We start from the raw sequence: 72,089 nt of genomic DNA, 5'->3' as shown, positions 1-72,089 counted from the left end.
TATTAGCCTGGGGCTCAGCATTCTCCTCCACAACATTATCTTTTTCCTGAGTGAATACTGACGAAAAATATTCATTTCGTATCTCGCCTATCTCTTCAGACTCCACACACAATTTCCCATCCCTGTCCTTGATTGGTCCTACTCTTTCCCTAGTCATTCGCTTATTCCTGACATACCTATAGAAAGCTTTTGGGTTTTCCTTGATCCTTCCTGCCAAATACTTCTCATGTCCCCTCCTTGCTCGTCTTAGCTCTCTCTTTAGATCCTTCCTCGCTACCTTGTAACTATCCATCGCCCCAACTGAAACTTCACATCTCATCTTCACATAGGCCTCCTTCTTCCTCTTAACAAGAGATTCCACTTCCTTGGTAAACCACGGTTCCCTCGCTCGACGCCTTCCTCCCTGCCTGACCGGTACATACTTATCAAGAACACGCAGTAGCTGATCCTTGAACAAGCCCCACTTATCCAGTGTGCCCAACACTTGGCAGCCTACTTCTCCACCTTATCCCTCCCCAAGTCACGTCTAATGGCATCATAATTGCCCTTCCCCCAGCTATAACTCTTGCACTGCGGTGTATACTTATCCCTTTCCATCATTAACGTAAACGTCACCGAATTGTGGTCACTGTCCCCAAAGTGCTCTCCTACCTCCAAATCCAACACCTGGCCTGGTTCATTACCCAAAACCAAATCCAACGTGGCCTCGCCTCTTGTTGGCCTGTCAACATATTGTTTCAGGAAACCCTCCTGCACACACTGTACAAAAAACGACCCATCTATTGTACTCGAACTATATCTTTTCCAGTCAATATTTGGAAAGTTAAAGTCTCCCATAATAACTACCCTGTTACTTTCGCTCTTATCCAGAATCATCTTCGCCATCCTTTCCTCTACATCCCTAGAACTATTAGGAGGCCTATAAAAAACTCCCAACAGGGTGACCTCTCCTTTCCTGTTTCTAACTTCAGCCCATACTACCTCGGAAGAAGTGTCCCCATCTAGCATCCTCTCCGCCACCGTAATACTGCTCTTGACTAGCAGCGCCACACCTCCCCCTCTTTTGCCTCCTTCTCTGAGCTTACTAAAACATCTAAACCCCGGAACCTGCAACATCCATTCCTGTCCCTGCTCTATCCATGTCTCCGAAATAGCCACAACATCGAAGTCCCAGGTACCAACCCATGCTGCCAGTTCCCCTACCTTGTTTCGTATACTCCTGGCATTGAAGTAGACACACTTCAAACCACCTACCTGAACACTGGCCCCCTCCTGCGACGTCAAATCTGTGCTCCTGACCTCTATACTCTCATTCTCCCTTACCCTAAAACTACAATCCAGGTTCCCATGCCCCTGCTGTATTAGTTTAAACCCCCCCAAAGAGCACTAACAAATCTCCCCCCCAGGATATTTGTGCCCCTTAGGTTCAGATGTGGACCATCCTGTCTGTAGAGGTCCCACCTTCCCCAGAAAGAGCCCCAGTTATCCAGAAATCTGAATCCCTCCCGCCTGCACCATCCCTGTAGCCACGTGTTTAAATGCTCTCTCTCCCTATTCCTCATCTCACTATCACGTGGCACGGGCAACAACCCAGAGATAACAACTCTGTCTGTTCTCGTTCTGAGCTTCCATCCTAGGTCCCTGAAAGTCTGCCTGACATCCTTGTCCCCTTTCCTACCTATGTCGTTAGTGCCAATGTGGACCATGACTTGGGGCTGCTCCCCCTCCCCCCTAAGGACCCGGAAAACACGATCCGAGACATCACGTACCCTTGCACCTGGGAGGCAACATACCAAACGTGAGTCTCTCACGCTCCCACAAAATCTCCTATCTGTGCCCCTGACTATAGAGTTCCCAATTACTAATGCTCTGCTCCTCTCCCCCCTTCCCTTCTGAGCAACAGGGACAGACTCCGTGCCAGAGGCCCGTACCCCATGGCTTACCCCTGGTAAGTCGTCCCCCCCACAAGTATCCAAAGCGGTATACTTGTTTCTCAGGGGAACGACCGCAGGGGATCCCTGCACTGACTGCTTTTTCCCAGTCCCCCTTACAGTTACCCACCTATCTCCAATCTTTGGTGTAACTAATTCCCTGAAGCTGCTATCTATGACCCCTTCTGCCTCCCGAATGATCCGAAGTTCTTCCAACTCCAGCTCCAGTTCCCTAACTCGGTCTTGGAGGAGCTGGAGATGGCAGCACTTCCTGCAGGTAAAATCAGCAGGGACACTAACTGCATCCCTCACCTCAAACATCCTGCAGGAGGAACATTGCACTCCCTTCCCTGCCATTCCTCTAACTTTCTAGCAAGATCTGGCTAACAACTAAATTAAATTTTTTATAAAAAATAATAATAATATAATAAAATATGGTACTCATCTCAGACCAATGGGTTTTATTATTAGGTTAGAGGAGGAGGGCGGGTGGGAGACACTACACGTGTAGTGTCTCGGGTTTCCTCTCCACCATAATTTATTGGTGAGGGTCTTCCCAGACGTCCGCGGGTCGACTTCCTGTTCCCGCCTAAAACACTAATTTAAAAAAAAAAAAATTCTCAGCTCCTGCTGAAATTGACTAACCAGCCAGCTCCACTCCTGCCGAAATCGACTGGCCTGCCCCTGCAAAGACAAGTGGACAGGACAAGGACAGACTTACCTCCCAGCAGCCACTTCCGCACTACTCCCGCTGAAACTGACTCACCAGCTGTTCTCCCGCCGAAATCGACTGGCCTGCCCCTGCAAAGACAAGTGCTTTTAAAGGACAGACTTACCTCCCAGCAGCCACTTCCGCACTGCTCCCGCTGAAACTGACTCACCAGCTGTTCTCCCGCCGAAATCGACTGGCCTGCCCCTGCAAAGACACGTGCTTTTAAAGGACAGACTTACCTCCCAGCAGCCACTTCCGCAATGCTCCCGCTGAAACTTACTCACCAGCTGTTCTCCCGCCGAAATCGACTCCAAATCGTTGATCCAGGATTCCACGCTTGGGGGCCTCGCATCCTTCCACTGAAGAAGAATCCTTCACCGGGCTACCAGGAACACAAAGGCCAGAATACCGGCCTCTTTCGCCTCCTGCACTCCTGGCTCCTCTGCCACCCCAAATATTGCGAGCCCCCAGCTCGGTTTGACCCTAGATCCTACCACCCTCGACACCATCCTCGATATGCCCTTCCAAAATTCCTCCAGCGCTGGGCATGCCCAGAACATATGGGTGTGATTTGCTGGGCTCCCTGAGCACCTAACACACCTGTCCTCACCCCCATAAAAGCGGCTCATTCTTGTCCCGGTCATGTGTGCCCTGTGCAGCACCTTAAACTGTATGAGGCTGAGCCTCGCGCACGATGAGGAAGAGTTCACCCTCCCTAGGGCATCTGCCCATGTCCCTTCCTCAATCTCCTCTCCCAACTCATCCTCCCACTTACCTTTCACCTCCACCACCGAGGCCTCCTCCTCCTCCTGCATCACCTGGTAAGTTTCCGAGATCTTCCCCACTCCCACCCACCCCCCCGAGAGCACCCTGTCCTGTACTGTGTGTGGCAGTAGCCGCGGAAATTCCACCACCTGCCGTCTGGCAAACGCCCTTACCTGTAAGTACCTGAAGGTGTTCCCCAGGGGGAGCCCGTACTTCTCCTCCAGCTCACCCAGGCACGTGAACTTCCCGTCCACAAACAGGTCCCCCAACTTTCGTATCCCTGCCCTGTGCCACCCCGAAAACTCTCCACCTGTTCTCCCTGGGGCGAACCGGTGGTTCCCTCATTTTGGGGTCCACGCCGAGGCCCCAAATTCCCCCCTGTGCCGCCTCCACTGCCCCCAAATTTTGAGGGTCACCACCACCACCGGGCTCGTGGTATACCTCCTTGGAGGGAGCGGTAGCGGCGCCGTTGCCAGCGCCCCCAGACTTGTACCCACATAAGACGCCGTCTCCAGCCTCTTCCATGCAGCCCCCTCCCTCTCCATCACCCCCTTGCGCACCATTGTCGCATTGGCGGCCCAGTAGTACCCACAGGTGTTGGGCAGCGCCAGTCCCCCCTATCTCTACTCCGCTCCAGGAACACCCTTCTCACCCTCGGAGTCCCTCGCGCCCACACAAACCCCATTATACTCCTGTTAACCCGCCTAAAAAAAGCCTTCGGGATAAACAAGGGGGGGGCACTGGAACAGGAACAAAAACCTTGGGAGCACCGTCATTTTGATTGACTGCACCCTACTCGCCAAGGACAGCAGCAACGCGTCCCACCTCTTGAACTCCTCCTCCATTTGCTCCACCAGCCTTGTAAAACTAAGCCTATGCAGGGCCCCCCAGCTCCTGGCCACCTGGACCCCCAAATACCTGAAGCTCCTCTCCGCCGTTTTTAGTGGGAGCTCGCCAATCCCCCTCTCCTGGTCCCCTGGGTGAACCACGAACAGCTCACTCTTCCTCATGTTGAGCTTGTACCCCGAAAAGTCCCCGAATTCCCTAAGAATCCTCATTACCTCCGGCATTCCCCCCACCGGGTCCGCCACATATAGCAGCAGGTCGTCCGCATAGAGCGACACCCTATGCTCTTCCACACCCCGCACCAACCCCCTCCAGTTCCTTGACTCCCTCAGTGCCATAGCCAGGGGTTCAATCGCCAGTGCGAAGAGCAGGGGGGACAGGGGACATACCTGCCTCGTCCCTCTGTGCAACCGAAAGTACTCGGACCTCCTCCTGTTTGTGGCCACACTCGCCATCGGGACCTCATACAACAGCCTAACCCACCTGACAAACCCCGCCCCAAACCCGAACCTCTTTAGCACCTCCCACAGGTACCCCCACTCTACCCTATCGAAGGCTTTCTCAGCGTCCATCGCCATCACTAACTCCGCCTCCCCCTCCCTCGCCAGCATCATGATAACGCACAAAAGCCTCCGCACATTCGCGTTCAACTGCCTCCCCTTCACGAACCCCGTCTGGTCTTCATGGATGATCTGCGGCACACAATCCTCAATCCTCGTGGCTAAGACCTTCGCCAGCACCTTGGCATCTACATTTAGCAACGAAATCGGCCTGTAAGACCCACACTGCAGGGGATCCTTGTCCCACTTCAAGATCAAGGAGATCAGTGCCTGGGACATCATCGGGGGCAAAGTCCCCCCTCTCTTGCCTCATTGAACGTCCTGACTAGCAACGGGCCCAACAGGTCCATATATTTTTTATAGAATTCGGCCGGGAAACCGTCCGGCCCCGGTGCCTTCCCCGCCTGCATGCTTCCTATCCCTTTGGTCAGCTCCTCCAGCCCAATCGGGGCCCCCTATCCCGCCACCAATCCCTCTTCCACCTTTGGAAACCTCAATTGGTCCAGGAAGAGGCCCATCCCTCCCTTCTCCCGTGGGGGCTCGGATCGGTAAAATTCCTTGTAAAAGTCCCTGAAGACCCCATTGATGCCACCCCCACTCCGCACCACACTCACCTCCCCTGTCCTTAACTCCCCCGATCTCCCTAGCTGCGTCCCGCTTCCGAAGCTGATGCGCCAGCATCCGGCTTGCCTTTTCCCCCTACTCGTAAATCGCCCCCTGGGCCTTCCTCCACTGCACCTCCGCCTTCCTGGTGGTCACCAGGTCGAATTCGGCCTGGAGGCTGCACCTCTTCCTCAACAATCCTTCCTCGGGCACCTCCGCATACCTCCTGTCTACCCTCACCATCTCCCCCACCAGCCTCCCCCTCTCCCCCCGCTCCTTGTGGGCCCTAATGGCGATCAGCTCTCCCCTCACCACCGCCTTCAGCGCCTCCCATACCATCCCCACTCGGACCTCCCCGTTGTCGTTGGTCTCTAAGTACCTCTCTATACTTCCTCGGACCCGCTCGCTCACCTCCTCGTCTGCCAACAGCCCCACCTCCAAGCGCCACAACGGGCGCTGGTCCCTCTCCTCCCCCATCTCCAAGTCCACCCAATGCGGGGTGTGGTCCGAAATGGCTATTGCCGAATACTCAGTATCCTCTACTCTCGCTATCAGCGCCCTACTCAAAATGAAAAAGTCGATTCGGGAATAAGCCTTATGGACATGTAAGAAGAATGAAAATTCCCTAGCCCCCGGCCTTGCACATCTCCAAGGGTCCACCCCTCCCATCTGGTCCATAAACCCCCTCAGCACTGTAGCCGCCGCCGGCTTCCTACCCGGAGCGATCCAGTGCCGGATCCAGCACCGTGATAACGTCTCCCCCCATTATCAGGCCCCCCACTTCCAAGTCTGGGATCCGACCCAACATACGCCGCATGAAACCCGCATCGTCCCAGTTCGGGGCATACACATTGACCAGTACCACCCTCTCTCCCTGCAACTTACCACTTACCATTACGTACCTACCGCCATTATCTGCCACAATGTTCGACGCCTTGAATGACACCTTCTTTCCCACCAAGATCGCCACCCTTCGATTTTTGTCATCCAGCCCCGAGTGTAACACCTGACCTATCCACCCTTTAATCAACCTTACCTGGTCTGCCACCTTCAGGCGTGTCTCCTGGAGCATAGCAACATCCGCCTTCAGCCCCTTCAGGTGCGTGAACACGTGGGCCCGCTTAGCCGGCCCATTCAGCCCCCTTACATTCCTGGTTATCAGCCGTTCAGGGGGCTACCCGCCCCCCCTCCCTCACTGACTAGCCATAACCCCTCCTCGGCCAGCCACGCGCCCGCACCCCACACCCGGCCCATTCCCCACGGCGGCATTCTCCCGTCTCAACCCCCCCCCCCCCCCCCCCCCACTCGCTCCAGCTCCCCCTTGACCATAGCTGCAGCAACTCGATTCCACCCCCCACCCCCCCCCCCCCCCCCACCCCAGCTAGGACCCATCCTAGCTGATTTACTCCCCCCATTGCACTTCCGCAAGTCAGCTGACTCCTGCTGACCCCGGCCACTCCCGCCTCCTCCCATTGTGTGACACACCCTCCTCTCCCGTTCCCCATCCATAGGCTCTCCCCCTCCCCCTTCCATTCTAAGCAGGGGAAACAACCCTCGCTTCCCTGCCCCGGCCCCGCCCCCTCCAGTCTTCAGCATGGGAAAAAGCCCACGCTTTCCACCTACCCGGTCCCGCCACCTCTGACGCAGCTCCTTTTACAGGCCCGGTCCCCCTCACTCCCGACTCGGGCCTCCCCCTCCCCCGCGGGGCCCCATCTCACCACCGGCCACCACCCCTGTTCCGTTTACCTACCCCCCCTCCAAGAGCCCCCCCGACCAACCCAACCAAAACAGTGCCCAACCCGCCCCAACCACCCTCACTGACCCGAAAGAGAGAAACACAGAGAAAAAGAAACCTGGAGCAAAGCAAAGGCTCCCCCCCTCAAAAAAATTATAAATAACATATCAATTGCAGTCCCCAAACGCCCAACCCGACCCTCAATCTGTGTCCAACTTCTCGGCCTGAACAAAGGCCCACGCCTCCTCCGGAGACTCAAAATAATGGTGCCGGTCCTTGTAGGTGACCCACAGTCGCGCCGGCTGCAGCATGCCAAACTTCACCCCCCTTCTTGTGCAGCACCGCCTTCGCTCGATTGTACCCGGCCCTCCTCTTCGCCACCTCCGCACTCCAGTCCTGATATATCCGAACCTCCGCATTCTCCCACCTGCTGCTCATCTCCTTCTTGGCCCATCTGAGCACAAACTCCCGATCAACGAACCGATGGCACCTCACCAGCACTGCCCGTGGAGGCTCGTTAGCCTTGGGCCTCCTTGCCAGCACTCTATGGGCCCCTTCCAGCTCCAGGGGCCCCTGGAAGGACCCCGCTCCCATCAGCGAGTTCAACATGGTGACCACATAGGCCCCCCACGTCCGGCCCTTCCAGCCCCTCCGGGAGGCCCAGAATCCGCAGATTCTTCCGCCTCGACCGATTCTCCATCTCCTCGAACCGCTTCTGCCATTTCTTGTGGACCGCCTTGTGCGCCTCCTCCTTTACCGCGAGGCCTAAGATCACGTCCTCGTTGTCGGAGATCTTTTGTCGAGCCTCGCGGATCGCCACTCCCTGGGCCGTCTGTGTCTCCAGCAGCTTACCAATAGAAGCCTTCATCGTCTCTAGCAGGTCCGCTTTAATCTCTCTGAAGCAGCGCTGGATACCCTCCTGCTGCTCCTCCCCCCACTGCATCCACGCTGCCTGGTCTCCGCCCGCCGCCATTTTGTTCTTCTTCCCTCGCACCTTCTTCGGGTCCACCACCACCATTTTAGTCGCCCCGCTCCTAGTAGAACCCATATACTATTGGAGAGCTGTTCTAATCTCCTTCCCACACCGGGAAACGTCGAAAATGTGTCGTTGGGGGCCCTGAAAAGAGCCCTAAAGTCAGTTTTTGCGGGAGCCGCCAAATGTACGACTTAGCTCCGCATAGCCGCAACCGGAAGACCAGATGCTGAATTTTATAATGTTGGGACAAGTGCTTCCCTTGTCCATGTTTTGCATCATTTATACAGCACATGGGGTGAGATTATGAAACTACCAGTTCATAGCTACCCAATACATTTCAACGGATATTAGTAACTGGAGCACTCTGTATCCGAGACACAACAGCCAGAGAAACTTATTGCATTGGTAAAGTGTGTTAGAAGGGTGCCGAGATTCAGCCATCATTTATTAATGGGACACTTCTACTTGCACTTTGCACAAGGTGGCTCCTGTAAATTCAAGACTCTTATTAACACAAGCTAAAGCAATTGTTTATTCAAAGTAGTTAGCACTGTTGCTTCACAACGCCAGGGTCCCAGGTTCGAGTCCCTTGGGTCACTGTCTGTGCGGAGTCTGCACGTTCTCCCCGTGTCTGCGTGGGTTTCCTCCGGGTGCTCCGGTTTCCTCCCACAAGTGCCAAAAGACGTGCTATTAGGTTAATTGGACATTTTGAATTTTCTCACTGTGTACCCGAAGAGGCGCCAGAGTATAGGGATTAGGGGATATTCATAGTAACTTCATTGCAGTGTTAATGTAAGCTTACTTGTGACAATAAAGATTATTAAGTTGAGGTGGAGGTATGACAGGCAGAAAATGACAGTGGTCATGACAACTAACCAACTCCAACCAGACCATCCTATATTATGACATTACCAGTTCAATCGCCAGTGGATGCTTGCGAGCACACTGCAAACCTTAACAGTACACACAGTAATCTTCATCCTGAGAAGTAACCATATTATATGTACAAGACAGTGGCTTGTTTGAGTTAAAATCCTAAAAGGTTAACCCTTGAAAAGGAGTCAGCCTCTGAAATCTATGGAATACTCTTAGAATGCAGTCAGTGCAATTTTTTTAGTCATGTGGAATTTGGTTCAAAAGGAGAAATGTTGAATGGAATACTGCACAGATTGGGACTCTTATTACTCTTAACTTGGATACTGAAATTAATGGCACTAGAGTAACAGATATGGGATTTTATAAGATTGTTATGTTTTGGGGCCGTGTCTTTAACTTAGGGTAAAAGGTGGTCATGTGACATGTGCTGATGTCTGTCTGATAACAGAGCTGGTTGACATGTCTATTCAAGACTGAAGGGAGGCCTGGGTTATTTTACTCGAAAGAAGGTGTTCACACCAAGAGACAATAATAGTAGCATCTGTGGTTAAACTCCTAGTCTCCTAAGTCCCAAGGGGGTGTTGAGATTCAAAACGAGGCAGGAAGATTCGCCAAGATTGCGATGAATTGAGATAGCTTCTGAAAATGGCTCTGAATTTCATCTGGGTTTCTCAAAATGTGTTTCAAGGACTTCCGGTTGCGGCTATGCGGAGCTAAGTCGCACATTCAGCAGCTCCCGCTAAAAACGGACTTTTGGACTATTTTCAGGGCCCGTAACGGCGCTTGTTCGATGTTTCCCGGTGTGGGAAGGGGATAGCAACATTCCCCTGATAGTGTATGGAGTGGACAAGGAGTGGGGCGATTTCATTTCATTTTTCATTTCATTTCAAAAAGTGGCATTGAAGCAATGAAAGGTGCGAGGGAGGAGGACCAAGATGGCGGCGGGCGGAGACCAGGCAGCGTGGCGGCAGTGGGCGCAAGAGCAGCAGGAGCTTCTCCAGCGCTGTTTTAAGGAACTGAAAGCAGAGCTGCTGGAGCCAATGAAGGCTTCAATCGATAAGCTGCTGGGGACCCGACGGCCCAAGGGGCAGCGATCCGGGAGGTCCGGCAGAAGGTCTCGGAGAACGAGGACGAGATCCTGGGCCTGGCGGTGAAGGTGGAGGCGCACGAGGCGCTCCACAAGAAATGGCAGGTGAGGTTCGAGGAGATGGAGAACCGGTCGAGGTGGAAAAACCTGCGGATCCTGGGTCTCCTGGAGGGGCTGGAGGGTTCGGATGTGGGGGCCTACGTGGTCACCATGTTGAATTCGCTGATGGGAGTGGGGGCCTGTCAGGAGCCCTTGGAGCTAGAGGGGGCCCACCGAGTGCTGGCGAGGAGGCCCAAGCCCAGCGAGACGCCGCGGGCGGTGCTGATGCGGTTCCACCGGTTTGCTGATCGAGAGTGTGTGTTAAGGTGGGCCAAGAAGTACTTCCGGTTGCGGCGATGCCTTGCTAGCCGCACGTTTCGGCGGCTCCAGCTCCGACGGACCTTTGGGCTCTTTTAAGAGCCCCAACGGGAAATTTTTGGTCGACACAACCCGGTGTGGGCTGAGTGAGTAGGGAGTCCCCCCCCAACGAAGGAGGAAAATATCGGCGGCGGCGGCTGCAGCGCGAGGAATCGTCGACGAAAGGGACAGAAAGGGAGAAGACACAAGATGGCGGTGGAGAAAGCTCAGGCGACATGGGGGCCCGAGCAAGACGAATTTTTGAGACGGTGTGTGGAGCTACTAAAGAGGGAGGTGCTGACCCCGATGCTACAGGCAATTGAGGGGCTCAAGGAGGCACAAAGGACCCAGGAGACAGAGCTCCGCGTGGTGGAGCAGAAGGTGACGGATAATGAGGACGAGATCCTGGGCCTGGCGGTCAAAACACAGACGCACGAGGCACTCCATAAAAAGTGTATTGAAAGGATCGAGGCCCTAGAAAACAGAGCGCGAAGGAAGAACCTTCGGATATTGGGTCTCCCTGAGGGAGTGGAAGGAGCGGACTGTGGAGTTTATGTAAGTACGATGCTAAGCTCATTGATGGGTGCTGAGGCCCCTGCGGGCCCCTTGGAGGTGGAGTGGGCACATCGGATCCCGGCGAGAAGACCAAAAGCGGGAGAACCACCCAGGGCGACAATCGTGCGATTTCACTGCCTTAAAGATAGAGAAGAGGTCCTGAGATGGGCTAAAAAGGTGCGGAGTAGCAGATGGGAGAATGCAGTGGTACGGGTGTACCAGGATTGGAGTGCGGAGGTGGCGAGAAGGAGGGCGAGTTTTAACCGAGCCAAGGAGGTGTTACACAAAAAGAAGGTGAAGTTCGGGATGCTGCAGCCGGCACGACTATGGGTCACGTACCAGGAGAGACACCATTATTTCGATACGGCGGAAGAAGCATGGACCTTTATTAAAGAGGAGAAATTGGATCGGAACTGAGGGACTGATACTGTAGGGAATGTTATTGTTATTGTTATGGTTGATGTAAATAGAGAAGTAAATTGGGATGGGGAGACACTAGGAAATGTGGGCGCCGGTGAGGGGGGACAGAAGGGACATAGGCGGAGAATGAGGAATGGGAGGGGGGGAGGAAAGGGAGCTGCGCCACAAGAGGCGGGTCAGATAAAGGGATGTTCCCGCGCCAGAAAGATTATGGCGGGAAGACAGGTGGATGGGAGTTCCCCACACGGGGGGGGTCAAGGAGTGAGCAGGAGTAGCCGGGGTCAGTTGAAGTCAGCTGACTTGCGGAAGTAATAGAGGGGGAGCAATCACGCTAGAAAGGGATCTAGCGGGGGGGGGGGACGACAACTGGGTTGCTGCTGCGGAAATTAAAAAGGAAATGGCTAAAGAGTGGGTGGACGGGGATGGAATGCAACGCCTGGGGAGCGAGTGGGAGCGCGGAGGCGGGATATGGGACTGGCCTAGAGAAGGTGATGGCTAGTCGACACGGGAGGGGGGCAGGTAGCCCCCTAGTGAGGTTGATCACGTGGAAAGTGAGAGGCCTGAACGGACCGATTAAAAGGGCCCGAGTGCTCACGCATTTGAAAGGACTAAGGGCAGACGTGGCTATGCTCCAAGAGACGCACCTGAAGGTGGCGGACCAAGTTAGGTTAAGGAAAGGATGGGTGGGACAGGTGTTCCACTCAGGACTAGATGCAAAGAATAGAGGGGTGGCCATATTGGTGGGGAAACGGGTAGTATTTGAAGCAAAGAACATCGTAGCAGATAGCGGAGGTAGATATGTAATGGTGAGTGGCAGGCTGGAGGGAATGGAGGTCGTGTTGGTTAATGTATATGCCCCGAATTGGGACGATGCGGGATTTATGAGACGGATGCTGGGTCGTATACCGGACCTGGAGGTAGGAAACTTGATATTGGGAGGGGACTTCAATACCGTGCTGGACCCAGGGCTAGATAGATCCAGCTCAAAGACCGGAAGAAGGCCGGCAGCGGCCAAGGTGCTCAAGGGGTTTATGGACCAAATGGGGGGAGTGGATCCATGGCGATTTCATAGACCGAGGGCCAGGGAGTTCTCCTTCTTCTCCCATGTCCATAAAGTGTACTTCCGGATAGATTTTTTTGTTTTGGGAAGGTCGTTGATCTCTAGGGTGGAAGAAGCTGAGTATTCAGCCATAGCGGTTTCGGACCATGCCCCACACTGGGTGGACCTGGAACTAGGAGAGGAAAGGGAGCAGAGAGCACTCTGGCGATTAGATGTGGGATTGATGGCAGACGAGGGAGTGTGTGGAAGAGTGCGGGGGTGTATTGAGAGATACCTGGAGGTCAATGACGACGGGGAGGTCCGTGTGGGAATGGTATGGGAAGCACAAAAAGCGGTGGTCAGAGGAGAGCTGATCTCCATTGGGGCCCACAAAGGGAAAACAGAGGCCAAGGAAAGGGAAAGATTACTAGGGGAGATTTTAAGGGTGGATAGGGAATTTGCAGAGACCCCGGAGGAGGGACTGTACAGGGAGAGGAGATGACTCCAGACGGAGTTTGACCTCCTGACCACCAGAAAGGAGGAGGTGCTGTGGAGGAAGGCACAGGGGAGGAGGTATGAATATGGGGAAAAGGCTAGTCGCCTGCTGGCTCATCAGTTGCGAAAGAGGACAGCGGCGAGGGAGATAGGGGGAATTAGAGACGAAAAGGGAGCCACGGTGCGAAGAGCAGGGAAGATAAATGAGGTGTTCAAGACCTTTTATGAGGGACTGTATAGGTCCCAACCCCCAGAGGGAGAGGAGGGGATGTGGCAGTTCCTGGATCAATTGAGGTTCCCGAGGGTGGAGGAGCAGGTGGTGGAAGGCCTGGGGGCACCGATTGGGGTGGACGAGGTTATTAAGGGGCTGGGGAACATGCAAGCAGGGAAGGCTCCGGGACCAGACGGGTTCCCGGTGGAATATTATAGAAAATATGTGGACTTGTTGGCCCCGTTGTTGGTGAGGACGTTCAATGAGGCCAGGGGAGGAGGGACTTTACCCCCGACAATGTCGGAGGCGACGATATCGCTAATTTTGAAGAGGGATAAAGATCCGTTGCAGTGCGGGTCCTATAGACCTATTTCATTATTGAATGTGGACGCCAAATTGCTGGCAAAGGTACTGGCATCGAGGATAGAGGACTGTGTCCCGGGGGTGGTGCACGAAGACCAGACAGGGTTCGTAAAAGGGAGACAACTGAATGTTAACGTGCGACGACTATTAGGGGTGATAATGATGCCCCCAGTGGAGGGGGAGGCAGAGATAGTGGCGGCAATGGATGCAGAGAAGGCATTTGATAGGGTGGAGTGGGAGTATTTATGGGAGGTGTTAAGGAGGTTTGGGTTCGGGAACGGGTTTATTAGCTGGGTCAAACTTCTTTATGGGGCCCCAACGGCAAGTGTAGTCACGGGTCGGCAAAGATCGGAGTATTTCCGATTATATAGGGGAACAAGACAGGGATGCCCGCTGTCTCCACTGTTGTTCGCGTTGGCAATTGAACCTCTGGCCATGGCGTTGAGAGACTCCGGGAAATGGAGAGGGGTGATTAGAGGGGGAGAAGAACACCGAGTCTTGCTATACGCGGATGACCTACTGTTGTATGTGTCGGACCCAGCGGGGGGGGATGATAGAGGTTATGCGGATGTTGAGGGAGTTCGGAGATTTCTCGGGATATAGGCTCAACATGGGGAAGAGTGAACTATTTGTGGTACACCCAGGGGACCAGAGTAGAGAGATAGAAGGCCTGCCTCGAAGGAAAGTGGAAAGAAACTTCCGATACCTGGGGATTCAGATCGCTAGGAGCTGGGGAACCTTGCACAGACTTAATCTGACACGATTGGTAGAACAAATGGAGGAGGACTTCAAGAGGTGGGACATGCAGCCTCTGTTGTTGGCGGGCAGAGTGCAGGCAATTAAGATGATGGTCCTCCCGAGGTTCTTATTTGTATTTCAATGTCTCCCTATACTAATCACTAAGACCTTTTTCAAAAAAATAGACAGGAGCATCACGAGCTTCGTGTGGGCAGGGAAAGTCCCGAGGGTAAGGAGGGGGTTCCTACAACGTAGCAGGGACAGAGGAGGATTGGCGCTACCGAATTTGGGCGACTACTATTGGGCCGCCAATGTGGCGATGATTCGTAAATGGATAATGGAGGGAGAGGGAGCGGCGTGGAAAAGACTGGAGAGAAAGTCCTGTAAAGGGACGAGCTTAGAGGCGCTGGTGACGGCGCCGCTACCGTTCTCACCAAAAAAGTTTACCACGAGCCCGGTGGTGGCGGCAACATTGAATATCTGGGGACAATGGAGGCGACAGAGAGGTGTGCGGGGAGCCCTGGTGGGGTCCCCAATCAGGAACAACCATAGGTTTGCCCCAGGAAGAATGGATGGAGGATTTCAGAGCTGGCACCAGTTGGGAATTAGGAGGGTGGGAGATTTATTTATAGATGGGACGTTTGCGAGCTTGGGAGCATTGGAGGAAAAGTATAAGTTGCCCCGGGGAAACTTCCTTAGATATATGCAGGTGAGGGCGTTCACTAGACAACAGGTGAGGGAATTTCTGCTGCTCCCGGTACAGGGGACTCAGGACAGAGTGCTTTCGGGGGTGTGGGTCGGAGAGGGCAAGGTGTCAGAGATATACCGAGAGATGAGGGAAGAGAAGAGGGGGAGGAGTTGGTGGGCGAACTAAAAGGAAAGTGGGAAGAAGAGCTAGGGGAGGAGATAGAGGAGGGTATGTGGGCTGATGCCCTAAGCAGGGTAAATTCCTCTTCCTCATGCGGCAGGCTTAGCCTGATTCAATTTAAGGTGCTACATAGAGCACACATAACGGGAGCAAGACTGAGCAGGTTCTTTGGAGTGGAGGACAAGTGTGGGAGGTGCGGCGGAAGCCCGGCTAACCACGCACATATGTTTTGGTCGTGCCCGGCACTGGAGGGGTATTGGAAGGGAGTGACGGGAGTGATTTCTAAGGTGGTGAAGGCCCGGGTCAAACCAGGCTGGGAGCTAGCTCTATTTGGAGTTGCGGAAGAGCCGGGAGTGCAGGAGGCGAAAGAGGCAGACGTTGTGGCCTTTGCGTCCCTAGTAGCCCGGCGTAGGATTCTACTCATGTGGAAGGAGGCGAAACCCCCCGGACTGGAGGCCTGGGTAAACGATATGGCGGGGTTCATAAAACTGGAGCGGATAAAGTTTGCCCTGAGAGGATCGGCTCAAGGGTTCACCAGGCGGTGGCAACCATTTCTCGACTACCTAGGGGAACGTTAGAGGGAAGACAGATGACCAGCAGCAGCAACCCAGGGGGGAGGGGGGGGGGGAAGTTTTAGTTTATGTTAAATGATTAGATTACCATGTTGATTAGCCATTTGTTTATTGTTAAACTTTCTTTACTGTTATGTTTGTTCTGTAAGGGGAAAAAATTTTTGATCGAAAAAATTTCAATAAAACATATTTTTTTTAAAAAAGGTGGGCCAAGAAGGAGCGGAGCAGCAGGTGGGAGAACGCGGAGGTCCGGATCTATCAGGACTGGAGAGCGGAGGTGGCGAAGAAGAGGGTGGGTTACAACCGGGCGAAGGCAGTGCTGCACAGGAAGGTGGTGAAGTTCGGTATGCTGCAGCCGGCGCATCTGTGGGTCACCTATAAGGACCGACACCACTATTTTGAGTCCCCGGAGGAGGCGTGGGCCTTTGTTCAGGCCGAAAATCTGGACCCAGACTAAGGGTCGGGGATGGGGGGTCGGGGTGGAGGGATGGTTGGATTGTGTTTCGAGGGGGGTTCTTTGTTTTTTTTGGGTTGATTGGGCATTGTTTTTAATTAGATACGCCGGGCGGTCTCGGCGGGGGGGGGGGGGGGGGGGGGGGGGGGTCGGTAAACTGCTTGGGGGTTGATGGTTGGTAGGGGAGATGGGGGCCCGCGGGGGAAGAGGCCTGAGTTGGGGGTAGTGGGACCGGGCCTGGAAAGGGTGCTGCGCCAGGGGGGCGGGGATGGGCGAGTGGAAAACCCAGGCTTTTTTTTCTCCCCAAGTTTAGGGCTGAAGGGGCGGGGCCGGGAGCTGGGAAGTGCGGGCTTTTTCTCCCGTGCTGGGAGTGGAATGGACGAGATCCCGCTGGTGGACAGTGGGGGGGGGGGGGGGGAAGTTCCACACTGGGGGGGGGGGTTCGATGGAGCGGCGGGAGTGGCCGGAGTCAGCAGGAGTCAGCTGACTTATGGGAGTGCAATGGGGGGAGCAATGCAGCTAGGGGGGGGACCGGGGTGCTGCTGGAATGGCCAAGGGGGAGCTGGAGCTGGAAGAGCAGGTCGGGGCGGTGATCTGCCGCTGTGGGGAATGGGCCGTGCAGGGGGCGCAGGCACGTGGCTGGCCTAGGAAGGGATATGGCGGGGGGGGGGGGGGGGGGTGAGTAGCCCCCTGATCCGACTGATAACCTGGAATGTAAGGGGACTGAATGGGCCGGTCAAGCGGGCCCGGGTGTTCGCGCACCTGAAGGCGGATGTGGCTATGCTTCAGGAGACGCACCTGAGGGTGGTGGATCAGGTAAGGTTGAGAAAGGGGTGGGTAGGGCAGGTGTTTCATTCAGATTTGGATGCAAAAAATCGGGGGGGGGGGGGGGGGGGGTGGCGATCTTGGTGGGGAAGAGTGTCGTTCGAGGCGTCGAGCATTGTGGCACACAATGGCGGTAGGTATGTGATGGTAAGTGGCAAGCTGCAGGGGGAGCGGGTGTTGTTGGTCAATGTATATGCCCCGAATTGGGACGATGCGGGGTTCATGCGGCGTATGCTGGGCCGGATTCCGGACCTGGAGACAGGGGCCTGATAATGGGGGGGATTTCAACACGGTGCTGGATCCAACATTGGATCGCTCTAGGTCTAGGACGGGCAGGAGGCCGGCGGCGGCCAAGGTGCTGAGGGGGTTCATGGACCAGATGGGAGGGGTGGATCCTTGGAGGTTTGCGAGGCCGGGGGCCAGGGAATTTTCATTCTTCTCCCATGTTCACAAGGCCTACTCCTGGATTGACTTTTTTGTCATGAGCAGGGTGCTGATTCCGAGGGTGGAGGATACGGAGTACTCGGCGATAACCATTTCTGATCATGCTCTGCACTGGGTGGACCTCGAGTTGGGGGAGGAGAGGGACCAGCGCCCGTTGTGGCGCCTAGAGGTGGGGTTGCTGGCGGGCGAGGAGGTGAGCGGGTGGATCCGGAAGTGTATAGAGAGGTACCTGGAGGCTAATGACAATGGGAAGGTGCAAGTAGGGGTGGTCTGGGAGGCGCTGAAGGCGGTGGTCAGAGGAGAGCTGATTTCCATTAGGGCACACAAGGAGAGGGGGGAGAGGAGAGAGAGGGAGAGGTTGGTGGGGGAGATAGTGAGGGTGGATAGGAGGTACGCGGAGGTCCCGGAGGAGGGATTGCTTAGGGAGCGGCGTAGCCTCCAGGCTGAGTTTGATTTGTTGACCACCAGGAAGGCGGAGGCGCAGTGGAGGAAGGCGCAGGGGGCGGTATATGAATACGGAGAAAAGGCGAGCCAGATGCTGGCGCACCAGCTTCGGAAGCGAGAGGCAGCGAGGGAGATTGGGGGAGTTAGGGATGGAGGAGGGAGCACGGTGCGAAGTGCGGTGGGTATCAATGGGATCTTTAGGGACTTCTACGAGGAACTGTACCGGTCTGAGCCCCCACTGGAAGAAGGAGGGATGGGTCGCTTCCTGGACCGGCTGGGGTTTCCGAGGGTGGAGGAGGGGCAGGTGGCAGGGTTGGGGTGCCGGTTGGGTTGGAGGAGTTGGTCAAAGGAATAGGGAACATGCAGGCGGGGAAGGCACCGGGGCCGGACGGGTTCCCGGTAGAATTTCATAAGAAGTATGCGGACCTGCTGTTGGTAAGGACCTTTAACGAGGCAAGGGAAGAGGGGGCTCTGCCCCCAACGATGTCTAGAGCGCTGATTTCCCTGATCCTGAAGTGGGACAAGGATCCCCTACAGTGTGGGTCATACAGGCCGATCTCACTCTTAAACGTAGACGCAAAGTTGCTGGCAAAGATTTTGGCCATGAGGATAGAGGACTGTGTGCCACAGGTCATACACGAGGATCAGACGGGGTTTGTGAAAGGGAGGCAGTTGATTACTAATGTACGGAGGCTCTTGAATGTTATAATGATGCCGGCGATGGAAGGGGAGGCGGAGATAGTGGCGGCGATGGATGCGGAGAAGGCCTTTGATATGGTGGAGTGGGGGTACCTGTGGGAGGTGTTGGAAAGGTTTGGGTTCGGGGAGGGGTTCGTCAGGTGGGTGAGGCTGCTGTATGGCCCCGGTGGCGAGTGTGGCCATGAACAAAGGAGGTCAGAGTATTTCCGGCTACACCGGGCGACGAGGCAGGGGTCCCCCCTGCTCGTTCCACTGGCGATTGAACTCCAGGCCATGGCGTTGAGGGAGTCGAGGAACTGGAGGGGGCTGGTGCGGGGTGGGAAGGAGCATCGGGTGTCGCTCTATGCGGATGATTTGCTGCAACATGTGGCGGACCCGGTGGGGGGAATGCCGGAGGTGATGAGGATTCTTAGGGAGTTTGGAGATTTCTCCGGGTACAAGCTTAATATGGGGAAGAGCGAGTTGTTCGTAGTGCACCCGGGGGACCAGGAGAGGGGGATTGGTGAGCTCCCGCTAAAAAGGGCGGAGAGGAGTTTCAGGTACCTGTGGGTCCAGGTGGCTAGGAGCTGGGGGCCCTACATAAGCTTAACTTCACGAGGCTCGTGGAGCAGATGGAGGAGGAGTTTAAGAGGTGGGACGCGCTGCCACTCTCCCTGGCGGGTAGAGTGCAGTCAGTTAAAATGACGGTGCTCCCGAGGTTTTTGTTCCTGTTCCAATGCCTCCCCATCCTGGTCCCTAGGGCCTTCTTCAGGCGGGTTAACAGGAGCATTATGGGGTTTGTATGGGCGCAGAAGATCCTGGGGGTGAGAAGGGTGTTCCTGGAGTGGTGCAGGGATGGGGGGGGGTTGGCGCTGCCTAACCTCTGTGGGTATTATTGGGCCGCCAACATGGCAATGGTGCATAAGTGGGTGATGGAGGGGGATGAGGTGGCATGGAAGAGGCTGGAGATGGCGTCCTGTGTGGGCACGAGCATGGAGGCGCTGGTGACGGCGCCGCTGCCGCTTCCTCTAACGAGGTACACCACGAGCCCGGTGGTGGCAGCTACCCTAAAAATTTGGGGGCAATGGAGACATCACAGGGGGGATTGGGGGCCTCGGTGTGGTCCCCGATTCGGGGGAACCATCGGTTTGTCCTGGGGAGGATGGATGGAGGGTTTCTGAGCTGGCCCAGGGTAGGTATTAGAAGGATGGGGGACCTGTTTGTGGATGGGACGTTCGCGAGCCTGGGTGAGCTGGAGGAGGAATTTGGGCTCCCGCCCAAGATATATGCAGGTAAGGGCGTTTGTTCGGCGGCATGCGGGGTCCAGGACTGGGTGCTGTCAGGGGTGTGGGTTGGAGAGGGAAGGATCTTGGCAACGTATCAGGTGATGCAGGAGGAGGAGGAGGACGCCTCGGTGGAGGAGCTAAAGGTAAGTGGTAGGAGGAGTTGGGTGAGGAGATTGATGAGGGGATGTGGGTGGATGCCCTGGGGAGGGTGAACTCTTCCTCCTCTTGCGCGAGGCTCAGCCTCATACAGTTTAAGGTGCTGCATGGGGCTCACATGACCGAGGCAAGGATAAGCCGGTTCTTTGAGTGCGAGGACAGGTGTGCTAGGTGCAATGGGAGCCCAGCAAATCACACCCACATGTTCTGGGCCTGCCCAGCGCTGGAGGACTTTTGGAAGGGTGTAGCGAGGACGGTGTCGAGGGTGGTAGGTTCCAGGGTCAAGCCGGGCTGGGGGCTCGCAATATTTGGGGTAGCAGAGGAGCCGGGAGTGCAGGAGGCGAAAGAGGCCGGTATTCTGGCCTTTCCGTCCCTGGTAGCCCGGCGAAGGATTCTTCAGTGGAAGGATGCAAGGCCCCGAAGCGTGGAATCCTGGATCAGCGATATGGCAGGGTTTATTAAGTTGGAGAGGGTGAAATTCACCTTAAGAGGATCGGTACAAGGGTTCTTCAGGCGGTCACAACCGTTCCTAGACTTCCTGGCAGAATGTTAGAAGATGGTCAGTAGCGGCAGCAACCCTTGGGGGGGGGGGGGGGGGGGGGCATAGGGGGTCATTCGTTTTTCTTGAGTGGGTGTGTATTTTTGTCTTTGTGTTGAAGGTTGTTAATTTATTAGTTATGTATATGGGGGGGGGGTTTGTTCTTTTCTTTCTGTATTTTGTTGTTGATATTTTCTGAATATTTGAAAAAAAATTATTTTAAAAAAGTGTTTCAAGTTTGTGTGAATTGTCAGTGTTCAGCATTGAAAGTTTTTTAAAAAAGGATGTTTTTCAAATTGAGGAATTTATCGTGGCCAATCCACCTACCCTGCACATCTTTGGGTTGTGGGGATGAGACCCACGCAGACCCAGGGAGAATGTGCAAACTCCATACGGACAGTGACTTGGGGCCGTTTCGAATCGGGTCCTCGGCGCTGTGAGGCAGCAGTGCTAACCACCACGCCACCTTGCCACCCATTCAGCATTAAAAGTTGAAATTTATTTTGCCAAGTTTTTTTTCTAAGCTTCGTGCTGAAGAGGTCATATTCGACTCAAAATGTGGGGCGAAATTCTCCAGTATCGGCGCGATGTCCACCAACCAGCACCAAAAACGGCGCAAATCAGTCCGGCATCGTGCCGCCCCAAAGGTGCGGAATCCTCCACCCCTTGACCGGCCGAGTCCTAACCTTGAGGGGCTAGGTCCGAGCCGGACTGATTTCCACCCCGCCAGCTGGCGCGGAAATGACATTGCCGGGCAGCGTTAGCGGCCGCTCACGGCATCCCCGCGCATGCGCTGTGTAGGGAGTCTCTTCCGCCTCCACCATGGTGGAGACCGTGGCGAAGACGGAAGGAAAAGAGTGCCCCCATGGCACAGGCCCGCCCGCGGCTCAGTGGGCCCCGATCACAGGCCAGGCCACCGTGGGGGCACCCCCCCAGGGCCAATCACCCGCGCCTCCCCCCCAGGACCCCGGAGCCCGCCCACGCCGCCTTGTCCCGCCGGTAAGGTAGGTGGTTTAATCCACACTGGCGGGACAGGCATTCTAGCAGCGGGGCTTCGGCCCATCAGGGCCGGAGAATCGCGAGGTGGGGCCCACCAACTGGCGCGGCACGATTCCTGCCCCCGCCGAATCTCCGGTGCCGAGGAATTCGAAGACTTCCTCTTGTGGGAGAACCCAAAACGAGGGATCACTGTTTAAAATAAGGGGTTGCTCCATTTAAGACAGAGATGAGGAGAAATCTTTTCTCCCGAGCGTCATGAGTCTTTGGAACACTTTTTCAAAAGGAAGCAGAATCTTTGAATAGTGGAGCCAGATTGAAAGGTTATAGGGGGTAGGTGGGAATGAGTTGAGGTTACAATCAATCAGCCATGATCTTATTGAATGGTGGAGCAGGCTAGAGGGGCCGAGTGGCCTATTCCTGCTCCTAATATGTACTTGAAATAGTTTGTAATTTGATTATGAATGTAAGAATTGGTGAATTGCCAAAAGGCAACAATAGGCATAATTCAATGTTAGAAGAGATGCTCGAATCTGGCAGTGCCACACTAATGCTCACAACTATTGTTCAGCCTTGCTTTTCATCAATAAGGTCCAAATTCAGTGAAGTGAGACTTTTCTGCACAATTTGCAGGGATGTTTACAAATTTTCATTGAGCATCATTACTTACCTGCCCAGATGTTAAGTAACAAAAGGTGATCAATCCAAATAGCATTAAAACAAGTTACACAAATTCACGGTTTTCTACAGAAATGACAACACACAAATATTTAACAATGTAATTGGTAGTATTTTATGAAATTAAGATCAACCAACTGATTATTTTACAGGACATGCAACTCAAATTGAGCATTCAGTTTGACCTTAACACTTAAGGTTGTTCAATTCAAATTTAGTGATAAAACACATTCTACACTTATTTGATGGTTCAATGTATTTGGCAATCAATTTATTAATGCCTACTCTGGAAGGATTAAAACATTAAAGGGTAAACGTATTGGCTGAGCCACACAGACCAGAAAGTGTCAGATATTATTTCAACACTGCTGAGTTAACTAATCTCAGGCAGGGTGGCAGTTTAAGAGTTCTGCAATTAGTTGTAAAACACCTAGATAAGGATGTGTGTGGGGACATCGGGAGATCACAGGACAATGTCGTCTGCAACATATTTCACAAATAGCCTGCGCAGATCTTCTGTCCAGACTTGCACATAATTACAAATAAAGCCATTTGACCCATTTTACCTCAATCTGCACTGACACTTAAGTGCAATAGTGAAGCAACTCTCAAATAAAGTGTTAAACCACGAATCCTCTTCCTTCTTGAGAGAAAGCATAGAGTACTTTATAGCTTTTAGAAAGAAAGTGTCTGCTGGATCTCCTTCACTACCTCTCATGTGCTCCTCTTATCTGCCTGACTGGCAGGCTCCTATGTTTTCCTCTGTTGTTTAACTGTACTCTGGAGCAATTTATCCAGTAATTCCTCCTCCTCCTTTATCCGCCAGAAGCTCTAGTCAAACACCAGCTCAATGATGGGAGTCAGAGTGACTCAAGGCAGAGACATTTCTTGCAGCTGTTGTAGTCTGGGGCCGTTTCATCATGCATAGGATCCCACAGACTGTAAAAGCAACAGGTTACAAAAGACCAGAGATCACAGAAAAGGGAAAATGAAATAAGCATAGAAGAGTAATATACTTGTTTTATTTGATAATTCATCAGTTTTGAATTAAAAGATATATGGGATAGGTTTATAAGGCAACTGCGGGGCTCAGACACCATCATGCATTATGTCTTATCAATGTACCTACGCAAACACATTCAAATCTTTTGGCACCATTCATGGCATGTCAGAGGAAATATTGCTTTATAAAAATAGGAACATTAAAAATGTTTTTTTTAAATTTAGAGTACTCAATTATTTTGTTTCTCCAATTAAGCGACATTTAGCATGGCCAATCTACCTACCCTGCGTATCTTAGCATTGTGGGGGTGAGACCTACGCAGCCACGGGAGAATATGCAAACTCCAGACGGGCAGTCCTCGGCGCCATGAGGCAGTAGTGCTAACCATTGCACCGCCCTAAGATATAACATGTTAAGCACAATGTATTGTTTAGCTTATACAAGGATCTGTTCCTTTACAGCCGTTGGCCTCATTGATGTAAAAAGAAATCTTGGCAATCAACTGAAGGCCATCTATTAGGTATATCACAAGGTCAAATTAACGGGCATTGTCCATTGCTTTTGGAATGTCTCTCAACCGAGCAGGAAATCCATATTTTAGAAAAAGTGGAAGAAATTTGTGTGACTAGATGCATCTCAAAACTTTTCTATCGCAGTAATGAAGGACTTGTCATATAAGGAGCGGTTGAGGACTCTGGATCTGTACTCGATGGACTTTTTGAAGGATATGGGGGATTTCATTGAAATGTACAGAATATTGAGAGACCTAGATAAAAGTGGACGCGGAGATGATGTTTCCACTAGAACGGACTAGAACCCCAAGACATAGCCTCAGCCTGATGGGATGATCCTTTAAAACGGAGGAGGAATTTCTTCAGCCAGAGGGTGGTGAACTGTGGAACTCATTACCCCGAAGGTCAAGCCATGTGTGTCTTTTAGACAGAGATAGATAGATTCTGGATTAAGGTTCTTGATTAATAAGGGGAACAGGGAGAAGGCAGGATAATGGGGATGAGAAATATATCAGCCATGATCGAATGGCGGAGCAGACTCAATGGGCTAATGCTGCTTATGGTTTTAGTTCAATAGCGATCATATGTGAGATGCAGATTTGTGTGTGGATTCTTTCGGTGACTCCTCCGCTTCAGTTTTTAAAAATTATTTCATGGAATGTGGGTCTCACTGGCTAGGCCAGGATTTCTTACCCACATCTAATTGCCTTCTTGAACTGCTGCAGTCCATATGGTTCAAGTAGATCCACAGTGCTGTTATAAAGGGAGTGCCAGGATTTTGACCTAGTGACAGTGAAGTAACAGTGATATAGTTCCAAGTCAAGATGGTGCGTGGCTTGGAGGGGAGCTTGCCGCTGATGGTGTTCCCTTGCACCTGCTGCCCTTGTCCTTCAAGGTGGAGAGGTCATGTGTTTACAAGATGCTACTGAAAGAGCTTTGGTGAGTTACCTCCATAAGCACTACCTCTAGAAACCACCCTGCAAAACCTTGCAGACTTTTAACATCAGCTGAAGCTATTTGTTTCACTTTTGGACACTTAAATGTTTAAAATAATTACTGATTTCAGTGGAAAAATTAACAAGAATGCTGCATGATTGCAGATGAGTCATTAGAAGGGGCATTGGCTCAGATTGATGGATGCACACATGGGTTAGGAATAACCTACACCTCGTGTATAAAGCTTAGTGTTATTTACTTTGATGTTTATTTCAAGGATCAAGTAAATTACTTTAATGACAAATAATAGACAGCAAGTTCATGAATTATGGAACCCATGTGAACAAAAATGTCTGAGTCACAGCAGATACTGGGATTGTGGCATATATTGATCCATTTGTACACCACTACTTCAGCCTAACGTGCACACCTCCCCACCCACCACCACTGCACACAATTTTTTGGAACCTGCAGTGATATTACAAATGTGATATTTTTGTACAGCTATACAGTCCAGCATGCAGCACGATTGCTTCAGCTACATTAGTGTATGTCCCTGTTGCATATACGTGGGATGCTTTGTTGCACATAGTAAATAAAAGGCTCAATAACTTCATTTACAAAGCAGTTTATTTTTAAGTGAACTTGTTTTCCAGTGAATAAATCTGAATACTGCTATTGTAAAAAAAAATCCTGTCATTTGCAGTAATATTACACCACCAGGAATGTGTAAATCAGGTATTACAGAAAAAGAGGACTTTTATTTTCATCAGTGCATCTGTTAGAGTTAACTGCTAGAATAAAACAAATAGAAAAAGTTATAATTGATTTATTCACATAACATATGCAAAAAATAAAAAAATAAAATCTTTTAACATCTGTGTACACACTGTACCATAATGAAACTACATCTTGGCTTTTAAGTACTAAACGTGCCTCTTAAACACAATTTCATCAGATGTATTTTTGATTTAGAATTTGAAAAATAAAGGTTGCCAGTCATTTTTGTCCTTTTGATACTTGTTTGATGCTCTCAGCCAGATTCTGGAGCAAATCAGAGATCGGCGATCAAATTCTCTCCAGCAGACTTTGAGCCCAAATTTAAACATTGTAATGTAGTCGAGGATACGGCTGAAAACAAAATCAATGCAATTCTGCAAGAGGACACCTAGACATTTTTAAAGTAAATGTACTAATCTACTCCAGAATGACAGCAAAGACAGTTATTGACTTCAAGTACCTTGGAAATAATGGTTGAATCAAGAAAGGATCATGAGAAGTCACACATTTTAGATTATGTCTCAATCTTAAATTTATACAGCTGCAAATCCCAGTCCGGAAGGTAGCATTTTAAAAATATCAAAAACGTGTTTGCAGCACATGGTACAAGTACTAAAATCACAGCTTAGAAGAATTCTCACTACTTCTACGCAATTAGGCCAAGTGACAAATACATCACCAGGCGAACCAAAAATTAGTTGGTCAAGCCAAATAAATGAGATATCCAACTAGGCGCAATACCAGTCAAAATGCACAGTGCAACTAAGGGACATCTAAGCAAGTTGAAATACAATTAATGCATTGTCCAATGTATTAGTCAAAACTCAAGTATCCCTGGATAATATCTGAAATATTGTCCAAAGATTTGTGAACTAAGTACGAATTGTATAAATCAGAACAAAACATTATTTTGGCCAAACCAATTGAAATGTTTTTTTGAATGAAAATGAATGAAAATCGCTCGTCACAAGTAGGCTTCAAATGAAGTTACTGTGAAAAGCCCCTAGTCGCCACATTCCGGCGCCTGTTCGGGGAGGCTGTTATGGGAAACAAGAGTTTTGGATCAATATATAGCAGGATGGAAACTGTCCCATTCTCAACCCTTTTTTCCCCCCAAGAATTTTCAAATTTAGCACTGATTTAGCTAAAATAGACAACCTTTGCTGCAATCTTATAACTTTGATCCTTGTTCATAAGCTGTTTTCTATCCCCACGAACAAGGCAATGTACTTGTATCATGTACCCAGATATTTGACAATGTCACATGTCTGAGTGACAGGCAAGGGAGGGACAAGAGATGACTAATTTTCCAATATTTTCCTCCCCTGGTGCCTTAGCTGAGGAATATCACCTTAATACCTGGAGAAACTAACAGATCTAAAGATCCATCCAATCATTACGATATAGCAGCTTTTAAAAATATGCATTCGGATGTTGAAAAAGACCTTGAGATCTCCAGAAATAGGGGATACTCTGCAGATCGCTTTACCGTTGACACATAATTTTTCTTGGAACATTTTATGCATTTTTGCAAGTTAATATAAACTTTGTGCACTTTTACTGGTTATAATATGGTTAGAAACAAAATTAATTCATTCCACTGCAATCACACATATCATAATTGATGAGAACTAGGATTCCACAGCTCAGGAGAATGTTGCAACATTCTAAAGTTACAAAGGTAAAAGTACATGTATGTCACAGATACTGTCCCAAATGAGGTATATGCTAATGTGCCAGGTAACCCAAAAATCTATTTTCAGGACCAATAGTGTCAAAGGATACTGAACTAACAGTAGTGACATTGCATATAGTACTAGAAAGTTGTGGATAAACTATGAAAAACTGTACTATTTAACTGCTGGTAAAAATGAACATACAATGAACATCAGTTTAAAAACTTTTAAATAAAGTCTTATGCGAACCAGAAGAATTTTAAAAAGACCCAAAATGGCAATTCTTTACATAGTGTTTGCAATTTAATTACACAATAAAAGCAAATTGATAAACCACCCTGTTGTATGAATTGAATCTGCAAATTGCAAGCCTAAGAATTAATCAGGGCTGAAAACTTTATTGAGCGAGAAGTTATAATGGAATCTTCATTATTCACACATTCATTATTTTGGTTCCAGATCTCGCCTCATGGCACAGTCTGTTAGCACCAATCTCCTCCTTTATAACTTCATGCTCAACAAAGAATCTATATTCAGTTGGTTACTCGTAATTCCTGTGCCTACATGAAAAGTTAGGAAGTGTTAATTGACCAAAGCCCTCCCAATTGCGATGGTTGATAGAGGTCGTGCTTGCCGTACATATTGACCTTTGGCAAGTACTAAATACATTAAGCCTATAGGAAGCTGATGTACATCTGTGAAACTGATGTTTAAAAATTCCCTCAAATATGATAAATCAGGAATTCAACTAGTATTGCTGGAAACAAATTAAAGGAATCTGGGAATTGTCCAGTATGATTGGAATTATATTGCAGAGGTTGAAATTCCTTATCCAAAATGCTTGGGGCAAAGTGTGTATCGGATTTTGGAATTTTTCAGATTTCGGAATATGCTGCGCATGTGCTGTGGAACGTTGGGAACTATATATGTGTGGCACGCATTGGGAACGGCGCATCACCCAGGAGCCTTGTGGAATTTCCCATTCGTGACATCGCGTCAGCGCTCGAAAAAAAAGTGCGGATTGCAGAATTTTTCAGTTTTTGGATAAGGGATGCTCAACCTGCAAATAGTTTTCGATTGGGAGAATAGTCAGGTCATTCTATTTCCTTCCGAGCACCACATTCAACATTGTTTGTTTCTTCTCCACTCCACATCCAAGAGGGTGATCAAAGTGATATTTGCAGCTGCTCTAATCTAAAGATATGGAAGACAAGTAATGCGAAGTGACACATTGCGCCCACCCTAGTCCTACAAATGTCTCCTCACAGATGACACTGACCAAGATTAGGAATTCTACCACTGGGGAAAACTTGGAAGGAAAAGTCCACATCGTACACCACGCTGAGGACTGAAGCGGCGCATCATGCTAATATTAGCGAAACAATAAAAGACCTGTTGAGATAAAACTTCTCAAGCACGCAAATGAATCATCCCATTCACTGATTTGCTCCTCTTTCCTCTCCAGAAATTCAAAAGCTCTTTAGTTCATAAATGTTAGCTTTGCAAGGATTTATCCATAATCCCTTCAGCAGATTTATATTCAATGCCCATAAAGTAATTTGACAGGAGGAGAAGGGGGATGGGAGTGAAGATGAAGAATGTATTCTTTAACCAAATAATTTTTATAATTAACCAAATAATGCTGATAATGAAGTGATTCTAGATCTCTTTCAACTCCTTTTGGGGGGGCCTGGATTTGAATGAAAGCCTCAACAACTACTCAGAGCCTCCAAAAAAAAAAGCAGTGCTAAAAGTATTCAATCGCTTTCAGATGGGGAAAGAAAGAACAGGGAACATGCAAAACAGCTCTACTGGCCAGTACAGAAGGCCACTGATTGCATTAGTGGATACCTTCCTAATTCACTCAACTCTCTCTCTAGGATAATATAGACATAGCCTAAAAAAAGATAGAATTACACAGGGGAGAACAACCCAACAATTGCTCACCTGGGTCAAGAGTTTCTGCTTTCAGCAAAGTCAGTGATTCAGGTATAAATTGCTTGAGTTTTCAAGTGTGTTTATTTTCTCACAAGTTTCTGCTCAAATTAGTTTGCAGATGACCAAAATTTGCCATGAACCAATGCAGCATTTTGGGAAACCTTCTAATGATAAGAATATTCCACGATACATGTACCAGATTGCTTTTGATTAATTTGGAGGAGAATGGGTTTATCACAAATAATAATAATTTTTAGTCAGTGTCCAGTCCACCACTTGCAAGTAACCCCATTTTAAATAACTGAAAAATGACTAAAAATACAGAACTATTTCTTAATTTGGTGTAGTCAGTTTAAGTAAATACATTGTAAGTTTTAAGTAAATACATTATATTTAAAAGCATTTAAAATTATTAGTGTCACAAATAAAATCACTGATTTCTGAAAGCTGTGCCAAGGTCATGGAAGACATTAATACAAAGTTGAAAAACTGTATTCGTTTTTTGCTCCTCATTTTCAAGGGAGCTGGAGGGGGAAGGATAAATCAAAATTAATGTCCCAACATAGCCTGATTGAAGAGTCATGAAATTAGCATGACTATAGAGTTGGCTATTAGACACTTGAATATTAGAATCAATTAAGTACATTTCTAGGTGGGGTTAATCGAAAGCTACACAAAATACAAAGCCACAGGGCATTTGTTCCAAATTGTCCATATGGGGTTTCTCCCCCCACTTGAGCCTTGGCCCATCCTTCCTCATTTAACGCTGTATCACGGTACCCCTCTTCCCTTCTCTCCTGCTTCCCTTTAAATACACCTAAACAATTTACCACAACCATTTGCAAATTCACACAACTCTCTGGGTAATGGATTCCCTATTTGATTTCTTGGCGACTTGCATGTATTGATGGTAACCAGTTTTGTTCTTCCCAAGCAAACACATGTGTCTACTCTACTCTATGCCTTTCATACCTTTTGTAGATATAGATTTTAGTCAAGCTTTTGAAACATGGAAGCGAGCTACTCTGGCTCCGGAAAAAGAAAAACTAGCAATTTACTCACTCCCCTGCTCTTTCCACACAGCTTTGCAATTATTTTCCTCTTCAGGAGTAACTGTTCAAAAATTTAATTACTTAATTGAAGCTGCTTCCACCACCCTTTCAGCCATGCATTACTGCTTGGAGCAACGCACTGCATTAAAAAAATCTAACTTCATCCTTCCTGCCTCACTTTATCCTGGGTTCTTTAGGCAATTACTTTAAATCTATGCCTGCGGGTTATTGATCCTCCTGCCAGTGGAAACAGTTTCTCCTTGTTTACTTTATCAAGTCCTTCATTATTTTGAACACCTCTATTAAATAAACTCTCTTTAACATTCTCTGCTCACAGCTTGTCAGGTCTCTCCACATACCTTTGATGTAAAGCCATAAACTCAGGCACTCAAAACATCTAAATCAATGCGCCAATGTTCACATCTACGAACAGCAAAGAGGTGGATTAAATAGATTGGTGATCTTTTTTGGCTTTGAGATTTTCTATTTCAGTATTCATTCCTGACAGAGTACCTTACTTAATCAGCACCCCTGAAGCAAATAATCATTCTAATAAATTATTCTAATAATACAAGAGTTAATAACATAAAACAGGAGACACATTTGGGTGGCACAGTGGTTCAGAGTATGAAACTTGAACACAGTTCAAACCTCGAGCAGAGGTCTGATATCTGTGCAGAACGGGCACAAGGTCAAAGTCTTGAACATTTTGTTGTCTAGAGAATGACAACAGTAGCATACATAAAGATATTAGTACTGGCATGAACTATTGTTGTTAACATATCTTTATTCTGAACTAGAAAGAAAACTGGACATGGAGGCTTGCAAACTCCCACTATGACGGATTAAAAATGCAATGAGGCCGGAACTTAACATGTGCACGCCATGCCATAAATCTGCCAATGTTCTGAAACATAAAGCTCATTAAGTTACTTTTCCATTTGCATCGACTTGGTAGTTTCAAGACAGGATTGGAGTTACTGATGATGGCTCTTGTGAATTTTCAGGCTCATTGTCAAAGTAACCACAAATAGCCAAATACCAGAGAGTAACTGCCATCTGCAAAACAGCACCTCATAATGAAGTATCCTGCAGGACAGGAAGGGAGAACACATTGGTGAGAAACTACTCTTCCAGATTCACTGTGAAGATCCAAGACCATGGGCTTAATTTTATAACTGCCCCCATCTGGCAGAAGCCAGGTTAGGCAGTTAAAAGTAGAGAAGAACATTTACCCTTCCCTTCCTGGCAAACTTCTCCAGGCTCTCTTTAAATATGCAGATCTAGTTCCAATTCAGTCATCATTAAGACCGTATCTACTATTTTAACCAGAGCTATTTTTTTTTGGGTGGGTGGGGGGGGGGGAAGAGAGAGAGAGAGAGAGAGAGAGAGAGAGAGAGAGAGAGAGAGAGAGAGAGAGAGAGAGAGAGAGAGAGAGAGAGAGAAAAGAGAACAGTTAGTGTTAGCTTCAGGAGCAGCAGTCGATAGGTAGGTTCCAAAAATATAAAAGATTTATTTTTAAGTTTCTTTGCAAGCCTAAGAAAATACTTCTCTGGTAGACACAAGGAAAAACTGTGGTTCCCCACCCCCACCATCACGGATTCACCTCCCAGACTATTTAACTTGTGGCGGGGATCATAGGTTTCCTGGTGGACACCAACTGACTTTCCAGTTGCTTTGGTCAGTAAATCAGCAAGGAGCATTGCAGGAGGCCCACCCACTAAACTCAGCCAACCTTACTTGCTGCTGTGTCACGTGCTTTGCTGCTTTCCCACCCGGGGGTCACCGTGTGTTTCTACAAAGCACATTGTGATGCTAAATGGCCCGCATCATTACAAATGCCAAAAATAGAACACAATAATGAAAAACGTTGTGGTGAAACATCCCTCTTTGTAAAAGAGGTTTACGTTGCTATACTACTTCATAATAATTTTAAATCTTTGTTCTTGTTTTGACACAATGCGTAAGATTTCTAACCAAGCAACCCCATTAATAATTAGCATGCAATTGAATTTTCTTTGGAGTGGTTGCGGGAGGGGTGCAGAAATGGGACAAGTTTCAAAGTACTCCAATATTACTAAATTTGAATTAAATACAAGTCAAATATCCAAACTTCCAATTGAGACAGAAACAATGCAACAATTTCTCAAGTCTCAACCCAGATCAGTGTTCTGAAATTCTGTAATGCCATCATAACACCATCATTCACAGGTGTCAGGAACTTTAAGGAATGGCGTAACAAAATAAGTGCTTTGGTCTGAAATCAAATTTGTACTGTTAAACACGAGTGATGTGTTCCATCATACAAGTCAACTTGGTGGTGTGGTAAATAGAGAGGGGGAAGCCTTAGACTACAGGACAATATAGATAAAAGCAAATTACTGCAGATGCTGGAATCTGAAACCAAAGAGAAACTGCTGGAAAATCTCAGCAGGTCTGGCAGCAGCTGTAGAGAGAGAAAAGAGCTAATGTTTCGACTCCAGGTGACCCTTTGTCAGAGCTCAATATAGACGTCTGGTCAGATGGGCAGAACAGTGGCAAATGGAATTTATCCCTGAAAAGCATGAGATGATGCATTTTGTGAGGACTAACAAGGCAAAGGAAATACACAATGAGGACGCTAGGAAGTACAGAGGACCACAGGGACTTTGGGGTGCATTTCCAGAGATTCCAGAAGCACAGCAGAACAGGTAGATGGGGTGATTAAAAAGGCATATGGGATACTTGCCTTATTAGCCATGGCTTAGAATATAAGAGCAGGGGAGGTTGTGATGGAACTGTATGTAACTCTAGTTAGGCCACAGCTAGAGTACAGTGTGTAGTTCTGGTTACCACACTATAGGAAGGACGTGATTGCACTAGAAAAGGTGCAGAGGATATTGCCTGGGCGGCTGCATTTTAGCTATTAAGACACGCTGAATAGGTTGGGGTTGTTTTCCTTAGAGCAGGGAAGGCTGAGGGAGGGACCCGAGATGTACCGAATTATGAGGGATATAGATAGGGTAGATAGAAAGAAACATTTCCCCTTAGAAGAGGGGTCAATAACCAGGGGGCATAAATTTAAGGTAAGGAGCTTTGGAAGGGATTGGAGGGGAAGCTTTTTTCATCCAGAGGGTGGTGGGAATCTGGAACTCGCTGCCTGAAAGAGTGGTGGTGGTGGTGGTTTGGAAAGGGGGGGGGAGGGGGGGTGAAAGAGAGAGAAAGAGAACCCTTGCAACGTGTAAGAAACATTTAGATGAACACTTGAAACGCCTTAGCATACAAGGCTACAGACCAAGTCCTGATGGCTGGCAGTGACACAATGGGCCGAGAAACCTGTGTGTGTTGTTAAACTCTATGAATCTATGACTAACTCCCATAATATATAGCACATAATCCGGTTGTTTAATTTTCAGATACCAAGGTAAAGCAGCATATACTGTAATTCTGCTCACAGCAATGATCTAGAATAGCAATTCTTGCAACGTCAAGTTCCAATGAAAGAATTACTACTCTTGAAAAAAAAATCTAATTATAGATCTACCATTTTAGATCTATGCCGAAAAAAACAGCAACTACAAATTCTTGCCTACCTTTAGTCAGTCTTAGTCTTCCAAAATTGCATATTCTACAGCTACATATCTGGAGACAGGAAGACAGGATCAGATGGACTGAAGAACAGTGCCCTGACCATTTGAGAATAGATTTTAAAATTATGGTATAATTTCAGAAAAATAAATCGGAAGAAGTTAAAAACAGAGCAATGTGCTTTGAGCTGTTTAAAATAATAAAGGGTTTTGGTAGGGTAGGTTCAAAGAACTATTTTCTTTGGCGAGGGAATCCAGTGCAGGCGGCAGGGGAGGCTTTAGTTAGGAAGCATCTTTCTCGCAACAAAGCAATGTGAAAGTCTGGAACCCCACCCCATCCCTAAAGACTGGACCATTTGAAATGTTCAAGACTAAAACCAATAGACTTTTGTTCAGTAAGGACATCAAAGGATATGGAACAAAAGGATGTGGAACAAAATCGAAAGTGGAGTTGAGGTACAAATTAGCCACAATCTGATTTAATGTTGGAACAGGCTCAAGGGCTGAATAGCCAACTCTTATTCCTATTTCAACAAAGTCATAAGGCAAAGTTTCATAATTTAAGTGTTAGCCCTGGATAATTAGTTAACTAACCAGGTGAACTCTACTGTCCACACACATAGAGTTAATGTGCCTTATTTTAAACAGTTCTATATGAAAGAGAACATATGCCACCTGTCCAACCATGAAAGCCAAGTGGCCCACTGGAACGCACACAATTCTTTTTAAAGTACTGAACTGCATCTTTCAAGTGACAGACATTCTATCAAACATCGATTAAAACAATTGTTAGCTTATAATGCTCTATTTCATCAGCTAGAAGAGAGAGAAACCTACAGAACATTTCTTCACAGTGCAGAGCTGTGTGTGTTTACTAACCCACTGATGAGATACCTTTAGTATGTTGATTTGGTGCAAAGTTTTTACCAACCTTCCTAAAAAGTGTTTACATTTACTGCGTGGCCAACAGATTTCAGTCGACATTCTCAGAAGATATTAGATCAAAAACAGCACTACTGCAGTCATTCAATAGTATCTACTTCCAGAGTAATTTCTTGTATGCTTCCTTCGGTGACATTATCTACACATTTCTTCCCATGCTGTTCTTTGAGGTGCCGCCTGAGTGCAGGCTTATGTGCAAAGCCCACATCACAGTAGTTACACTTGTGTGGTCTGTCACCACTATGGAGATTCAGGTGGTCCTGCAGAGAACATTTCTGAGTGAATGTCTTCCCGCAAATTGTGCACTGATAGGGTTTGATTCCGGTGTGGACTCGGATATGCCGTGTCAGATTGCTTTTTTGCGTGAAAATCTTCCCACAGCGCAGGCACAGGAAAAGTTTGTGTGTTTTCAAGTGACTGATGAAGTTTTCGAGGTGCTGAAAGATTTTCCCACATTTACTGCAATGGTGGGGCTTCTGAAGCCATTTGTCCTGCATTTTAAAATGGTTGGTGTACATGGTTTTATTTGCAAACAGTTTTGTGCCTCTGTTGTGTTTGAACAAAAACCCACCTGCCGCTGCCATTTCCTCATTTGGAAAACTACTCAAACCTTGTAACTCAAACTCATTGGCTGCCAGCATGAAACTTGTACCATTGACAACTTCCGACAATCTAGGTGGATCAGCTACAAAATTCTGTAAACAACTATCTACCACTTTGTTGCTTCTAGAATCAACAGTTGAATTGACAAGAGAATGCTGTGATTCTGGAGAATTTGCAATGGCTCTTTCCACACTATTACTGAAATTATTTGAGAGGTGGCTCAAGCTGTCACCATTCTCACTCTCCTGAATATCACTAGTCAGCGATTCCACCTTAACAATACGAATGTTGCTATCCTCGGAGTCAGTATCACATTCAGAGACATCTCTAGTTTGCGTAAGATCTTCCATTTTGCTCTTTTCAGAATCAGGTGGAGAGCTTTCCAGTGGCCTTTCTGAACTTTCAGGAAACGTAGTTGAAGTGCTGCTTTCACCTATGTTGTGCGCTTGGTCTTCAGACAACAATTTTGGCTCAATATATTTAGAAAGGGCCTGCGTGCACCTCTCCACAATGTGGCCCATTTGAAGGTAGCTTGCAGCAGTTAAGTAGTTTACCAATTCCTTCACAGGGAACTCCAGGATACCAGTGTAGCAGGACAACAGTATTTGCTCTCCAACCTCTGAACTCTGGAGAAGTGAAATTCTGACATCCTTTGAATCGTTCAACAAAAACTGGTCCCTCAAGAAGGGAGAGCATGCTGCAAAAATGATTTTATGCCCCAGAAAGGCCACATTGTTGATTCGAATCGTGACATCACAGAATCGTTTCTGCTGCCTCAAGAAATTCATTTTCTGCAACATGGAATCTCCATAGCTTGAAAACTTAAAACAGAGCACGTCAGGGGTTGGAGCCATGTTTCCAATCTAGAGAAAACAGAAAGAAAATTAGCAACCTGCTATTAAAAAAACAAAGTTAAAAATCAGGGCTAGATTAATCAGTTTGAACCCCAGTTTAGGAAAAGAGCAAATAATCAAGGCAAAGTTTTTGTCTTTGTGGCCACATAGATGCATCCATCCCATGGAACTTTTGTGGCCCAAAATTTAAAATACATGTTCTTGTTAATTTGGATCTATTTAAAGCTACCGATACATCATTCCTAAATCCAAATGTCTGGTATCATATCTGTATGATAGGAATCATTTAAACAACATCAATTAAAAGTCCTTTCCAAACTTTCAGACTGAGCCAATGGATGGGAAATATTAATGACAAATGGAACATTATCTGGACTTTAAAGGCTGGATTATCAGGACTTGGCCAACACACATGACTCACTCCCACAGCGAGGATAGCTCAGATTGTGATTAATGGGCGACACAGAGCTTTATCAGATATAGAAACACCATTCATCAGATGAGATGTTAAACAAAGGCCTACGTTGCTAGTTTTCATGGTTCAGGCAGACATTAAAATAAGATAAAAATAGGAAAAATCTCCCAATATCTGTGGTTTACATTTCTCCACAGAAAATACCACCACAAAAAACAGATGAACTGGTCTTATGGATTTTTACGGAAGTGTGCGGTGTACAAAATGTCAACCACATTTGTCTTTGCAGAAGTTACTTTTTTAAAAAAATAAGCGTTTTATTGAGGTATTTATGGTTTTACAACATCAGCAAAATAAACAATGTATATGAATTTATAAACATAGTGCAAAAGTGGTCTTCCTCCCTTACAGGTCCCAACTTTACTAACCCCCTACTCTAAACTAAGCTAACCCCCGCCCTTCTGCTGATGGTTAATATTCTGCAAAGAAGTCGACGAACGGCTGCCCCCTCTGGGCGAACCCCAACACTGACCCTCTCAAGGCGAACTTGATTTTCTCCAAGCAGAGAAAGCTAGCCATGTCCGCTAGCCAGGTCTCCGACTTCGGGGGCTGAGTCCCTCCAAGCTAATAATATCTGTCTCCGGCAGATAATATCATAGTGGGCCGGATCTCTAATAACGATGAGTCCGAATACAGGAGGGAGATAGAGAATCTGGTGGAGTGGTGTAGCGACAACAATCTCTCCCTCAATGCCAGCAAAAACTAAAGAGCTGGTAATTGACTTCAGGAAGCAAAGTACTGTACACACCCCTGTCAGCATCAACGGGGCCAAGGTGGAGATGGTTAGCAGTTTCAAATTCCTAGGGGTGCACATCTCCAAAAATCTGACCTGGTCCGCCCACGTCGACGCTACCACCAAGAAAGCACATCAGCGCCTATACTTCCTCAGGAAACTAAGGAAATTCGGCATGTCCACATTGACTCCTACCAATTTTTACAGATACACCATAGAAAGCATCCTATCAGGCTGCATCACAGCCTGGTATGGCAACTGCTCAGCCCAGGACCGCAAGAAACTTCAGAGAGTCGTGAACACCGCCCAGTCCATCACACAAACCTGCCTCCCATCCATTGACTCTATCTACACCTCCCGCTGCCTGGGGAAAGCGGGCAGCATAATCAAAGATCCCTCCCACCTGGCTTACTCACTCTTCCAACTTCTTCCATCGGGCAGGAGATACAGAAGTCTGAGAACACGCACGAACAGACTCAAAAACAGCTTCTTCCCCACTGTCAGCACACTCCTAAATGACCCTCTTATGGACTTATTTCATTAACACTACACCCTGTATGCTTCATCTGATGCCAGTGCTTATGTAGTTACATTGTATATGCTGTGTTGCCCTATTATGTATTTTCTTTTATTCCCTTTTCTTCTCATGTACTTAATGATCTGTTGAGCTGCTCTCAGAAAAATACTTTTCACTGTACCTCGGTACACGTGACAATAAACAAATCCAATCCAATCCGGGCTACCAGGGAAGCAAAGGCCAAAACGTCTGCCTCTTTCTCCTCCTGGATTCCTGGATCTTCCGACACTCCGAAAATCGCCACCTCTGGACTCTGTGCCACCCTTGTTTTTAAAACCGTGGACTTATCATCCGCAAACCCCTGCCAGAATCTCCCAAGCTTCGGGCATGCCCAGAACATGTGGACATGGTTCGCTGGCCCTCCCGCGCACCTTGCGTACCTTTCTCCTACCCCAAAGAACCTGCTCATCCAGGCCACTGTCATGTGAGCGCCCGCCCAGAGACCATCCTCTATCTCTCCTCCCAACTCCTCTTCCCACTTGCGCTTCAACTCCTCATTCTGCGTCTCCTCTGACCCCATGAGTTCCTTGTAAATGTCAGAGACCCTCCCTTCTCCCACCCACACTCTAGAAACTACCCTGTCCTGTATCCCCCTTGGTGGTAGGAGCGGGAAGGTTGAAACCTGCCTGCGTAGGAAGTCCCGCACCTGCAGGTACCTAAATTAGTTTCCCTTCACCAATCCAAATTTCTCCTCCAGCTCCCTCAGGCTGGGAAAGCTCCCCTCTATAAACATATCCCCCATCCTCTCAATCCCTGCTCTCTGCCATCTCCGAAACCCTCCATCCATCCTTCCCAGGGCAAACCGGTGATTATTACAGGTTGGAGACCACACCGATGCTCCCTCCGCTCCCACGTCTCCTCCATTGCCCCCAGACCCTCAGGCCGCCACCACCACAGGGCTGGTGGAGTACCGTGCCGGCAGGAACGGCAGAGGCGCTATTGTCAACGCCCCCAAGCTGGTGCCCTTGCATGAGGCCACCTCCACACGCTCCCATAACGACCCTCCCCCCACCACCCACTTCCTGATCATGGCTATGTTCGCCGCCCAATAGTAATTACAGAAGTTCAGCAGCGCCAGCCCGCCCTCTCCCCAGCTCTGCTCAAGCATCCCTTTTTTACCCGCGGGCTCTTGCCCGCCCCGGCAAAGCCAGTGATTACCTTAATGACCCGTTTAAAAAAGGACCGCGGAATAAAGATGGGGAGACACTGAAACACAAACAGGAATCTCGGGAGCACCGTCATTTTCACCTTCTGCACCCTCCCAGCTAGTGACAACTGAGGCGCGTCCCATCTCCGAAAATCGTCCTTCATTTGGTCCACTCGTCGGGCCAGATTTAGCTTGTGCAGCTGTTCCCATTCCCGCGCCACCTGGATGCCTAAGTACCAAAAGCTTCCCCCTACCACTCTAAACGGCAGTTCCTCCAGTCGCCTCTCCTGCCCCCTTGCCTGGACCGCAAACATCTCACTTTTCCCCATATTTAGTTTATACCCCGAAAACTGGCTGAATTCCCCCAGAAACCTCATAATTTCTTCCATCCCCTCTAATGGGTCCGATACATACAGGAGCAGGCCGTCTGCGTAAAGCGAGACTCAGTGCTCAACTCCCCGCCCGGACCAGCCCCTTGAGGCTCTCAGCGCAATTGCCAGCGGTACTATGGCTAACGCAAACAACAGTGGGGAGAGGGGGCATCCCTATCTCGTCCCCCGATGCAGCCTAAAATAGTCCGATGTTGTCCTATTCGTAACATGAGCCTGATACAACAGCCTGACCCAGTCAATAAAGCCCTGCCCAAATCTGAACCGTCTCAGTACCTCCCACAAATATTCCCATTCTGCCCGATCAAAAGCCTTCTCTACATCCATTGCGACCACTACCTCCACCTCCCTACCTTCCGGGGGCATCATGATCACATTTCACAACCTTCTTACATTGGCCACAAACTGCCGTCCCTTAACAAACCCCGTCTGGTCCTCCCCAATAACGTCCGGGACATAATCCTCAATCCTAGAGGACAAGATTTTGGCCAGCAGTTTGGCATCCACATTCAATAGGGATATCAGCCGATAGGACCCACACAGCTCCGGGTCCTAGTCCCGCTTCAGGATCAATGAGATCGTGGCCTGCGACATCGTCGGGCGAAGCACCCCACGCTCCCTTGCCTCATTGAATGTCCTCATCAACAGCTGCCCCAATCTCCCAGAGAAGTTTTTATAGAACTCTACTGGGTACCTGTCCGGCCCCGGGGCTTTACCCGACTGCATGGCCTTCAGACCCTCCGCTCTCTCTTCCAACCCGATCGGTGCCCCCAGCCCTTCTACTAACCCCCCCCCAACCTTTGGGAAATTCAGCCCCCTAAGAAGTGCCTCATCTCCTCCGGCCCCGCTGGGGGTTCCGACCCATACAGCCTACTGTAAAACTCCTTGAACGCCTTATTCACCCCTGCGGAATCCCCAACCAGGCTCCCGTCCCCATCCTTTACTTTCCCTATCTCCCTGGCTGCCTCCCTCTTTCTAAGCTGCTGTGCAAGCATTCTGCTGGCCTTCTCCCGATGCTCACAGATCGCCCCCCACGCCTTCCTCAGCAGCTCTACCGCCCTCCCTGTAGTTAACAAGCCAAACTCCGCCTGTAGCCTCTGTCGTTCCCTTAAAAGCCCTGCCTCTGGGGTCTCCGCATACCTCCTGTCGACCTGCAATATCTCCTTTATCAGTCGGTCCATCTCTGCTCTGTCTATTTTCTCCCTGTGGGCCCGTATCGAGATCAGCTCCCCTCTATTCACGCCTTCAATGCCTCCCAGACCACCACTGCTGAAACTTTTGACTTCCAGGTAGTTCTGAATACATTTCCTCAGCCGCCCGCACACCTCTTCGTCAGCTAAAGTCACACGTCCAGCCTCCAGTGCGGGCGCTGGCTACTCTCCTTGCTAACCTGTAGGTAAACCCAGTGCGATGCATTATCTGAGATTGTGATTGCCGAATACCCAGTGTCCACCACCCCCATCAGTAGAGCCCTGTTCAAAATAAAAAAATCAATTCGGGAGTACACTTTATGCACTTGCGAGCGAGAGAAAACTCCTTCACTCTCGGCTGCCCAGATCTCCATGGGTCCACCACCCCCCATCCCCCACCCCCATCCGCTCTATGAACCCCTTTAGCTCCTTTGCCATTGCTGGCACCCTGCCCGTCTTTGAGCTCGACCGGTCTAAACCAGGGTCAATAACTGTGTTGAAGACCCTCCCATGACCAACTTATGCAAATCTAGGTCCGGGATCTTCCCCAGCATCCTCTTTATAAACTTCACATCATCCCAATTTGGCGCATACACATTTAATAGTACCACCTGCACCCCCTCCAGTTTCCCCACTGACCATAAATGTACCGACCTCCCACAGCCGTAACTATTCTTCCCGCCTCAAATACCACTCGCTTATTGATCAGGATCGCAACCCCTCTGGTTTTCGAGTCCTGCCCCGACTTTAAAACCTGTCCGACCCATTCCTTCCTTAATCTGATCTGATCAGCTACTCTAAGGTGCGTCTTCTGTAGCATTACCACGCCTGCCTTCAGTCCCTTCAGATTCGCGAACACGCATTCCCTCTTAACCGTTCCATTTAGTCCTCTTACATTCCAGGTGATCAGTCTAGTTCGGGGGCTCATCGCACCCCCCCCCCCTTCGCCAATCAGCCATCACCTTTCTTGGGCCAATCTCCAGCCCACGCCCCACGCCTCCACCGGCACGCCCCCAGGCAGCCTCCGCCCCCAACCTCCTTTCTGTCCCTCAGCAACAGTCCTTCCCCCGTCAGTAGAACATCTTCCCCCAGTCCCCCTGCCTAGTAACAGCACAATGTAAACCGACTCCTTCGACAAGCATAACAGCTGCTCAGCCCGCACTGCACTTCCGTGAGCTAGCCCGCCCAGCTAGCTTGGTGACCCCCGCCCATGGCACCAGACATTCTCCCACCTATTGTTCCCCCCGCCCATACACACATACTCAGATGAACAAACAGTCCCAACACTATTGCCCTAGAAAAAAAAAGATAGAGGAGCCCCACGGAAATTTTTCGACGACATCCAGTGTGGGAAGGTGATAGCAAGGCCCACCCTATAGTATATGGATTGGACCAGGAGCGGAGCGGTCAAAAAAGCGTTTTTGGAGCAGCGAAAAGTGTGAGTGAGAAAAAACAAGATGGCGGCGGGCGGAGATCAAGCAGCATGGGTGCAGGAGCAGCAGGAGTTTCTCAAGCGCTGCTTTGAGGAGCTGAAGAAAGAGGTGCTGGCGCCAATGTTGACGGCGATCGAGAGGTTAGTGGAGACCCAGAAGGCCCAAGGGGTGGCGATCCGCGAGGTGCGGGAAAAAAACGCGGAGAACGAGGATGAGATCTTGGGCCTGGCGGTTAAGATGGAGACACACGAGGAGCTGCACAAGAGGTGGGCGGAAAGATTCGAGGACCTGGAGAATAGGTCGAGGAGAAAGAATCTTCGGATTCTGGGTCTCCCCGAAGGAGTGGAGGGGGCCGATGCTGGGGCATATGTGAGCACGATGCTCAACTCGCTGATGGGGGCGGGGGCTTTTCCGAGTCCCCTGGAGCTAGAAGGGGCTCATCGGGTCCTGGCGAGGAGACCCAAGGCCAACGAGCCGCCAAGGGCGGTAGTGGTGAGGTTTCACCGTTTCGTGGATAGAGAATGTGTCTTGAGATGGGCCAAGAAAGAGCGGAGCAGCAGGTGGGAGAATACGGAGATCCGAATCTATCAGGACTGGAGTGCAGAGGTGGCAAAGAAGAGAGCTGGTTTTAATCGGGCCAAGGCGGTGCTCCATCAGAAGGGGGTGAGGTTCGGAATGCTGCAGCCAGCGCGATTGTGGGTCACGTTTCAGGATCGACACCACTACTTCGAAACGCCTGAGGAGGCTTGGACCTTTATACAAACTGAAAAATTGGACTCAAACTGAGGGTCTGTGGTTGTGGGGGATGTCGGTTGTATACAGGGTTTTAACTATGCGTAGGGAATGTTCCACGAGTTGGGTGATGGATGGGGATGGGGGAAAAGATCTGATAGGGAGACTGTGAGAGAATGTGGGCGCCGGTGCTGGAGGGAGGAGAGGGGGGAATTGGGATAAAGCCGCAACAGGAGTGGCGCCAGAGGGGGCGGAACCAGCTCAGGAAAGCGCGGGCTTTTTCCCGCGCTAGGGAAGGATGGAAGGGGGGGGGGGGGGTGGAGGAGCGCACACTGATTGCTGGGGAGGGGGGATTCCCACACGGGGGGGGGTCAATGGGACGGCGGGGTCAGCTGACTTAGTGTTATGGGGGGAGCAAAAGAGCTAGATACAGATCTAGCGGGGGGAGGTGGGGGGGAAGAAATAGGTTGCTGCTGCATTGGCCGATGGGGAACTGGAAACAGAAGAGGTGGTTGGGGCGGGGGGCCCCCGTCTGGGGGACTGGAGAGTGCTGGAGGCGCGTGCACGGGACTGGCCTAGAAAAGGAGATGGCTAGTCGGCAAGGGGGCGGGGGGGGGGGGGGGGAGGAGAAGAGAGAGAGAAGCCCCCCAATCCGGCTGATAACTTGGAATGTGAGGGGCCTGAATGGGCCGGTTCCGAGGGCCCGAGTGTTCGCGCATTTAAAGGGACTGAAAGCAAACGTGGTCATGCTTCAGGAGACACATTTGAAGGTGGCAGACCAGGTTAAGAAAGGGATGGGTAGGACAGGTATTCATTTCGGGGCTGGATGCGAAGAACAGAGGGGTGGCAATGCTGGTGGGGAAGCGGGTGTCGTTTGAGGCCAAGAATATTGTAGTGGACAATGGAGGTCGATACGTGATGGTGAGCGGTAGGTTGCAGGGGGCGTGGGTGGTATTGGTAAACCTATACGCCCCGAACTGGGATGATGCTGGATTTATGAAGCGCATGTTGGGGCGGATTCCGGATCTGGAGGCAGGAAGCTTGATAATGGGGGGGGGTTTCAACACGGGTGTTGGACCCAGCATTAGATCGCTCCAGGTCTAGGACGGGGAAGAGGCCGGCTGCAGCCAAGGTGTTTAGGGGGTTTATGGACCACATGGAGGGAGTAGACCCGTGGAGATTTGCTAGGCCCCTGGCCAGGGAATTTTCTTTTTTCTCTCGCGTACACAGAGCCTACTCCCAGATAGATTTTTTTGTTTTGAGTAGGGCGCTGATCCCGAAAGTGGAGGAACGGAGTACTCGGCCATAGCTATCTCAGACCACGCCCCACACTGGGTGGAGCTGGAGTTGGGAAAGGGGAGGGACCAACGCCCGCTGTGGCGTCTGGATGTGGGATTACTGGCGGATGAGGTGGTGTGCGGGAGTACATTGAAAGGTATTTGGAGGCCAACGACAACGGGGAGGTGCAGGTGGGGGTAGTATGGGAGGCGCTGAAGGCGGTGGTCAGGGGAGAGTTAATCTCCATCAGGGCTCACAGGGAGAAGAGAGAGGGCAGGGAAAGGGAGAGGTTAGTGGGGGAGATCCTAAGGGTAGACAGGAGATATGCAGAGGCCCCCGAGGAGGGACTACTTAGGGAGCGGCGAAGTCTCCAGATGGAATTCGACCTGTTGACCACAGGGATGTCAGAGGGACAGTGGAGGAAAGCACAGGGGGCGACGTACGAGTATGGGGAGAAGGCGAGCCGGATGCTGGCACACAGCTCCGTAAGAGGATGGCAGCGAGGGAGATAGGTGGAGTTAAGGATAGCAGGGGAACTACGGTGTGGAGTGTGGCGAAAGTAAATGAGGCATTTAAGGACTTTTATGAGGAGCTGTACAGATCTCAGCCCCCATCGGGGGAAGTGGAGATGCGACGATTTCTAGATCAACTGAGGTTCCCGAGGGTGGAGGAGCAGGAGGTGGCTGGTTTGGGGGCGCCAATTGGGTTGGAGGAGCTGGTTAAAGGACTGGGGAGCATTCAGGCGGGGAAGGCCCCGGGGCCAGATGGGTTCCCTGTTGAGTTTTACAGGAAGTATGCGGACCTGTTAGCCCCGTTGCTAGTGAGGACTTTCAATGAGGCAAGGGAAGGGGGGGACCCTGTCCCCGACAATGTCCGGGGCGCTGATCTCTCTGATCCTGAAGCGGGACAAGGACCCACTGCAATGTGGGTCGTATAGACCGATCTCGCTCCTCAATGTGGATGCTAAGTTGCTGGCAAAAGTGCTGGCTACGAGAATTGAGGGCTGTGTCCCGGGGGTGATTCATGAGGACCAGGCGGGATTTGTAAAGGGCAGGCAGCTAAACACCAACGTGCGGAGGCTCCTCAACGTGATTATGATGCCATCGGTGGAGGGAGAGGCAGAGATAGTGGCAGCTATAGGCGCGGAGAAGGCCTTTGACCGAGTGGAGTGGCAGTATCTCTGGGAAGTGTTGTGGAGGTTTGGGTTTGGGGAGGGGTTTATCAGTTGAGTTAAGCTCCTATATAGAGCCCCGGTGGCGAGCGTGGCTACGAATCGGCGAAGGTCGGAGTATTTTCGGCTGTATCGAGGGACGAGGCAGGGGTGCCCCCTGTCCCCCCTGTTGTTTGCATTAGCAATTGAGCCTTTGGCCATGGCATTAAGGGAGTCCAGGAAATGGAGGGGGGTGGTCCGAGGGGGAGAGGAGCATCGAGTGTCGCTGTATGCGGACGACCTGTTGCTGTATGTGGCAGATCCAGTGGAGGGGATTGTGGAGGTCATGCGGATCCTAAGGGAGTTTGGGGACTTCTCGGGCTAGAAGCTCAAATGTAGGGAAAAGTGAGCTCTTTGTGAGATCTGGGGGCAGTGGAAATGACATAGGGGCGAGATGGGATTCTCGGTGTGGTCCCCGATCCGGGAGAACCATCGGTTCGTCCCAGGAAGGATGGACGGGGGGTTTCGGAGCTGGCATCAGGCAGGGATCAGAAGGATGGGGGACCTGTTTATAGACGGGACGTTTGCGAGCCTAGGGGCGCTGGAGGAGAAGTTTGGGTTACCCCCGGGAAATGCGTTCAGGTATATTGCAGGGGACCAGGGAAGAGGGATAGACGACCTACCGTTGAGGAGGGCGGAAAGGAGCTTTCGGTACTTGGGGATCCAGATAGCTCGGAGCTGGGGGGTCCTGCACAAACTTCATTTGTCGCGGCTGGTGGAGCAGATGGAGGAGGACTTTAAAAGATGGGATGTGCTGCCACTCTCGCTAGCGGGCAGGGTACAGTCGATTAAAATGATGGTCCTCCCGAGGTTTCTTTTTGTGTTCCAGTGCCTTCAGATTATGATTACCAAGGCCTTTTTTAAGTGGGTAGGTAGGAGCATCATGGGTTTTGTGTGGGCAAACAAGACCCCGAGGGTAAGGAGGGGGTTTCTGGAGCATAGTAGGGAAAGGGAGGGCTGGCGTTGACGAATCTGGGTGGCTACTATTGGGCAGCCAACGTGGCAATGATCCGTAAGTGGGTGATGGAGGGAGAGGGGGCGGCATGGAAGAGGTTGGTGATGGCGTCCTGCAAAGGAACGAGCCTGGGGGCGCTGGTGACGTCACCGCTGCCGCTCTTGCCGACAAGGTACACCACGAGTCCGGTGGTGGTGGCAACGCTAAAGATCTGGGGGCAGTGGAAATGACATAGGGGTGAGATGGGATTCTCGGTGTGGTCCCCGATCCGGGAGAACCATCGGTTCGTCCCTGGAAGGATGGACGGGGGGTTTCGGAGCTGGCATCGGGCAGGGATCAGAAGGATGGGGGACCTGTTTATAGACGGGACGTTTGCGAGCCTAGGGGCGCTGGAGGAGAAGTTTGGGTTACCCCCGGGAAATGCGTTCAGGTACATGCAAGTGAGGGCGTTTGTGAGGCGGCAGGTGAGGGGATTCCCGTTGCTCCCGGCACAGGGGATTCAGGACAGGGTGATTTCGGGTGTATGGGTTGGAGAAGGCAAGGTTTCAGCGATATATCAGGAGATGAAAGAAGAGGAGGAGGATTCGGTAGAGGAGCTGAAGGGCAAGTGGGAGGAGGAGTTGGGGGAGGAGATTGAAGAGGGTCTGTGGTCTGATGCCCTGAGTAGGGTTAATTTTTCTTCCTCATGTGCCATGCTCAGCCTGATACAGTTTAAGGTCATTCACAGAGCGCATATGACAGGGGCGAGGCTGAGTAGGTTCTTTGGGATGGAGGACAGATGCAGGAGGCGCTCGGGAAGCCCGGCGAATCACGCCCACATGTTCTGGTCCTGCCCGGCACTGGATGGGTTCTGGAGGGGTTTCGCGAAGACTATGTCCAAGGTGGTGAAAGTCCAGGTCAAGCCAAGTTGGGGGCTGGCTTTATTTGGGGTGGCGGACAAGCCGGGAGTGCAGGAGAAAAAAAGAGGCCGGTATTCTGGCCTTTGCATCCCTGGTAGCCCGGCGGAGGATCTTGCTCATGTGGAAGGACATGAAGCCCCCCCAGTGTGGAAGCCTGGATAAATGACATGGCAGGGTTCATTAAGCTGGAGAGGATAAAGTTTGCCTTGAGAGGGTCTGCGCAGGGGTTCTTCAGGCGGTGGCAACCGTTCCTAGACTATCTTGCGGAGCGTTAGGATGAGGTCGGTCAGCAGCAGCAACCCAGGGAGTTGGGGGGGGGGGTAGTTGGGTGGGCGGGGGAGTTTTTTTTTCCCCTAGGGGTACTTGTAAAAAGCATATGGGAGGGTTATTATGCGCGGGAGAAACCCATTGTATAAGTTCTGTAGTATGTTTGATTGATATGTTTATGTTTGTTCTGTTCTTTTTCTCTTTTCTGTTACGCGGGGGGGGGGGGGGGGGGGGTTTAAAATTGGTTGAAAATTTTTGGGAAAAACTTTGAATAAACATTTTTTTAAAGAAAAAAAAAAGATAAACAAAGAAATGATCAAGCAAAGATCCAGCATCTGACAAACACACCTCCATCCCCCATCAGTGCAAATGTAAACTTTAACTCACTCAGCTCTGCAACTGGCCCCAAATCAATACAGAAGGCATTACAAATAACGTACGAAAAACAAGAAACTTTTTTAACGTGAACGTTGCAGCAAAATTCAAAGTCCTCAGTCCGCCACCAGTCCTTTCCTTTTCGCGAAGTCCACCGCTTCCTTGGGCGACTCAAAATAAAAATGTTGCTCCTCGTACGTGACCCAGAGACGGGCCGGATACAGCAGTCCAAACTTCACCATTTACTTAAAAAGGGTCGACTTTATTTGATTGAATCCCGCTCTGCTCCCGGCCACCTCTGCACTCAGGTCCTGATAGAGCCGCAGGTTACTGTTCTCCCATTTACAACTCCGTGTCTGCCTGGCCCACTGTAAAATACGCTCCTTGTCTTGTCCAAGTACCTGTGGAATCTCACCACCATTGTCCTTGGGGGGTCCCCCACTCGTAGCTTCCTCGCGAGCGCTCTGTGAGCCCTGTCAACCTCCAAGGATCGGGAGAACGTCCCATCCCCCAGCAACTTCTCGAACATGCCCGCTATGTATGCCCCAGCGTCCGCTCCTTCGGATCTCTCCGGGAGACCGACGATTCTCAGGTTCTGCCGGCGGGATCTATTCTCTAGGTCCTCCACCTTCTTCAGGAGCCTTTTCTGCTGGTCTCTCAGCATCCCCACCTCCAACTCCACCGCAGTTTGATGTTCTTTCTGCTCAGCCAGCGTCTTCTCTACTTTCTGGACCACCCGATCTTGGGCATCCAATCTGAGCTCCAGCCGCACAATTGATTCTTTAAATCGGGTCCAAGCATTCCTGCTTCTGCTTGGCGAAGCCCTCCTGGATAAATTGCATCAGCTGCTCCGTCGACGAGCCAAGACTTCGGTCATCCGCCATGCGTTCCCCCGCTGCAGCTTCAGCCCGAGCCTTCTCTGTTCGTTTGTTTCTTCCTTTGCGAGCACTTCTAGTCCGCCTCTCCATACACCGATGTGGGAATCCAATCAACAATTGCCCCTACCATCAATTTTCCAAATCAAGTCCGGTAAGAAAATCGGGGGAAAAGGTCCAAAGGTCCGACCCGAACGGGAGCCACCAAATGTGCGACCTACTCCTTCATAGCCACCACCAGAAGTCCCTTTGCAGTAGTTACAATGATTCACTTTGAGGTGTTTTTATGTCCAGCATTTTGCGTCTCAGATTTTTTTATTACAATGGGAGATTTCAAAGTCTTTCATGTTTTTTTTAAATTGACGTTAGAAAGTAACGGACCACTGTGGTACTGGGGCACCTTAAATTACCAACTTAAGATGACTAGTTATCAGGTTTAAACGCACCTAGATATCCCCTAGAAGCTCTTTACTATCCATGGACAGACAGACAGTTGTTAAATACTATGGTCATTTCAATACTTTTTTGGAAGAGGTAATTTCTTTACAATTAGAGAGTGTGTTTTTTTAACTAATTTATGCCATTAAATAGCAAGGAATGTACCCTAGTATTCTGGGTTTAAAATTGTAGATTCGGACTGCTTCCATATTGTGTGTGAGGCTCCCTGGAAGTATTTGCATTCTTGCAGCATATTCCTTCCCAATTTCCAAAGACTTCAAAGGAAAAACAAGCAGCATTACTACTGCAGAAAATGTTTTATTAATAAACAGTTAACGGAAATATGTCAACATGAAATGAAAATTGCTTATTGTCACAAGTAGGCTTCAAATGAAGTTACTGTGAAAAGCCCCTAGTCACCACATTCCGGCGCCTGTTCAGGGAGGCTGATACGGGAATTGAACCGTGCTGCTGGCCTGCCTTGGTCTGCTTTCAAAGCCAGCGATTTAGCCCGGTGCTAAACCGGCCCCTGTGCAAAAGAACAGAAAAAAATCAAGTTCTGTTTGCGCACAATAATAAAAATTGATTTTGAACCAAGTGATACAGTGGGATAAAAAGTCCCAATTCGAACCAAGTTTTTCTTTTTATATGTACGTGTACATTCCACCTTCAGTAGCTGATTATTGTACTATAAGATGCAGAAGCTTACACCTCATCAACAAAACACACAAAAGAAGAGTTTTTTCAAAAAGCTACAAAAATTTCTTTACAAATGCCAGCCTAGGGCCAGAGGTTCTACTTTTGCCTTGAATCAGAAGCTCATAGGCTCGAGTACTATTCCAGAGGCTAAAGCACATAGCACAGGCTGGCATTCCAGTGGAATAGTTAAAAGATGGCTGTGCTTATCGGAGGTTGAAACGAGGTCCAGTCTGTTCCCTCAGGTGAATGTCGAAGATCCCATGGCATTACTGAACTCCAGTGCCCCAGTCAACATTGATCTCTAAATCACCATCAGTACAACAGATTATCTGGTCATTTGACTCATTGGAGGTGTGTGTAAATAAGTTCTTTTTTATTAGTGCAAAACCCTCCCATTTTTCCTCCTGGGGCACCGAGTTTATGTCATGCAGTGTGGTATTAAGACTCATCAAGAGTATACTGGACACAACAGTTTATGATCCCTGATATGATCCCAGTTGTAGAGCTGAAGATCGTACACCAGACTCAGCTGCCTTCTTAGCCAAGCCCCTGGCATCTGGCTGACAACGTGAAAAATCTTCATATGAATGGCCCATAAAAACAGCTCTGACCCTGCCATTTATTACTCCATTTACCACCAATAAAGTGAGAAAAAGAAATAATCAATAGTGCCATTAAGTAACACCAATAACCTGATTGCTGATCATTTTAGGATTCGTCAAAACCGCTAACCACCTCACGTCTTGAATCAGGCGTACGCTCAACAGGAGGGATGCTGCATGAGTGGCACAATCAAATTTCTTGAATTAATGTAGCATCAGAAAGACAATGGCATCAGGAAATCCTACGAAAATGGAGGTCAATGGGAATATCCTTCAGTACCTGGCATCATAACCTACACACAGAGATGGTTGCCATTGCCAGAACCCATTCACTGTAATCAGAAGACAGGTGTTCTTCAGGGCAGTGTCCTTGGCTCAACCAATTTCCAGCTGCTTCAGTTACTTCGTCAGTGCCAGGCTGATTCTACAACATTCAGTTCCATTCAGAATTAATTTCCAGTGATGACGCAACCCAAAAATCAGCTTACAGCAGGACCTAGATGGCATCCAAATTTGAGCTGATATGTGACATGCATGTTGCCTGCAGTTTAAGTGGCAACAAGATTAAGACCCCCTTCAACCATTGTCACCAGAACCCTACAATCAACAACCCTCTTCTCTTAGCTGTCACTGTTGACTAGAAAGTAACCAGCCACACCAGTAGCAGAACTCTGAAGATGTCAGATTCAACTCAAAATGTCAACTCTTTCTCTCTCCACAGATGCTGCCAGACCAGCTGAGTATTTCCAGGACTTTGTTTTTATGTCAAATTTCAAACATTTGTAATATTTTCCTTTTTGCGGTGAAGTCGAAATGGATTTTATTATTAAAATCTGACACATAAAATGGGCTATAAAAGGTAGACCAATGAATCAAATTTCTCTCAATCTGCCATCTTGGCTAGTCAGTTTCTTAGATGAAATATAACTTCTTGCTAGCTGCTTCAAAAAACAATCTGTTGTTAGGTCAGTTCTATAAATTAGCTTCTGCTCGTTTGTTCCCAAAAGGAATGGTCTGCGTCAATGTGTAATCTCTTACCTTCTCAGGAAGTAAATTAAATACTCTGGCTTCCACAAAGTAAGTCACAGTTTCAGGGCTCTCTCAGTCTCTCAAGGATTATCATTCAGGTTTACATGGCTATCTCAGTTTCCGTCTCAAGCACTAGGCAAACTAATACTCGGTCTCAGTGCATAATCCTCAGCCGGTTTGAGCGAAATAATCATCTCTCCAAATCTCGGCTTTTATAACCCTCCATATAGCTTTATCACTTTAAGATGCTTTAAGAATCTCCAGAGATTGGAGGGGATGTTGCTCATTGTTTCTTGAATGCCAAGGTAGAATTTCAGTACATACGACATGGGATGCTAGCAGGGTTTCTATCCAGGTTTTCAGTGTGTGAGGCTGGAGATGTTCAAATATTTCCTGGAAGGAAAATTCTGCCCTTTAATTCCAATCTTTTCAGCCAATTCCTCTAATGATATGTTTTATCTGAAAGTTTCTCTGAGAAGGAAAAGTACAGTTATGTCTTCAACAGGTCAATAAGGATCATTCCTTTAGACTGGAGGCTAACCCATACACTATTTTCAAAAGGGCTACAGATCACAGTGAGGAAACTGCAGATTTATGAACATGATCCATTACATGATCCATTACTGGGAAGATGCTAAAAGGAATTGTGAACCCCTTCTATGATCGTGTCGAAAAGAGGAGGAAGGGTAGTCAGAGATGGGCCTCTTCCCCAAAGGACAGGGGCAGTAGAGGGAGACTGGGTTGGATGGATATTATCTTTTTTGGCTCATACAGTAATTGGAAGTCTTGCTTCAAAAAAAAAACCAAGCAGAAACAAAGCGAAAAATCAAAGTTCCGAAAAGCAGGATAACATAACAGGGGGGGCACGGTAGCACAGTGGTTAGCATTGCTGCTTCACAGTGCCAGGGTCCCAAGTTCGATTCCCGGCTGGGTCACTGTGTCTGTGCAGAATCTGCATGTTCTCCCCGTGTCTGGGTGGGTTTCCTCCGGGTACTCCGGTTTCCTCCCACAAGTCCCGAAAGACGCGCTATTAGGTAATTTGGACATTCTGAATTCTCCCTCAGTGTACCCGAACAGGCGCCGGAATGTGGCGACTAGGGGCTTTTTACAGTAACTTCATTGCAGTGTTGATGTAAGCCTACTTGTGACAATAAAAGATTATTATTATAAATGTTGAATGCGGTACAAGGTAAGGTAGGTCAGAATTAGTGATAAGTTGACTCCAAGCTCAGGTTTTAAAATGAGCAACATTGTGGGAAAAGGCACGATGGAAAGAAGTGAACAGTTCCACATGTATGAAGCCCAGAGAAGGAATTTTGTGGAGCTGCCGGCGTTGGTCTGGGGTCTTACAGATTTGTTGACAACCTGCAAGAAGTCTTACAGGTTTGTTTCAAATCACTAGCTTTCAGAGCACTGCTCCTTCCTCAGGTGAATGCCTCAGAGAAGGAATGACTTTGATTCAAACTGTGCATTGAGTCTCGCATTCAAAAGAAAACAAATTTAATCAAATACGGTGCAGACCGAGTAGGCCGAATGGCCTCTTTCTGCATTGTAGGGATTCTATGAGTTCTGGGGCAGGAGTCACCTATTAAAGAAAAACCTCAACAGGACTGGAACCAATATCCTCGCTGGGAGGTTCAGTTATGTGGTTGGGAGTAGTTTACACTAAATTGGCGGCAGAGGGGTTTTGGATAGTACTAGAGAAAGAAGTAGTATCATATTAAATAGGAACAGCGCAAGAAGAACTGAGCAGGGGCAAGGTTTAGAGTGGAAAAAAAAGTGTAGATATGGAAATCACGAAGTGTAGTGAATAAGGTTGATAAGCTACAAACACAAATAACAGTATTGATTAGGGAAGTAATTGTGGTGTTAGAAGTGAAGATGTCCTCGAGGAAGTAAGGTCAGGGTTCATTTGATTAGAGTTGAGAAGAAAGGCAAGGTCACACTAGTGAATTCTGAAGGTCTCTGAAAAGTCAGTGAGTGAGTAAAGTAAATCTACAGGGAAATCAGAGATGTACAAGAACTATGACTTTAATTACCCAAATATCTATTGCAATAATGTTACAGTAAAGAGGGAAGTTTCTGGAATGTGCTCAGAACTTCTTGGCTAGTATATTCTCGACCTAACTAGGAAGGAGGGATATAGATCATTGTAGGTGGCAGAACATATTAATAATAATAATAATTCTTTATTAGTGTTACAAGTAGACTTATATCAACGCTGCAATGAAGTTACTGTGAAAATCCCCTAGTCGCCACACTCCGGCACTTGTTCGGGTACACTGAGGGAGAACGTCCAGTTCACCTAACAGCATGCCTTTCGGGACTTGGAGGAAACCGGAGCACTCAGAGAAAACCCATGAGAATAATTAGCACTTCATATGGAATCTTGTCCTTCATAAATCATCATAGAATTTACAGTGCAGAAGGAGGCCATTCGGCCCATCGAGTCTGCACCGGCTCTTGGAAAGAGCACCCTACCCAAGGTCCACACCTCCACCCTATCCCCATAACCCAGTAACCCCACCCAACACTAAGGGCAATTTTGGACACGATGGGCAATTTAACATGGCCAATCCACCTAATCCGCACATCTTTGGACTGTGGGAGGAAACCGGAGCACCCGGAGGAAACCCACGCACACACGGGGAGGATGTGCAGACTCCGCACAGACAGTGACCCAAGCCGGAATCGAACCTGGGACCCTGGAGCTGTGAAGCATTTGTGCTATCCACAATGCTACCGTGCTGCCCAATAAATAAAGGCATCGAGTCCAGAAACGGAGATGTTAAACTGAACCTTTATACAGTTCTGGTCATGTCACTTCTAGAATATTGCATCCATTCTGCAGTAGCCTTTAGAAATGATGAGAAGTTCCCTGGGAGGGTGCAGAGGGGATTTATAGGAGTAGGCCATTCAGCCCATCGGGCCTGTTCTACCATTCAAACAGATCATCTACCACTACGCCATCACTTCCCACTATCGCAATATGCCTTGATGTCACTAATGTCCAGAAATCTGTTGTTTCCTGTCCTAAGAATCCTCAAGTGATTAATTTCCACAGATTTCTGAGGCGAAGTCTCAGTCTTAAATGGCCTGCCTCTTAAGACTATGTCCCCATCCTATCTACATCCACTCTGTCACACGCTGTAAGAATTTTGTACGTTTCAATGAAATTACCTCTCATTCTTCAAAACTCTAGAGAATACAGGCCTGGTTTTCTTAATTGCTCCTTATAAGACAATCCAACCACCCCAGGGATTAGTTTGGTGAATCACCCTCTATGACAAGTATATCCTTTCTGAGATAAGGTGACCAGAACTATACACAATATTCTAGGTGCAGCCTCACCAAGACTCTACACAATTGCAGCAGTCTCACCAAGGCATCTTTACTCCTGTATTCAAATAGTCTTGCACTGAAGAGTAGCATACCATTTGTCTTCCTAATTATTTCCTGCACCTGCATGCCAGCTTTTAATGACTAATGAATAAGGTCACCCAGGTCCCTTTGGACATCTGCACTTTCCAACTTCTCACTATTTAAGAAATACTTTGCTTTTCTATTTTGTTTAAAATCAAAATGAGTAACTTCACACTTATTCTCATTATATTTCATGTTCTTGGCCATTCACTATCCTAATCCCCTCAAAGCATCCTTGCATCCTCCTCAAAACTTACATGCCGACGGCAGCACCGTGGCGCAGTGGGTAGCACTGCTGCTTACGACGCCGGCTCTGGGTCACTGTCCGTGTGGAGTTTGCAAATTCTCTCCGTGTTTGCGTGGGTTTCGCCCCCACGACCCAAAAGATGTGCAGAGTAGGTGGATTGGCCGTGCTAAATTGCCCCTTAATTGGAAAAAAATGAATTGGAAACTCTAAATTTAAAAAACAAAACTTACAAAATTGTATTATCAGCCAATTTGGAAATATTACATTTGATGCCTATATCCAAATCATTTATGTAAATCCCCACTAGTAGTAACTGCCTGCCATCCTGGGAATGACCCGTTTATTCCTACTCTCTGTTTCTGTCCATTAACCAATTCTAAATCCATACTAGCATATACTATCCACTTCCATGTGCTCCAATTTTGTTTACTATTCTCTTTTGTGCGATCTTAGCAAAAGTTTTCTGAACATCCGAATGCACCACAGTCACTGGTTCTCCTTTATCTATGCTACATGTAACTTCCTCAAAAAACTCTTAACAGGTTTGTCAAACATGGTTTCCTTTTCATAATTCCATGTGGATTCCCAATCATATCTCATTTTCTAAATGTTCAATTATCATCACGGTAGCATTGTGGATAGCACAATTGCTTCACAGCTCCAGGGTCCAAGGTTCGATTCCGGCTTGGGTCACTGTCTGTGCGGAGTCTGCACATCCTCCCCATGTGTGCGTGGGTTTCCTCCGGGTGCTCCGGTTTCCTCCCACAGTCCAAAGATGTGCAGGTTAGGTGGATTGGCCATGATAAATTGCCCTTAGTGTCCAAAATTGCCCTTAGTGTTGGGTGGGGTTACTGGGTTATGGGGTGGAGGTGTTGACCTTGGGTAGGGTGCTCTTTCCAAGAGCTGGTGCAGACTCGATGGGCCGAATGGCCTCCTTCTGCACTGTAAATTCTATGATAATCTAGGATAATAAGTTCTAACATTTTCCCTACTATTGACATCAAACTAATAGGTCTGTAGTTCTCAGTTTCCTCTCCTTATATAATGGGGTTACATTTGGTACTTTCCAGTCTGCAGGAACTGTTCCAGAACCAAAGTCCAGAGTTTACAGAAGGGATTTCAGCTACAAGAAGAAGCTTACATTATTCTCCTTCCAGCAAAGGAGGTTGAGAGGAGATTTGATAATGCTCAAGGCTACAGCAGGTTTAGAGAAGAAAAACAAAGAGTAGCTGTTCCCCTTAAGTGATTCTACAAACACTAAGGGGTGCCGATATAAGATTTGGGGCAAGGGGTGCAGGGGGTACATGAGAATGCAAAGACATACCCACTGACCTGGAATTTGCTGCTTATAATGATGGTGTGGAGATGCCGGCGTTGGACTGGGGTGAGCACAGTACGAAGTCTTACAACACCAGGTTAAAGTCCAACAGGTTTGTTTCGATGTCACTAGCTTTCGGAGCGCTGCTCCTTCCTCAGGTGAATGCAGAGGTCTGTTCCAGAAACACATATATAGACAAATTCAAAGATGCCAAACAATGCTAGGAATGCGAGCATTAGCAGGTGATTAAATCTTTACAGATCCAGAGATGGGGTAACCCCAGGTTAAAGAGGTGTGAATTGTATCAAGCCAGGACAGTTGGTAGGATTTTGCAGGCCAGATGGTGGGGGATGAATGTAATGCGACATGAATCCCAGGTCCCGGTTGAGGCCGCACTCGTGTGCGGAACTTGGCTATAAGTTTCTGCTCGGCGATTCTGCGTTGTCGCAGGTCCTGAAGGCCGCCTTGGAGAACGCTTACCCGGAGATCAGAGGCTGAATGCCCATGTCTGCTGAAGTGTTCCCCGACTGGAAGGGAACATTCCTGCCTGGTGATTGTTGCGCGATGCCTGCAAAATCCTACCAACTGTCCTGGCTTGATACAATTCACACCCTCTTTAACCTGGGGTTACACCATCTCTGGATCTGTAAAGATTTAATCACCTGCTAATGCTCGCATTCCTAGCATTGTTTGGCATCTTTGAATTTGTCTATATATATATATGTTTCTGGAACATACCTCTTCATTCACCTGAGGAAGGAGCAGCGCTCCGAAAGCTAGTGACATCGAAACAAACCTGTTGGACTTTAACCTGGTGTTGTAAGACTTCGTACTGTGCTCACCCCAGTCCAACGCCGGCATCTCCACATCATGGCTACCATCGACACTGCAAACTGCCGGCTCAAAGTGGAGAGGATCTCCAGGAAAATCGCGCATATAGACACTGACATTAAGTTTCTACAAAGATGCAAGAAAGCAGACAAGATCCCGAAAGGGCTACAGATCACAAACCCACTCAAGGCGACCTACAATACAGACTTCGCTGAGAGACTCTGCCGTCGCACCTCTCTCACACTCCTCAACTACCTCGTCCGCCAGCTCTACAGCAGACGACGCAACCTGGAAACCAAGATAGAGGCCATATTCTCAACTTGCGCTCAGAATGCAGCAGACCAGCTGCGGAACACTGCCAAACAGATGAGACAACAATACTATGCCACCTATATGCATACCAAGAACAGAAAGCTTGAGAAACTTGGCATCACCACCAGCAGCAAGCAAGCCACCCCCGGTGTCACAGTAGAAAACAATACAGGGAAATCTATTGTCAACTTGTCAGACTACACCCTTCAACCAGACGAAATCGAAGTCCTCAGCAGAGGGCTCAATTTCTGCACCACCACCAAAATGGACCCCATCAGTCTCGCGGCAGACACGGAGGAATTCATCAGGCGAATGAGGCTCCGGGAATTCTTCCACAGACCCCAAGAGGCCAACAGCGAACCCAAGCAGACTACCAATGAACCGGAACAGCAGACCGAGAGATCTGCGGTGCGGCAACCGAAGAGGAAAGAGTCGAATTGGACCCCTCCGGAAGGCCGCTGCCTTAGACTCGACATGTATGCTCAAGCCGTCAGGAGTCGTGTCAATGCCAGATTCATCAGTCGCATTCACAAGACAGCCCCGAACGTCACCCAAGCACAACGCAATGCCATCCGCGCTCTCAAGACCAACCGCAGCATCGTCATCAAACCAGCAGACAAAGGGGGGGCCACTGTCGTACTGAACAGAACGGACTACTGCAAAGAAGTATACCGACAACTGAACAACCAAGAACACTACAGACAGTTACCCGCAGATCCGATCAAGGAACACATCCGCCAACTTAACAGACTGATCAAGACCTTGGATCCAGATCTTCAGAGCACCCTACGTGCTCTCATCCCACGTACTCCCCGCATTGAAGATCTCTACTGCCTCCCGAAAATACATAAGGCCAACACACCAGGCCGCCCTATCGTTTCAGGCAATGGGACCCTGTGTGAGAACCTCTCTGGCTACATCGAGGGCATCTTGAAACCCATCGTACAAGGTACACCCAGCTTCTGTCGCGACACGACGGACTTCCTACAGAAACTCAGCACCCATGGACCAGTTGAACCAGGAACATTCCTCGTCACAATGGACGTCTCGGCACTCTACACCAGCATCCCCCATGACGACGGCATTGCTGCAACAGCCCCAGTACTCAACACCGACAACTGCCAATCTCCAGACGCAATTCTGCAACTCATCCGCTTCATTCTGGATCACAACGTCTTCACCTTCGACAACAAGTTCTTCATCCAGACGCACGGAACAGCCATGGGGACCAAATTCGCACCCCAATACGCCAACATCTTCATGCACAAGTTTGAACAGGACCTACTCACCGCACAGGACCTTCAACCGACGTTATACACCAGATACATCGATGACATTTTTTTCCTTTGGACCCACGGCGAAGAATCACTGAAACGACTACACGATGACATTAATAAGTTCCATCCAACCATCAGACTCACCATGGACTACTCTCCAAAATCAGTTGCATTCTTGGACACACTCGTCTCCATCAAGGACGGTCACCTCAGCACGTCGCTTTACCGCAAACCCACGGATAACCTCATGATGCTCCACTTCTCCAGCTTCCACCCTAAACACATTAAAGAAGCCATCCCCTATGGACAAGCGCTCCGTATACACATGATCTGCTCAGACGAGGAGGAGCGTAACAGACATCTACAGACGTTGAAAGATGCCCTCGTACGAACGGGATATGGCACTCGACTCATCGATCGACAGTTCCAACGCGCCACAGCGAAAAACCGGACCGACCTCCTCAGAAGACAAACATGGGACACAACCGACAGAATACCCTTCGTCGTCCAGTACTTCCCCGGAGCGGAGAAACTACGCCATCTTCTTCACAGCCTTCAACACATCATTGATGACGATGAACATCTTGCCAAGGTCATCCCCACACCCCCACTACTTGCCTTCAAACAACCGCGCAACCTCAAACGAACCATTGTTTGCAGCAAACTACCCAGTCTTCAGAACAGTGACCACGACACCACACAACCCTGTCATGGCAATCTCTGCAAGGCGTGCCAGATCACTGACATGGATACCACTATTACACGTGAGAACACCACCCACCAGGTACGCGGTACATACTCGTGCGACTCGGCCAACGTTGTCTACCTCATACGCTGCAGAAAAGGATGTCCCGAAGCGTGGTACATTGGCGAGACCATGCAGACGCTGCGACAACGAATGAACGGACATCGCGCAACAATCACCAGGCAGGAATGTTCCCTTCCAGTCGGGGAACACTTCAGCAGTCAAGGGCATTCAGCCTCGGATCTCCGGGTAAGCGTTCTCCAAGGCGGCCTTCAGGACCCGCGACAACGCAGAATCGCCGAGCAGAAACTTATAGCCAAGTTCCGCACACATGAGTGCGGCCTCAACCGGGACCTGGGATTCATGTCGCATTACATTCATCCCCCACCATCTGGCCTGCAAAATCCTACCAACTGTCCTGGCTTGATACAATTCACACCTCTTTAACCTGGGGTTACCCCATCTCTGGATCTGTAAAGATTTAATCACCTGCTAATGCTCGCATTCCTAGCATTGTTTGGCATCTTTGAATTTGTCTATATATGTTTCTGGAACAGACCTCTGCATTCACCTGAGGAAGGAGCAGCGCTCCGAAAGCTAGTGACATCGAAACAAACCTGTTGGACTTTAACCTGGTGTTGTAAGACTTCGTACTATAATGATGGTGGAAGCGGATACAATGAATGATTTTGAAAGGAAATCAGAAAGACACCCAAGGGAGATAGATAGATCTATCTAGTGCAATTCCGTGGGGATACAGCAGAGGAATGGGACTCACTGAGTTGCTCCAGAGCCAGCATTGGCTCAAAGAGCATCATTATGACTCTAAAAGAATATATTAATCAGATTCTATGATTGCCTTTCAACCTAGAGCCCTGAAGTAGCCTTGATACTAGTTCAGAAAAGCAATGTGGGTAGCAAATCAGACTGACCGTTTCATTTTGTTTCCTCATCCGCTGCCCTCCCTCAAACAGGTTTACTATACTATGACTTAGGCCAGACAGGATAAATAGTTGTTTCTATTTCTCCAGTACTTTGGGCTTGGTCCAACATTATAAAGGAAAGAAGGAATAGTACTTTTAATTATTTCCCTCAGAATTGGGTCACATCAGCCAGCTAATTTCAGTAAGAGCTAATGAAAAATATTTAAATTAATAGTACTAAATGGAAAACTTGATGCTGTTTTGACTCCAATAATATGAATGTTCTGCGATTAGATGATTCTGCTGCTTTTTGTGATCGTCCCAACTAAAAATAAAAGACATTTCAAGTGGAAGCATCTGCCTATCCAACAACATTGGAAATTATTAACAGCATGGCCACAGGAGGTGGTTAGATTTACAACGTACACCTTCCAGTCCTCCTGTAATGAATTATATCTTCCACGATTTTCAATGGGGCAATAAAAATCTTGTTTCTTTAAAAATAAAACTATCTGAAGAATTCAAAACGTTATTCAAATTACCATCTCTCACCTTTGATGGTTCCAACTTTATTCCTTCCTATAATTGGCTTGCTTGATCATTTTTTCTGATCGTAAAATGGAATTCCAATACTTTATCTGCTTCTGAAGCTGCCCCCAGAAACCTCATTTTGTGTCAAACCTTCCAAAAAATGAATACTGTAGAGCTGAGGAGTACTCCTAGCATGATTCACACCCCAGGGAAAAGTTTGTTCTCTTTTGAACAATATTGTACTCACTTCTAACCTTCAATTTCTCACTCCATTACAATCTTTCTCATTTCTATCAATAGTATAATGTGGTGTCTGATCAGTAGGACGCCCAAGGCTCTGCATCAAGGATGTTTGCCAGCAAGGCATGAGGGCCCCAAACATCGACTAGTGCACCTGGGAGTTGCCAGCTGACAGGAAATGGTAACACCTCCTGTAGCTGGTGGATACCACCATGATGGCCAGTGGCCACAGCAGCTTGGCAACAGATGCCAATGCTTAAGTGTGCAGGTTAGGTTATGGAATTACGGGGATCGGGCAGGGTGGACAGAGTGTTCATTCAAAAGGTTGGTGCAGACTCAATGGGCCGAATGGCCTCCTTCTGCACAATAGGGATTCTATGAAGGATTGGCCTCCTCACCCATCAGTAAAGATGTGTCACATAAAGACATGCCATCTGAATAGATGAAGAAACCTGACCATGGCTTGGCCAATACTCCTCTATTTTTGGAATAAATCCATCATGTGCTCACAGAAAACCATCTATCTCCAGGGTCTCAAATGTCAGCCACTCTGTTCTGCTACCATTTTTCAGGCTTTTAAAACACAAGCTTGGTGTCAGAAGGCAGCTCACCACCACCTTCTGAAGGGCAACTAGCAACGGACAATAAATGCTGGCCTAGCCAGCGACTCTCATATCCCATAAGTGAATAATAAACTAAAACTAAAGCCTGATCACTTTTGAATTACTTAATCACATTCTTTTAAACCTTTCTGGTGTACTGAACAAGGTGCCTTGACTTGACTCTTCACTCTTATTAATTTTCAAAAACACTACTTGTTGCTTGGAAATGCATAGGTGAAACAGAAAAAGACAATAAATGAGATCAGAACCTTAAATAAGGAATAGCTTGGTAAAATGTTATCGATGAGGCAACTTGTAACATTTATTCACATAAAGTGGCTCATGTAAGATACAAGTCCTCAAAATTTCACTCGTACAAAACAATGGTTACAAGGCCTCTATCCACTATCATTACCATCAGCCAGCACCCAAGGTTTTTTTTCCCAATTCGTAATTCAATCATTACATTTCAAACAGATTTTGCATTCTGCAGTGCTATGATAGTTATATAGTGACAGCCTCTCTCTCTCTCCCCGAAGACTTCAATCCCACATCACATTTTTAAAACCGTTTTACCCTGTACCTATTGTGTTATGTTATTTCAAATGTAAAAAGAAAATCAGCAATCTTGGCTTCACCATCAACGGACCTCAAATATAACCCCTTGCCATCTCATTTTCTACTGCTGCCTCACGGAGACTGTTTTTCTTATCTGGCAAACATTTTATTTTTTTCTTTACCAACTTTTAACTTGTATGAAATTCCATTTTTAACCATGATTTGTAATTTTGAAAGGCTCTGCTAACACTGTTCTTATTCGGAAGAGTTGTCATGTATATCACAGCCCTCGAGGACCAAGCAACAACAATTGAGGATTATAATGTGTCGATGTGGTGTTGCAGCTGAGCCTACAATCTTTGGAGATTTCTCAGCTCGGAGGCACACCAGGGCAAAGATGTGACCCTGATACAAGCCAAACCGATATTTTTAGCGTCAGACAATGACACCAATTTCTACTCATAGGATTATGTATCGTATGCACTCATTGCTATTCTCCATTGACAAAACAGACCCTTTTCACACAAGTAACTGTTAACCTTTGATCATCTAGGACAAAAAAAATCCATGATCGTAGCTAATGGAAATATCCAGCTTTTAAAAATAGAATTGCACAGCATAATAGTGCATATAACCACGCAAATATTCACCAAGCACTTCAGAAGGCACCAAATATAAGCCATTATCTGCTGACTCCCTCTCGACTTTGATTTTTCATTGTGGCAGCTCAGGCTATTTGACAGATGGGTCCAAAGAGCAATCTAGCATCCACTCAGACTACAGTACCAACTGTGGCGGATTTGCAGACTCCCTGGGATTTGTTTCTTTGTGCAGAAAGGCCAGATGGCCATTTTGAATGCTGCAGCCAGTATTGGTACGGGTGGGGTTAGAATTCAAAAATAGTAAATCTGGTATGTTGAACTTTCTAATAAGGAGTTGCATGTAAATTTGCATTGGGGGAAAAATTAAACGCAAGCTTTTGTGGCTTCAAACCAACAGTGTTGAGGTTTTAGATGTAATTGTTCCCCAAGACATCTGCGTGCACAGAAATACTTACACCTATCGGCAGACTTTTGCAATTTTCACTTCATGTGAAGGTTGAGGTAAGACTCAAGAGTGGGAGAAGGCTGATGTGGAGTAAAAACACCAGCACAATGCTGCAGGACTGAATGAACTGTTTCTGTTCTGCACATTCTATATAATGTCTCATTTTCACCTCTCCAAGTTATCACTGGTGGGAATTGAGAAAATGAAGGTGATCGATGTGTACACTTTTTTAAAGTTGCAAAAGCATGGAGGAACCAGGCAAGTAGGGATTTAAATCAGACTATTCATCGGTCAGATTGCTGCAGCTTTAAAGTGATGCAGGTTTTAAATCAAATACCTTGTGCATTCAGTGGTATCAAAACTGAAGCAACCCACAATTTATTTGACACTTCAAACCAAGATTAGTACTGATGTGGAGATTAGTACAACAGTGCTCTTCCGAATTAATTTTAGCTCAATAACGATCATTCCTTTTAGACAAAGCGTTGTAAGAATTAAAACACAACTTTTACCAAAACTCAACAGTGATGTGAAATACTGTAATTATTTATCACAGCATCCCTCATTTAAAAAGTCAATCTTTCACATGAAAGGCATAAGAGGATGAATGATAAACATATCGTCCTGATGCAACTTATGTTTTTTATTCTGACAGAACCAGAATAGATTTTCTATAGATGAGAAAATATCTAATCGCATTGCTACTTCACCAGCAACAAAAAAAGCGTTCCTTTCTTGCTTCAGTTCTCCACACACTGAAGGTTTCTCCCCACTTTCACTTACTTGCCTTTTCCGATTAAACAGTTTTAGTGCAAAATGTCCACACCAGAAGATCACAGCAGTTGCACTCACCATAATAGAAAAAAACAAACAGTTTACATGCCATTTCATACAGGAAAAAAACAGGTGTGCTTCTTTCAAGTGTGGGTGAGATATTGCAAATAAATACAAGTTTTGTTTAAAAGGTATCAGCACTGATGAGTCACCACTGCTATAACCCGCATGGTTTTCAGAAGTGCATTTCAAATCACTAGTGTTATTGGTGTTCTGTTTATTACAAGTATAGCAGCTCTTTTAAAGATAAATGATTAGGTTTAATGAATGCAGATTGTTATCACAAAAGTCAATGCCATCAAACAAGTTATTAATTTTATTGCATTCTCCTGACTGAGACTAACATAGGTGTGGATAAATAATTTGAATAGAAAGTTCTTGGGATGGTGATACAATAAACAATAATAGCTACTTATAGAGCATCTCAACTTATATTTGTACTTAAAAATCACACCATCTACTTGTGCTGAAATGCCCTATTAATTTTGTTGTTCATTGTGCTCATCAGGACTAACTAGATGAAGCACATCATGAGATGAAGCACATCATGTGAAGTCTGAAAAAGCAGGGATTTCGGTGTCTAACAAAAAGCGACCGAAGCAACTGGATGAGATAAAGAGAAATAATTGAGAAGACGCGTACACAGGATAAATTGAACAGCACATACATAAAAGTGTTCTGTTACCACACAATAGCACTACAATTAGAATGAAATAAGAGGGCAATAATTCGCTGCACGCACAGCTACCTTCAAAAAATACCATGAAAGTATTCTCAGGAAGCCAAGGCTAACTAAAAATAACGTACGAATCAGTACAGTGATACTTTAAATAGCTCATCCTACATCTGTTGTGAAACATCAAAACATGGGGAAGGGGGAGGAGGGTTCAATTTAGGCTATCAATTCCTAATCTTAACAGTTCTGCAAGTCGAAAACGTGAGAAGATTCCTCGCCAAGTTACTGCACAAACAATTTCAACGCACAAAAAAATAACACAAGGCAAAAAAAATACCCGAACCTGCCAAACATTATGTGGGAGTCAGCACTGGGGGGGGGGGGGGGGATGTGTTGGTAAATGGAGCCAGACTGCAGCCTTCTTGGGCCTAGTGCTGTAATGGAACAAAGCCAAGCCTGCTCTAGTTTGTACTGAACACAGCAGATTAACACACACACTACTGCTGCTCCAGAAAGCACACTCCGGCGCCAACTTTTACCTCAGCATTTTCATTTTTAATATTTATATCCTCCCCCCACCACTTTGGGAATGGTTTCCGACCTGGCTGGGGAATGTATATATGTGTGTGTGGGGTTTTTTTTGTGTGTGTCTAGGCGGAGCGCTAGAGACGGTTCTAGCAAAGAGAGAGAGAGAGAAAGCCTGCCGATCTAGCATTGTGATAGCGAGCGCCCCGAACAGAAATAAAAGAGGGAGAGGGAAAAAACAAGTCAACAGATGCAACAAAAAAAGCACCCACTTCCTTGTCCGCCCGGGGTGGGGGGGAAGGAGACTGGGATCAAAAAGCGAGCGAAGGTTTTTGATGAGAAAACACTGTACCTTTCCCCTCCTCCGGATTCTGGAAGCTCCGGGACTCGCGTCTCTGCTCGAGCGCGGGAGCGAGGGCGGACTAGATTAATCTAGACAAACGCTGCAAGAACCCCGTCAATCATCCCGCTTAAAGGGGCCACCCTGACCCCGCGCCTCCAACTTCTCACACCCCCCCCCCCCAATCAATCCTCGGAGTGACATTTCCTCGCCCCCCAACCAACTAAAACAAAAACGATGCCGAGGTTTTCTTTTTTTTGTTCTTTTGTTGTTGTTGTTGTGGAAAACTTGCACTAGTGAATCATCACCCCTTTCTTTCCCCCCCTATCTCTCACACCCTCCCTTTCCCCCCCTATCTCTCACACCCTCCCTTTCTCTCACCCCCTTTCATCCCCCCTTTCTCTCACCCCCCTTTCTCTCACCCCCTTTCATCCCCCCTTTCTCTCACCCCCCTTTCTCTCACCCCCTCCTTTCTCTCACCCCCCCTTTCCCTCGCCCCCTTTCACCCCCCCTTTCTCTCACCCCCTTTCTCTCACCCCCCCTTTTCTCACCCCCCTTTTCTCTCACCCCCCCTTTTCTCACCTCCCCTTTTCTCTCACCCCCCCATTTTCTCTCACCCCCCCCTTTTCTCTCAACCGCCCCCCCCTTTCTCTCAACCGCCCCCCCTTCTCTCAACCGCCCCCCTTCTCTCAACCGCCCCCCCTTCTCTCAACCGCCCCCCCCTTCTCTCAACCGCCCCCCCCTTCTCTCAACCGCCCCCCCCTTCTCTCAACCGCCCCCCCCTTCTCTCAACCGCCCCCCCCTTCTCTCAACCGCCCCCCCCTTCTCTCAACCGCCCCCCCCTTCTCTCTCCCCCCCCCTCTTTTCTCGCCCCCCCCTCTTTTCTCGCCCCCCCCCTCTTTTCTCGCCCCCCCCTCTTTTCTCACCCCCCCCCCTCTTTTCTCGCCCCCCCCCCTCTTTTCTCGCCCCCCCCCTCTTTTCTCGCCCCCCCCCTCTTTTCTCACCCCCCCCCCTCTTTTCTCACCCCCCCCCTCCCCCCCTCTTTTCTCTCCCCCCCTCTTTTCTCTCCCCCCCCTCTTTTCTCTCCCCCCCCTCTTTTCTCTCCCCCCCCCCTCTTTTCTCTCCCCCCCCTTTTCTCTCCCCCCCCTCTTTTCTCTCCCCCCCCTCTTTTCTCTCCCCCCCCCTCTTTTCTCTCCCCCCCCCCTCTTTTCTCTCCCCCCCCCCTCTTTTCTCTCCCCCCCCCCTCTTTTCTCTCCCCCCCCCCTCTTTTCTCTCCCCCCCCCCTCTTTTCTCTCCCCCCCCCCTCTTTTCTCTCCCCCCCCCCTCTTTTCTCTCCCCCCCTCTTTTCTCTCCCCCCCCCTCTTTTCTCTCCCCCCCCCTCTTTTCTCTCCCCCCCCCCCTCTTTTCTCCCCCCCCCCCTCTTTTCTCCCCCCCCCCTCTTTTCTCTCCCCCCCCCTCTTTTCTCTCCCCCCCCCTCTTTTCTCTCCCCCCCCCTCTTTTCTCTCCCCCCCCCCTCTTTTCTCTCCCCCCCCCCTCTTTTCTCTCCCCCCCCCCTCTTTTCTCTCCCCCCCCCTCTTTTCTCTCCCCCCCCCCTCTTTTCTCTCCCCCCCCCCTCTTTTCTCTCCCCCCCCCCTCTTTTCTCTCCCCCCCCCCTCTTTTCTCTCCCCCCCCCCTCTTTTCTCTCCCCCCCCCTCTTTTCTCTCCCCCCCCCCTCTTTTCTCTCCCCCCCCCCCTCTTTTCTCTCCCCCCCCCTCTTTTCTCTCCCCCCCCCTCTTTTCTCTCCCCCCCCCCTCTTTTCTCTCCCCCCCCCCTCTTTTCTCTCCCCCCCCCCTCTTTTCTCTCCCCCCCCCTCTTTTCTCTCCCCCCCCCCTCTTTTCTCTCCCCCCCCCCTCTTTTCTCTCCCCCCCCCCCTCTTTTCTCTCCCCCCCCCCTCTTTTCTCTCCCCCCCCCCTCTTTTCTCTCCCCCCCCCCCTCTTTTCTCTCCCCCCCCCCCTCTTTTCTCTCCCCCCCCCCTCTTTTCTCTCCCCCCCCCCTTTCTCTCCCCCACCCCCCCTTTTCTCCACCCCCCCTCTCTCGGGGCCTCACATCTAATGAATTGTGTAGCACTTAATTTTTTTTTCTCAATGAAAGCAAGCCGACATATCTATCCAAATAAACCAACACATATACAGAGGAATGAGGTTGCAAGTCAGACCTCTCCTGTTGAGGGCTTGATACTATTTGCCCGGACGCCAGGGGACAAACAACAACAACAACCTAGATTTATAGAATTCCTGCAGTGCAAAAGGAGGCCATTCGGCCCGTTGGGTCCGCATGGGCCCTTGGAAAGAGCACCCTAGTTCAGCCTATGCCTCAACCCTCTCGCTGTAACCTCAGTAACCCCACCAATTTAGCATGGTCAATCTGCCCAACTTGCATGTCCCTGGACTCTGGGAGGAAACCGGAGCACCTGGAGGAAATCCATGCAGGCACGGGGGAGAAAAGTACAAATTCCACACAGACGGTCACCCAAGGCTGTAATTGAAAACGGGTTCCTGGTATTGTGAGGCAGCAGTGCTAACCACTGTGCCACCATGCCACCCTACAGCAGCTTTAACGTAATAAGACATACAGAGGAACATCGCAAAACAAAGCATGACACCAAGCCACACAAACTGATATTAGGTGAGGGGTGACCAAAAGTTTGCTTAATGAGGTACGTTTGCAAGGAGGGAAGCAAGGTAGAAAGGTGAGAGGCATAAGGAGATGTACAGAGCTTGGGGCCTGGGTGACTGCAGGCGTGGCCACCATTGGGGGAAATACGAAATCAAGGATGCTCAAGAGGCCAGAATTAGATGAGCGCAGAAACTTTGGAGGGTTGTAGGGTGAGAAGCGATTACAGAGATGGGAGGCGAGGCCATGGAGTGGTTTGAAAACAAGGATGAGAATTTTAAAATCAAGATCAGGCCTACGTACAACCATATATATGAACATACAAATTAGGAGCAGGAGTAGGCCATTTGGCCCCTCCAGCCTGCTAAATCATTCAAAGATGTGCAAACTAGGTGGATAGGCCATGCTAAATTAACCCTTGGTGTCCAAGGATGTGCAGGTTAGATGGGGATAAGGCGGGGGAGTGGCCTGGGTAGAGCACTCTTTCAGAGGGTCGGTGCAGACTGTCTTAAAAACTGTCTTAAAAAGGAGACCCTCTATTTTTAAATTTGTCCCCTCGTTCTCATTTCTCCTTCAAGGCAAAACATCCTTTCAGCATCCACCCCATCGAGTCCTCTTAAGATCTTACATGTTTCAGTAAGATCACCCTCTCATTCTTCTGAACTCCAGCCTGTCCAACCTTTCCTCATAAGGTAACCCCCCCCCCCCTCCCACTGCACCCCCCACCCCCTCTAGGGAGTGCACTCCATCAGAATATGGGGACTTGCCAACTATTAATTCTAATAATTTTCTCAGTATCTTTCTCTGTGATCCTCCCTCCCTTTCGCTTCCTGATTCACAATTATTTCTGGGATATTATTTGTATCATCTATCAGGCAAAATATATGTTCAATTCATCTGTGATTTCCTTATATTCCTTTATTAATTCCCCAGAATCACTCTCTGGAGGATAAACACTCACTTTATTTATTATTTTCCTTTTAAAAATTGTGGAAAGCTTTACTATCTATTTTTATATTTGTAGCTAGTTTTCTCTCGTACTCTAATTTCTCGCTCCTTACATTTCTTGCTGTTTATTATATTCAGTCCAAACTTCTGACCATCTACTCACTTCTGCAGAATTTTGTGCTTTTTCTTTCAATTTTCTACCAAATTTAGATTCTTTAGTTAACCATGGATGGTGCGTCCTTCCCTTGGAGTGTCTTTCTCACTGGATTGTATCTTCCCTGAGTATTCAAAAATATCTCCTTAAATGTCGGCCACTGATTCTACATGTTGATCATTATTGAGCGGCACGGTGGAACAGTGGTTAGCGCTGTTGCTTCACAGCGCGAGGGTCCCAGGTTTGATTCCCAGCTTGGGTCACTGTCTGTGCGGAGTCCGCACATTCTCCAGGTATTCTGGTTTCCTCTCACAAGTCCTGAAAGACGTTCTTGTTAGGTGAATTGGACATTCTGAATTCTCCCTCTGTATACCCGAACAGGCGCCAGAGTGTGGCGACTAGGGAATTTTCACAGTAACTTTATTGCAGTGTTAATGTAAGCCTACTTGTGACACTAATAAATATTATTATTGTGCCAATATCATGCTTAATTAACAAAGCTATCCCTCCACCTTTTAATAGCTCCTGTCTTTCCTAAATGTCACGTACCAAGGTCCAACCAAGCCTTTGTCATCTTACAGCCATGTCTCTGTAATGGCCATCAGATCTTTTGTGAGGCCACGAAGAATCCAGCACGAGTTTTAAGGATACAAAGAAATAACATTTATTTACAATAACATATATACACAACAGCAGTAGCAACTTCGCTTGTTGCTCACTCCTTCCTGGCTGGTTCCAAACTGGCCAGCTTTATTTATACAGGGAGTCTGCTAATGATTTCTCTCCCCCCCCCCCCCCCCCCCCCAATTGGGGAAGCTCATACTCCCACAAGATTGTGGGATTGTCATTAGTCCCCAGCCAATGGTAAGCAGGCAGGTTATAACATCCCTCCCCCCCAAAGTCCAAGGAATCCACCGAAGATCCTGGCGAAGGAGGGCGTCGGACTCGTTTTTCCGCAGGCCAGACACCATTTGCACGAGGCGCTGGATCGGGCGGCGTGTAACGAGACGGAGACCGGCGCTCCCGTTTGAACGGCGTAACGGTTGTACATCCACGGCCCGTGGGCCCGAGGATTCCCCCTCTGATGCGTCCTGTGTATCCATCTCAGAGTCAGAATCTGCTGTCTCCATCATCTCGGCGTCTCTATCTCCACGCGGTTCTGTAACGACCTGCGCAGGCTTTGAGTGAGGCACCAAAGGAAGATTGTGAGGACTACTTTCCATTGTCTCTGGTCTCTGTGGCTGTAGAAATGAGCTCCGGAGATGGGGAATCTTTGGAAGGGATAGTCTTCTGGACCGAACGTGGTCTACATGTTTGCGCTGGAGATGACCCTGGGCTTGCACCTGGTAAGATATAGGGCCTGTTTGGCGATGCATGACGCCAGGAACCCACTGGGCACCACCAGCAAAATTCCGAACGAACACTGGGCCACCGGGCGCAAACTGCCGAATCGGCCGATGCTGAGAAAAACCCTGTCCCTGCCGTTCTTGTGTGCGGCGTACTTTTGCGCCAATGTCCGGGAAAACCATACTATGGCGGGTGCAAAGTCTCCGGCCCATTAGCAGTTCTGCAGGAGCTACCCCAGTCACCGCATGGGGGGTGGTCCTATACGAAAACAAAAAGCGAGCAGGACACGTGTCCATTGACCCGGAAGACTGCTTCTTAGGCCTCGTTTGAATGTCTCCACTAACCCATTTGAAGACGGGTGGTAAGGGGCAGTGCGGATATGCCGTATGCCGTTCATCTTCATGAACCTCGCAAACTCCTCACTTGTGAATGGAGTGCCGTTATCCGTGACCAGCACCTCGGGGAGGCCATATGTGCTGAAAGACAAACGCATCTTCTCAATTGTTGCACAGGACGTTGTCCCCTGCATCTTATGCACCTCTAGTCATTTAGATTGGGCATCGATTAATAGAAGGAACATGGATCCTTGAAAAGGGCCGGTGAAATCCGCATGCAAGGGTGCCCAAGGCCGCCCTGGCCATTCCCAGTGATGTAGGGGCGCGGCCGGCGGAAGCTTCTGATGCTCCTGGCAAATGGAGCAGTTTTGGGCCACCTTCTCAATGTCGGTGTCGAGGCCTGGCCACCAGACATAACTCCGGGCCAACATTTTCATTTTGGTCACACCTGGATGCCCATTGTGCAAGTCTCTTAGTATCACCTCCTGACCTTTTTCCGGGACAATCACACACGTCCCCCACAAGAGGATGCTGTCTTCCACGCTGAATTCTGACAGCTTGGAGGAAAATGCCCGCAACTGGATTGGATTTGTTTATTGTCATGTGTACTGAGGTACAGTGAAAAGTATTTTTCTGCGAGCAGCACAGCAGATCATTAAGTACATGGGAAGAAAAGGGAATAAAAGAAAATACATAATAGGGCAACAGAACATATACAATGTAACTACATAAGCACTGGCATCGGATGAAGCATAAAGGGTGTAGTGTTAATGAGGTCAGTCCATAAGAGGGTCATTTAAGAGTCTGGTGAC

At 48.7% G+C, this 72,089-nt stretch overlaps 1 protein-coding gene across 2 annotated transcripts; it reads right to left on the bottom strand.

Moving 5' to 3' along the window:
* Positions 1–25,310: 25,310 nt before the first annotated feature.
* Positions 25,311–65,961, bottom strand: zbtb26 (zinc finger and BTB domain containing 26). Of its 2 annotated transcripts, XR_011937643.1 has the most exons (3): positions 65,854–65,961; positions 34,642–36,118; positions 25,311–33,765 (listed from the first exon to the last, which is right to left on the bottom strand). XR_011937643.1 is itself a non-coding variant. In XM_072488390.1 (2 exons), exon 2 carries the CDS (start codon positions 36,107–36,109, stop codon positions 34,733–34,735), a length of 1,377 nt encoding a protein of 458 aa, XP_072344491.1. In that variant the 5' UTR covers positions 36,110–36,118; positions 65,854–65,961; the 3' UTR covers positions 25,311–34,732. The 2 variants fall into 2 exon arrangements, 1 of the variants encoding a protein (XP_072344491.1); XM_072488390.1 differs by having other exon boundaries at positions 25,311–36,118.
* Between the last annotated feature and the right edge of the window lie 6,128 nt (positions 65,962–72,089).

The sequence above is a fragment of the Scyliorhinus torazame genome, chromosome 22 (assembly GCF_047496885.1).
Source record: "Scyliorhinus torazame isolate Kashiwa2021f chromosome 22, sScyTor2.1, whole genome shotgun sequence".
Taxonomy (NCBI): Eukaryota; Metazoa; Chordata; class Chondrichthyes; order Carcharhiniformes; family Scyliorhinidae; genus Scyliorhinus; species Scyliorhinus torazame.
This window is presented reverse-complemented; position numbering and strand designations above follow the sequence as displayed.

Coding starts and splice junctions, on each gene's coding strand:
- zbtb26 (XM_072488390.1), bottom strand. CDS start 36,109: ATGGCTCCAACCCCTGACGTGCTCTGTTTTAAGTTTTCAAGCTATGGA.